The 72089-nt window shown below is 47.3% G+C and overlaps 1 protein-coding gene across 1 annotated transcript; it reads left to right on the plus strand.

Moving 5' to 3' along the window:
* Nucleotides 1-16320: 16320 nt before the first annotated feature.
* On the plus strand, nucleotides 16321-54280 carry LOC146798213 (uncharacterized). The gene is made up of 2 exons (XM_085625495.1): nucleotides 16321-17110; nucleotides 50282-54280. Exons 1-2 carry the CDS (start codon nucleotides 16580-16582, stop codon nucleotides 50402-50404), a joined length of 654 nt encoding a protein of 217 aa, XP_085481621.1. The 5' UTR covers nucleotides 16321-16579; the 3' UTR covers nucleotides 50405-54280.
* Nucleotides 54281-72089: the final 17809 nt, after the last annotated feature.

Raw genomic sequence — 72089 nt, forward strand, 5'->3', positions numbered from 1 at the left:
GAGGAAATGAGGTCTCTGGGAGTTAAGGTACAATTAAAATTTCCGGCTCAGTTGCGTGCTATGCATAATAATCAGATGTACTTATTCCATACAGTTGAAGAAGTAGATCTCTTCATGGCTGGTTTAAGGAAGGCAGAGTAGACAAAGTGAGCTATGCTAAGTAAATCAGCGATGGGCCTCCTCCCTGGATAAATATATTTTTGTCATACATATTTTTATCCCTATTCCCCCACCCATTCTTTCTCCTTAGTATATTTTCTTAGTTAAGCCTGAGGTGAGGGCGACCAAATGGGTTCACCCATCTTTAAAGGGAGGGTTCCTCAAGGGCTTAGGGGCACTCATGGGGGTGTGGGAGGGTGGGGGAGCTTCGGGGCGGGGTCACCAGGGGTGGGCAAGGATTAAAAAAAATATTTTAAAAAACCTCATCTTATTTTTTGGATTTAATTATCGAATCGATATCAAGGGGGAAGGGCGCTGTAAATGGATGGCAGGTGTAACTATAGATCAGGCCGGTTTGGGCCTTCTCTCCTGGAACGTAAATGGTTTAAGATGTACTCGAAGGCAAAGGTTGATAATGAAATACCTGGAACTCGCAAAAGCCCGGGTCTGCCTCCTACAGGAAACCCATTTGACTGCCGGGGAGTCGGATAAATTATTTTCAGGAGTACCCTGGATTAAAGCTTATGGTGTGTCGGACCAAAACATGAATAGTCGTGGGGTGGCTGTCCTGGTCAAACGGGGGTTAACATGTTTGATCAAATCCATCCAGACTGATCAATCAGGGAGGTGGGTGATAGCGCAGTTGGACTTTGGGGGTCCTGTTTTAACTTGCGCCTCATTCTATGGTCCGAACAGCGACGACCCTTCTTATATTGTTAAGCTGCAGTCCAAGCTTATGCTGGCGACTCCTCCGATAAATGTCAGAGGGGATTTTAATACCTTATTAGACCCTATCTTGGATAGGTCGAATCAGGCTCGCTCCATCGCGACCCCTCTTGTTAGACGGGCAATGAAGAATTTGATTCATGACCTTGGTTTGGTCGATGTGTGGAGGTTTATGAAAGGAGATAGGGCTGGGTATACATTTTACAGCAAGAGATTTCATCACTCCTCCAGGATTGATTACTTATTAGCTAGTAAGTGTTTACTTGAAAAGGGCTCTGATATATCTATTCTTCCCAGCCATCTATTGGATCATTCTCCTGTTTTCTGTTCCATCAAAAAATTAACAAAAAAAATTCAATCGAGATGGACACTTAGCAGGGGAAGGTTAGACGATCCAGATTTAATTCAGGCAGTTAAAACATCTTCCCTGGAGTTTTTTTATTCTAATATAGGTTCAGCTGTCATTGAGGTTGTGTGGGACGCCTTTAAGGCTACCCTCAGAGGCCGATTACATAGCCTCATATGCTTTAAAAATCGCACTGAAGGATGTGAATTAAAACTCGGCGAAGGAAAGATTGGATTGCTAGAAGCTGAGCTTCTTAAGCTATCAAACTCTTCCGACGGACAAAGAAAGGCGTTGGCTGAACTTGAACTTGAACAGGCAAGACAGAGCTCTAGAGGCATCTTAGAAAAGAAGTGCAAAAACCAATGGCAAAGGAGTAAGATGGAGAACTATGAGTACGGGGAGAGGGCTGGGGCTCTTTTGGCGTGGAAGCCGAGAGCCGACCGCTCGAAAAACGATATTGCCGAGCTGGTGATAAATAACCAAGGGAATAGATCAACAGATTTAGGTGACATTCAAAATACTATGCTTACCTTATTTGCGGATCTTTATAGGGAGAATTTATTCCCCTCTAAACAACAAATCCACGGGTGGCTGAGCTCAAAATCCCTCTCCACGTTAACTCAGGCTAATAAAGATTTCCTTGACTCCCCAATTGCGCTGCAGGAGATAAGAACCCAAATAAAGATTTCAAAAACGGTAAAGCCTCTGGTATTGATGCCCTCCCAAATGAAGTTTATAAGTCCCTCTCTGAGGAAGTGATCCCAGTCTTGGGATCCCTGTTCCATTCAATCTACAGTCCAACAGGTCATATCCCTAACTCATGGAGGGAGGCAATCATTGTCCTGATCCTTAAGCCAGGGAAGGATCCAGTTAAAGCAGACTCCTATCGCCCAATCTCCCTGCTAAATGCAGATTATAAGATCTTTATGGGTATTTTGGCAGGGAGATTGGGTAAATTAGTCCCCGGATTGGTTAATACCGACCAGAAAGGGTTCATTACCGGGAGACACATTCAGGAACAAACCCAGCTACTTATTGGTAATATCGATTTGCTGATTTCTAGACTTGAACCCCTGGCAGTGGTCGCGTTAGACGCCGCCAAGGCCTTTGATAGGGTGTGTTGGGCCTATCTTTGGGAGGAGCTAGAGGAGATGGGATTTGGCCCAATTTTTATCCATACTCTGAGAGGGTGCTATCAGGACGCCTCGGCTAAAATCCTCATTAATGGCTTACTTACTCCTAGTTTTAAAATTCAAAGAGGGACCAGGCAGGGTTGCCCCATCTCTCCCTTATTATTCGATCTGTACATTGAGCCTCTCGCCCAGGCTATAAGGCTAGATGAGACCATATCCCCGTTTAAGACTCAGCAATATCGGTCTAAAATTGCATTATATGCAGACGACATAATCATTTATACAGATAACCCCGAGATAACACTGCCAAAGGTCGGGGCTCTGTTGGAAGATTTTGGTTTAATTTCCAGGTATTTGGCTAACTCCACAAAGACGAAGGTTATGTGTTGGAATATAGATCAGTGGATTGGGGCCACCAGCAACACATTTAAATATCTCGGTATTATTATTGTGAAAGATCTCGAAAAAATTCCATTAATTATTGTTGAAAAAATAATAAAAGAAATAGATCAGTTGTTCGCAAGGTGGAGGAATCTCCCCCTGACCATCTTTGGGAGGGTGGATCTAGTAAAAATTATCATCCTCCCGAAATTAACGTACTTGTTCAACGCGGTTCCTCTAGGTTTCCCCAAACACTCCATCTCAAAGGCGCAAAGTAAAATTGGGAGTTTCATCTGGGGTGAGAAGGGTGTTAGGTTATCCTGGAAAAAACTGAGGCGCCGCTTAGCTAAAGGGGGACTGGCCCTCCCAGATATCCGTTGTTATTTGGTCGCCTTTCAATTCAAGGCTATTAGGATGCTCCTAGGTGAACCAACTGCTTGTGCCTGGGGTAAACTGTTGGGGGAGTCGGTTATCACTGAAGATGGGGGGAGTAAGGCAGGGTTCCATTATAAGTTTGGTTCACCAAAATTCTTTGAACGAGTAAGGTTGAAGGTGATCAAAAATGCCTTGGAAGTCTGGTATTTCATCCGCTCCAGATGTGGGATAGGCTATTACTCCGATCAGGCCCCGATCTGGGACTCCCCTGGGACCCCCCTCTGCCTCCAGGACAGTATGGCACTTCCAATTAAAAGAGCTGGGGTCGCGACTTGGTCTGACTTGGGGGATGAAAATGGCATACATCCTTGGGAGGTATTAAAAGCAAGAATAGGCCCAGGGTTTTCGAGATTTAAGTTCATCCAATTAAAATCTTGGTTCGAAACAGAGAAGGAGAATTCAAGGGGCAATGGAGAGGTGGAAGCTGTGCTAAAAAATACTCAACATTTGAAGAAGGAAATTTCCACTTGGTACAGGCTCCTGATTAACGCAGATGATGTAGGTATACCACATCAGGTGTCAGTGTGGAATGACTCTCCTTTTGAAGCGGATATCGGAAATCTCCTGGAACCTTCCATGATCCTGCTTTATAAATATACAAGCTCAGCCAGTTTGAAGAAAAATCTTTTTTTTGTCACTAATCGAATCTATTATACTCCGGAGAAGATTTCGAAATTTGCCCCAAACCCCGAGCCGAGATGTCCCAGGTGTCTGCTCCCTAAAGCCAACGATATACACACCTTTTATGAATGTTTCAAACTAGGAACATATTGGGAAGGGGTGTGCAGATACTTATGTATGACCTTTGGAACCGATATTGTGTTGAATGGTTCTTTGATTTTTTTTGCCAACGATCAGGTGTCTACTGCTTATATGGAACAACCCCAGAGAGGTCTGTTGTTATGTCTGATTTTGCTGGCCCGAAGGGAAATTTGTCTTAAATGGAAAGATCACCTCCCCCCGAAAGTCGAAGACTGGTTAAAGTCTGCACTGGCAATGGCTTGGTTAGAAATCATGAGATCCAGCCCCAGCCTCCCTACATTCTGGGCACCTTTTATACGTTTGGGTCAGGAACTGAGACTTTGTTGACTCCAATATGCAGTTGTCAATGTCAGGAATCGTAGGCAGACGCGCCTACCTAGCGTGTGAAACTACATCTCCCAGCAGGCTCGGGGGCCCGGAAGTAGACGTCCATATAACGGTGTCCCACCCGGCCGGAGGTGTGCGTTATTCACTTACTGGAGGAAGATCGGAGAACGCAGCAGAGGAGTATTGCTGCGCATTTCGACGGAGAGAACCAGTTTCCCGAGCACCCGGCAGACGGACGCCCGCGTTGGGCGTGTTCCCAGCGGCAAGCGGCTGACACGATATAGACACGGAGCAGGTAGGAAACGTTCCCTGGCTCCTTTTCCCGTAACTGTCAGGACCAGCAGAGCAGGCGCAACAGTGATCCCCAAGCTAAAAGGAGTAAGACTGGAATCTAAGATGGCCGCCGCTGTTGGAACGTTTGGGCAGCAAGTTAGCGCTCTAGCGTTCCAGGACAATCAATAGGATCCAGGTGTCAGCCCGGTGGAGAGGCGCACTTCACCGGAGTCGTGAGGAGAGAGAGTCGTAGTTTTGTGCCGTTCGTCTGAGAGGAGAATTCGACGTCAAGTCTGAGAGGAGAATTCGACGTCAAGTTTGAGAGGAGAATAAGTTTCCAGAGTACTAAGTAAGACTGTTCCGTAACTCCCCTCGGAGTTAACTAGTGAGAGTTACTTACCTGCAAGAGAGAACTTAGCGGAGAAAGACGAGCTCATGTTATCTTGTTATACTAGAATAATCTGTCATAGTATCAGTACCTGTTTCTGAAGAAAAGTTTGTGAGGAGAATTTTCAGTGACAACGAGAAATGTAATTCTTATGTACCTCAGTAAAAAGTCCAGTCAGCAGTCTGAGAAGGAACCCGACTTTCAACCCACAGGGAATTGCCTTGAACTGAGATCACCTCAGGGTAGTGAAATAATAGAGCAGTGCGCAAAATCAATGTAGTGGGGCAGAACCCTACAGAGTAGCGATAAAAGACTCCCAAGAAGCCTCTTAGGAATCCTTCCAGTTGAGCAACTTCACGAGGAGGAATAAGAAACGAAAAGACATGGTAGCAGTACACATTAAGTAGAAGAAGATGAAGTACTCCCCAACAGAATCCAGTTAGAGGCGCCGTCAGTGGTTTTTAGGGTAAGCGAGTCAGTAGTAGCAAGAAATAAAAGCCAGGTTGAGGGAGAGAGTAGGATAACTAAGAAAGATCATTTGTATTGCAGAAAAGCTACACCACAAGGCGACACACCACCACAACAGAAGAGGAGCATCGGTCACTAACGTTAGGGTGGGTATAACCTGGAAAGGTCACTTAGGGCGTAGTAGAGAAGAGATTAGAGTAGGGCACCAATTAATCATTACCTTTTTTCCTCACAGTACGTCCGCTTCTACCACAGCAGTGGAAGATAGGAAGAGCGAAAACACTCAAGAAAGAAAAAGACGTAGTGGCTGTCTCTTCTCTGTCCAATTCCCCTTTCCCCCCACCGGTTCACTTGGGCTTACTTGTGTCGATCGACGAGTGGCCCAGAGAGCTGGGAAGGGGCGTTGGGAACTTTCTGCTCCCGAGCGAAACAGAAGAGCACTGAGTCTGACAGTAACCAACGCTCGTAACTCAGTTGCGGACGAGCGAACTGAACCCTGGCCGCAGAGAGGCGGTATTTGTCCTCGTGGCACCATAGGAGGTGCACATTCCAGAGTCACAGTTCCAGGGGGCTAATCAAACCTAACGACACCCCTCAATTACCCCGAGGAGGGGAGGCACTTTCTCTGGCTATATTCTGAAGGGGATATAACTGGCTTGGAAATTATTGCTCGGCTGAGCAAAGAGACACCGGGTGTACTTGCACCTAACGGTGTTTTTCAGGAGGAACGCGGGCTGTGCATTTTCCTCACAAGGCAGCACTCTTGGTGAGAGGAACCAAGGAGTACTGTTGTACATACTGAGGCACGACTCTTAGCGTGTTGATCCTCACTTGGTGAAGGAGCGCTACCACTGTGAGAATGCCGGCGGCGGTTATACACCGTGGAAGCCTACCGGGGGTTCTTGGTGTACTATATGGTTATAAGTTTGGAATAGGAGTCCTTAGTCTGAAGAAAGACTAGGCTGAGGCCATTGCGTTGCGTGGCCAGTATTAGAGGTGGACTTTGAAAGACACAGAGTGGTCTGTGTGATGGAGTGATGTGGTTTGGTGGTCCTGAGAGAGGCATCTCAGAGAACGCGGGGAAGGACTTCCACTACACATGGTAATTGCTGTCACTAGTGAGACCCATATGAGAGTAGATATCAAGTGTTGCTCTTGTATGAATGTTATTCTTTTTGTCTTTCAGGTTCTACTCCCTGCTGTCCCTTCCCCCCTTCCTTTTTTCCCTCACCTGATCACCTCTGGGCTCTGTAACCTTCTGGTTGGAGTCCGGGGATATCGGGAGGTGGACCCCTGTTACGTCGCCCGGACCCTGAGGAGCCCTGTATTCCTAACAGTCAAGGGTCGATAAATATCACGATCCTATGATTAACACCTTAATCCCGGATGATAAAAGGGGATTGGTTGGATAACCTAAACAAGCGCAGGCGGTCGGAGGGCGCCCCGTCATTAACGTAGACCGGATATGTCCTGCTAGCAGTTTATAGGTGAGATGAGGACCAAAAAAAAAAAAAGAAATAATCTAGCCTCACTAGCTTATGGTGCGGGTGGGAGTATAATGTAAAGCCTGGGTCAGGATCTCGCAGAGCAACCCAAGCATCTGTCAACCCCTGATCATCCAGCAAGTGCTGTAGAGCTTTTAAAACTTTGGTTTTCCTACCCTTATAGTTTTTTATGTCTGACTGCTAATCCCGGGGTCCCAAATGTATATTAAAATCACCACATAAAATCAAAGGGGTCGGCCAAGATGCAAGTTCTAAATTTAGCCCTTCCAGCACTGATGCTTCATCAAAGTTAGAACCATACACTGAACACACAGTATATTTAAGAGCCCCTATTATGAATTCAATAATAGCCCAACAACCTTGTTTGTCCGCCAGAGCTCTTCCCGATCAATGAATGCCGTGGTTAGCTAACACAGCTAACCCTCGGTTTGGTGTAGATTATTGTGTAGATATCAGTACCGAGTAGCTAAGTTCAACTAGGATCTTCCATTTAAACCATGGTATGTGGGTTTCCTGAAGACCGACCAGATCTGGTTGGACCACGCGTAACTCTGCTGCCACCCGTTGTCTCTTCCCACAGTTATACAGCCCACATACATTAAAAGAGCAGTTGCGCAGTCGAAAGTTAAACTTCCTATCCCCATCAAATATCGCTGTTTCTCTCCAATCTATACCCCTGCTTTATAGTTGTATACACCAATCTCCTTTAATCTTAAAAATGTCATGGATTGTTTTAGCTTGTTTCCCCACCCCCCCGTCCCACCCCATCCCCAGTTCTCCCCCATCCCCCCTGGTGCCCCTAACCCACCCCTACTACCCCATACCCCATCACAGGGCTTCCACCAAAGCCCTGCTCCCCCCCACCCTTGCCCTGAAAAGAGGCTTTGGGACCAATGGTCCCTGAGATGGCTCAATCTCCTGCTGCCCGGATAGCCCCCGTACATTTCATAAATACAATCTAGTACTTTAACCTCCGTCAAAAAAGCCAAAAGAGAGAAAGACAAAGAAAAAAGGAAAACACCCAAATAGGGTGCCCATGAAGCAGCTAAAAGATCCTATATAATCAAGTTGCCTACAGCCTAAGTCCCATCTATAAAGATTGCAAGTATTCTTTGGCCTGCATTTCTGAGGTAAAAAAATGAACTTGCTCATTAAATATGACTTTCAATTTAGCTGGCATTTAGCCCATACATTAACAACCGCAGCAGAACCCTGCACTCCCCAGGTTTCCTCCCTAAATATGGCTGGTTCCTGTAGGAGAGTAGGGTCTGCTTTCTATGTTCACCCCCACTTTTTGTTTTTGCTTCACTGGTTTTCGACTTAGATGTGGCTGTGGGCCTGCTAATCAGACCCACAGCCCAGCTGTTCTCTCTCTAAATTTATACTATGTACTTTAGGTGCATAACCCAATTGGTTAGGATCACCTTATTGGCCCCTGTATAGTGTACCTTAGGTACCCAGGGCATAGGTGTACCCTAGGCCTACCAGGGGCTGCAGCATGTATTGTGCCACCCCTGGCCTGGCCTTCCATTATGACACAACTGGCTGATCACTCAGCTGGGGCAAGGTCGTGTAATCACCCCTTGCTTAGGTGTAGTATTCCTATACCTACCTTATATATAGACACATGTGTACCTATCAGCCACTCCTATGGCAGGCCTTAACAATCCTGGAGGCAGAGTGCTTGGTAACATGTGAGATGGTGCTCTAGCATGAGCTGAGCCTGTCTGCAGCCTTCGGAACCATGTCCTTATAGCTGTTCTATGATATAGCCTACCATATACTCTTAAAGTACCTTATAATCTTAAACGGTTATGGTAACTATGGTTTGGCTTTATCAAAACATGTCGTGTAAGGTGTCTAACACTTTGGAATAATACCCCCATACCATTTCTGACGATGGGGCTATTATTCCTCCCTTCTAGAGGGAGAAGACATGTTGAAACCTACTTGCCCGGTTAAAGTTAACCAGAGCCCCAGCATCACAAAATGGATGCTGCTGCCACAGACACAAGTCTGACCTCCTGCTGCTGGGAGTCCTTCCAGCAAGGGAGGCTTGGACAATAGGTTTCCTGCCTTGGGACGTGCTAGCACCACCCCAGACAGGCCTTAGTGTATTGGGGCAGGGAGGGATGAAAGAAACTAGACACTGCCCGGGGCACACAGGGTGTCCCATGCATAGTCCAGTTCAAACCGGCGCTGGGGCACTCCAGCCCCAGCTCTGGCACGAAACTGGACAAAGGAAAGGGGGTGTAACCACTCCCCTTCCTGGTCCCACCCATAGGAGGGACCTTGCAGGTAGCCCAGCCCACTAGCCCAGTATATTAGTAGGTAGCTGAGCCCTGCTAAATTAGATTATCCTGAATCTGCAACTTGAACAGAAACTCTGGACCTTCGACATTCGACCTCAGGAAGAGGACTGAAGAATCTCCCTTGTGGCCAAGGAGTGACCACCCTGGGCAACCAGGCACCATCCAGCGACCGCTGCTTGCTTTGCGACTGATCCTACGAGGGACAATCGCAGAGACTGACCAGCGCTGAGACTTCCAGACACCTCTGACCCAGATCCACATCTGCAGCAAAGCTGAGACCCGTGAAGGCGACGAGGAACGTGGGACCGGCGACTTGGGAAAAGTGGCTAGTAACTGACTATCGCGAATTCTGAGGCTTCCTCAAGGCTGTGCTTGGGGAATTGAGAAGCCCCAATCCCGAGCACCATCTGCAAAGAAGATCAGCTCCCCACACTTCACGTGTTCTGCGTGGGGCCCTTCTGCACTTGAGTTGTTCGATGTGTTGTCTGGTTGCTGGCCCGTTGGCTAGTGACCTCTGCGAAGACGAACCTTTGATTTCATCTTGCTGGTCCGGCTCCTCCAGACTGGCACCCGCTCCTCTGTGAAAGGGAAGCACCCCAGACCTTCCTGGTCTGCACCAGAAGCAAGTCCTTTATTCTGCGTGGGTTCCGCTTGCCAAGGCTTGTTGGGTCCTAACTCGAAATCGACGCCGCCGACAGCAAGAGCCTTCGTGGGACAGCTCGCCTCCTGGTCCTGGTTGTCCTCGACGCCTTCTGGTAACCGTGGCTGCTGCGACAAGCTTCACCTCTTCACCTGCATCTTCACGACATCGCCTGGTTCCTTCCTGGTTCCTTCCTGGCTCCTGGCTGGTGACCTAGACTCTGTCCCTTCTGCTTGCAGGTATCCTTCCTTCTTGATTCCATCCTTGGGATCCACCGGACACTCTTCACTGACTGCCTGTCAGCAACTTTCGTTCAGGCATCCATAGGAGTCAACGACAAAACCCGACGCAAGTTCACACCTATGCACCCGCAGCCCGTGGGCTAGGTAACTTGAGTACTCCGGTGCTCACAAGGGTATTGACTATCCTAGGGTCTAGTTTCCAAGTCTCGACTTCCTAGTTACTCCAGAAGTGTCCTAAAACTGTTAATTTCTAATAACTACTATTTCTATCGACTTTTACGCATTACGCGTGAGTGTTTCCACTCTGCACCTGAATCCCATGGGCCTCCCACTTCCTAATCTTTGGTAGTGTAGTGTAGCCCCAGCGATTCCCTAGGCCTATCCTGTGTTCGTGACAGTGGTTCTTATACCACTTACTTAGTATATGGTTTGCGTGGCCCCTAGGGCCTAACTGTATTACTTACCTGTGTGACTTAATGTATGCTTAAATAAGACTGTGTTGTACTTACCTCGAATCGCATAAAGAGTGCTGAGGGTTTGACTAGAATAAATACATTCTATTTTTATATATATCTGTTGTGGTGTCCTTTCATTTGGTATTCAAGGGATTACAAATGATATAACAGCTGGCTTCACATGCCATACAGAGTTTAGCCTAAGACTGCTCTTGTCCATGCTACCACTAGGAAAGCTGGTCTATAAGGTTGACTTTACAACCAATCACCATAAGGGTTGTTTGGACTGATACAAGGTGTACACTAGAATTAGTGACATCATATATCAGGCCAAATTCTCACAGTTCCCACTTAAATCGTCCTGCACATCCACATTGATGTTTAAGTCCCCACAGAGGATAAGAGGGATTGGCCATGAAGACAGTTCTGTATTTAAAAAATTAAACACTTCTGCCTCATTGGTATTAGAGCCATATATTGAATAAACCATAAATCTGCCGTGGCCAACCTCCCACTCAGTGATGGCCCAGTGACCTAATTTATCCACCTCTACATGGTTTACAGGAACAGATAGATTTATTTGCTAAAACCTCCATCCCCTAGATGTTAACTCTTGCCGTGTGCATGCCAACAGTGCAGACCTAGATCCTTCAGCCACCCCCTCTTGTTCCATGGGATGTGGGTCTCCTGTATGCAAACCAGATCTGGATTGATAATCCTCAAACCCAGGGCAACCCTACCCCTCTTGACCATATCATTAAGCCATCATATATTAATAGTACAGATACGTAACTTATGACGTGCCATTTATAGATACGTTTCTGCTACTGCTCTGCTACCTCTGTTGTTCCATAAATGAAAACTTGCCCATTACCAAACACACCTCCCTTCTTAGTTGATCTTGTCTACTGTGATAATTAACCAAGAAATTTCTCTTTTTCTCTAATCACCCCCAACCCCCTTTCCCTACAAACCCCACGAAACTCCTCACTTCCCACCTCCCACCACTCCCACCCTGACCCTTCCCCTGCCTGCTCCTGAGAACACTCTCCCTCCCCCTATGGGCTTATTAATAAATCCTTACAAAAGAGCAGTGGCCGCTCCCCCATGAGGGCATGGGGGCGTCACCTCACTGCTTTCTCACAGTGCAAGAAGCAGAAATATAAAATGGTAAAACTACCATTTTATGTTTCTGCTTCTCGCACTGTGCCTGGAGTGCCTGGTTGTGAGCGGGTGGGTGGCCGGTCCTGCTCGAGGGCAGGGGGGAGTGGCTTTCCCACTGTTGTGGGTACTGACTGTTTGGTCATCCCCAGGGCCGACCAACTCAGTCATGCGCACTCTCCCTTTTTAGGTCTCGCCTGAGACAGCGCATGCTGTCTCTCCAAGACATTTAGTAAGTGGCTTTTAAAGGTGCCACCAGAGGCTTTTTGTGGCATAAAGCTCGAGTGCACGTGAGCGTGCACGCCCGCAGCCGCCATCTGCCTTTCTGTCATGGCTCATTAAACCTCCTCCACCCCCTTGCTGTCTGCTTTCACTACACCCTCCCTTCTCCCCCTCATTAGCTTGTCTCTCTTTGAGGTCGTGTTTAAAATACTACAGAGCAATCTCAAGAGCGTGCCAGTCTCTTTTTTTAAATTTATAATTCATCTTCACAACTTCGCGCGTGTGCATTCCCCCCACCCACTGTTAAATTTGGTTTCGCTCTGCGGTTGTCACTTTGTCTTGCTGCTAGGCAGTCCTTGCCTCCTGTATTTCTCCTCTTCTTCCCCCCGTGTGTCAGGCCCGAGGGCTCCCCCTATTCATCCTATTTGGTTCACACCGCCGCAGGCTATTCCTTTCACTCTGTCTCCCAGTCCATGCACTTAGGATCTCTGGTACGCCTGTTACCTGCGTCTGTAGGCACTGCTCATTCAACATGCAGGAGCCTAATCTTTGTTCCCGGTCGGGAGGCCTCCGCCGTTCAGTCTGCCCAGTCACGGTCTTTCGGGCTCCGTTTTTGCTACCGTGACCCACCTACTGCCTTGATTGTACCGCTGCTCTGGGGCCCTCTCTCATCGAGCTAGATTCTTTACCTTCCCTCGCCTCCCGGCCAGCCCCAGCACAAATTTCCTTTGCTCCACAACACCTTTTGCTCTGGTGTATTCCGGGACCGGTCGCTCCCCCACTCCTTGCCAATCTGCCCCCGCACCACACTACTTTGCTTCTTTGGCCTACGTGCGTTGTTGGGAGGCCCGAGTCCTGCGCCTGTCCGGGAGGAGAGGGGGCTCCCTGTTTGATCTCACGCCCAGCTCCTACGCACCCCGTCTCACCACGTTCAGGTGCATCTGTCTGGCTGCGGTAAAGATCGGGAGGTGTTCAGAGAGGGGACTTTCTGAGCTTGTTGCAGGCTGAAGTTGTAAATGGAGGTGATGCTGAGGAATTGAGAAAGATTATTGCAAAGGTACTGCAAGAGGAGTGATCGAGTTGGAGGCGGCCAATGGTGAGGGGCAAATCTTTCACAATGGTGAAGATTTCTTTGCTCTGACAGACCGTATTGATGCAAGCACCAGCAGAAGCAGAGCGTTTGGTGGTCCGGATCATTTAGTGGTAGAGTCTCAGGGAGAAGTTGAACATGCTTCTTTCTACATTGTCCTGGGTCATTCTAAATTTGTGCTCCAGTTGTTTGCAGTTACGTTTCATCAGTCTGAGTTCCTCGATGTAAAAACTGTCCTGGGGTCTGGAACTTGTTGTATTTTTGCGTTTGAGGGGAGACATGGAGGTGATCCAATTGTTGACATTCTTGATTGCTTTGGGGAGGTCCATGGGTATTGAGAGCAGTGTTCCAGTCAATGTCAGTGATGCTGGTGTGGCAGTGGTGTGTGTGCACTGGACCAGAACCTGGATGCTGAACTTGATGAGGGCATGGTCTGTGCGCACATAGAACTTGTGTGCGCTCATAGACTCGAATGTTGTAGAAATTGGTGAAAATAGGGTCCAGGAGATGTGCAGCGATGTGTGGAGGTCCCTTTACTTGTTGGGTGAGGTCCAGGCTTCCAAGATCTTCAATCAGTGCTTTTAAGGTGGGGTCAGTGTGGTCCTCCAGGTGGAAGTTCATGTGTCCGAGCAGGATGTAATTGCTATTATCAAGGGCGAGTGGTGTGACGAAGTCCGTTATGTTGTCAGTGAATTTGGTGTGCGGTCCCCAAGGTCCGTTGATGAGAGTGGCGCTTAGGGTGAAGTTGGCTTAGATGTGGAGCTTGGAGAACAGGTGTTCCGTGTTGGAGGATGACATGTCTGTAGATGTGGTGCAGCTAATGGTGTTTTTGTGGATGATTGCGATTCTTTCTCCGGGCTTGTGGAATTTGCCTTGCCTGGGAATCTTGTAGCCAGGCGTACTCCAGGCAGGACAGGCACAGGCAGGCTTGCCTTTGGTGCAGAAAGTGGAGGGCCCGCAATGCGCCTCCTCTGCACATCCACGCTTTGGTAGCTATTAATTAGGTCCTGGGAGGGGATGGAAGTGATGTCACTTCCTGTGCAGGTGAATGGTGGGAAATCCAGTGATGTCACATTCTGTGCAGATGGACGATGGGAAATCCAGTGATGGCACTTCCTATGCAGATGAATGATGGACATTACTCCACTTGCTTTGTTTCTTCTTTTAAAGACAGTTTTGGCAGAAAAGCAGTGATGTCAGTTCCTGTGCAGATGGTTAATGGGAAATCCAGTGCTGTCAATTCCGGTGCAGATGGATGATGGGAAATCCAGTGATTTCGCATCCTGTGCAGATGAATGATAGATGTTACACTGTATGTTTCAGTTCATGCAGTGTCCGTCCAATGGTTAACAACCTACAAATAACTATTAAGAAGAACAGGCTGTGTCTTAAACAACCCAGAACTACTTTCGAAGATATTGAGTAACATGGTTCTAAGGATCAGACACTTCATTCTGTTGTTTCTACCAAGAGGTCTCTTCCTAGTTGTGGGCATTGGTATCACCAACAAGAGATTCCTAGTACCACTGGGTGCAGGAATACACCAGGTAAAACCAAAGTCTTTTCTGAATACATTTTCCTCCTACTGAAAGCAGGAGGCCGGGAGAAAAATATTCACACAAAACATTACTGAACCCGTTAATTCCTGCTTCTTCCCCTTTCTAGGCCTGAAATCTCAGGATGGCCACAAAATTGGGCAAAACTATTGTCCGTCGGGCGCTTGGTATCTTCCCCCTCCAGTGAACATCATCTAGGAACCGGAGAGTAATGGCCATCCACGCAGTTCCTACGGTGCTGGAGGTCGGGTGGGGGAGACATGCCTCATAATCTTAAGGGGAGCCCCCTCGCTGTCCACTTAGCTGTCCTGCTATCATTTTAATAGTCTGTGTGCTTCCCGCATTTGGGCAACTGCTCGAAGCTTACAAAAAAACAAAAAACAATAACAAACGTTTTGGGAAAATTGACAAAGGGACCTTACAGTTAGTAATTGGGACCCCCATATACACAGAATGATCGATTCCTCCGAGGTGTTTACTGTATTGCATTTTTGCAGTTTTATATAATACGAGCTCGTTACATGAACACCAATTACATTACACAGGGTCAGTCACATTCATTATTGAGGCACTGGGAGATTAAGTCATAACCTTGTATCGCAGGATGTCGGAAACATAACACAGCCCCCCAAGCCTTCAGAGGGGCTCCCTTCCACACAAGTCCAATGAAAATCCATGAAACATGGGAGACTCAGGGGACCCTCTTCACATTCTGCAGGGGGGTGGCATCATTCCCGTTATGGCACTGTCTTGGAATGAGTCTCCAAGTCTGTAAAATCTTTAGAAATTGGTGTGGAAATGCCGAGAAAGGATTTAACAAAATATTTACGAAAGGGGCACAAGGTTTCTTATTGTAGTGGGCAGAGTCATCAATTTAGTCTCGATACGTCAAAGAACATTTGTGATTTTGTAAGCGGCAGACATAGATTACATATTTATAGCGAGTGGACACTGGCTGAGCTCAGAGAGGCGGGAATCTGAACTTAATTGACAACGTTGCACCGCTCCTTCTGAAAAACGTGTGCATCCGGGCACGTGGAATGAAGTGGCGAGGAAGCATGGAACGACAGAACACAAGATTCTTCTTGGAGTTTGTTGCTGAGATTCATAGCCATGCCGCTTCCGTTCTAATAAGTTGGTACCTGCAAGATGGGTATTAAACCATCTGGTGGTATGTGATTTTAGCAGAAGGGGCAACTACCTACCAGTTCTGATTTAACATATCTACTACATTGGGTTGACAGCTGTGGAACACAAATCGCTCGCAACATTGCAAACAATCATTGCCCGGGCCGGTTCATTTATTGCTAAGACTTTTTAATTAAAAAGTGCGTACTTCCCCATTGAGCAAACAGGCAGCGTGGTATAAATCAATCCTTTCATTAAAACGGGAATGTGTAGGGGGGGGGGGGGACAGCGCAGCAGCCCCTACCACGCCCCCACAGATAACAGGAGGGAGCCTGGAACCATCGGATGATGTTGACTCTGTAACCTTCCGCACTTTGGCCAGCAGGCTGCCACTGGGCCGTGGTGCTGTGATGTGTCAGGCGCTGCCGACCTTCGACCCCAGTTCTTATCTTTCATGATAAGCAAAATGTGCGCAAACAGAAGCTGACTGACGACGGCCAAGGTGAAGAAAGGAAGCGAGCAGGCCCTGGGCATCAGCATTTACAGGAGGAGGGGCTAGGGCAAGCTGACTCTTTCGGGCGGGGGTGGAGCCACATTCCAACAGGTGAGTCACATGGTGACAGGCTGGGAGTTCTCCTTACTCATTACGAACAACCAGTCTGAACAGGGACCTGACGGAGCAGCAACACAGCTAACGCTGAAGAGGACGCTTGGGGAAGTGAGACTAGCCTCCCTGGCATCATTCAGGAAGCGCCTCGAGACACAACAAAAGAGCTGAAGTAGCGCACCAAAGAACGAGCAGCCACCAACACGGATCTACTGCGAGGTCTCCGCGTTCAGACAACACAGATTGAAAAAGCTTCGCTCAATATGTCAACCAGTCACAGCCCCAAAAAGACCAAGCGGTCGTACTCGCTGAGGAACCCACGGACGCCGAGGTCCCCCGCTTTCCTTGATGCCTCAGCAGGGTTCTACGACCGCCTGGAGGAAGCGGACTACCCCGACGCCTACCCAGAGGGTCACCCCACAGGAGGGAGGGCAGGGGCGAGCTTCTCAAGACACCAAGCGGACACCAATGGCAAGAGCCCCTTAATTACTGAGGAGCCCAAGGAGGTACGAAGCAAGAGAAAGAGGAGGGCAAGGAGCCTCCGGGTCACCAAAACCGAATCTCGGGTGTTCCTTGCCGAGAGCTCCATCTATGATGACCTGGACGCCGAGGCCTCTTCCCAGGAAGAATCGCCAAAAGCAGTGGAAGAGCCGGCGCTTGGTGAGGCATCTCCGGTGACCTGCTACCTGGGAACAGATGATGGACAACAGCTAATCGAGGGTTCGCAGGAGACAACCGAGGAAAACACAGAGAGGGAGAAACAAAAGAATAACAAGATGAAACAGTATAAGAAGGTACGTTCCATTACACACCCAATACACCTTGACGATTTGTGTTGTAGACTTACAACTCTATGTAATTTGTGCTTGAGGGACAATCTTCAACAATAAAATGTAACAAAATGTAATTTAAGTTCCAAATATATCCCACTACCACCGAATGTGGTTTGATGGTCTTTGTGTCTCTAAACTGAAAGTGTTTGTCAACTTCTGGGCACATTTCTGGAGAAGTGTGGCTCACTGGTTAGAGTAGGCAGAGGTCAGCCCGGGACCAGGGTTCAATTCCCGGCTCGGCTGGGTCTTGAGTCCATAAATTGTCCATGGACTCAATAATTCTCGCTCCAGTGCATACTCGATTCAAGTTCACACTCTGCGACTCTGGGCAATAGCTTGCTTAATCTCCACAATGGCCCCTCGCGGCGGGATGCCTGGCTTTCACCTTGTGGATGCCCTGCTGGGTTATCTCACAGGGGAATACCAGGACGGGTTCCCTAAGCAAGCGCTTAGAGACCGGTTGGTGATTTGCGCTATATAAATATCTGCACATTTACATTTACATTTACATCTCATCACTGAATGCAGTTTTTCGACTTCCAAATATAACCAAAAACCTAATGTGGTTTGTCCAATTTCAATTTAAGATCCAACACCCAGTTTGCTATGTGCTGGGTATTCCTAAATATTCAAAGTGATGCACTAATTTCTGGCTAAGCCCCAATGTGTTTGCCCTTCTAATTAAGCCCCCAAATCACTTAATGTTGTTTGTTAATGTTTAAGTAAGCCCCACTGCCCAGCATCCAATCCAGTGTCCATTATTATCCATTGCTCGGTACCTCTTTCAGCCCAGTATGGCCTCTCTAAATCCAGCTGGCCCTTCCACCCAAGGCAGTTTGTCATTTACAGTGCAAATCCTACCACCAAAAGGGGTTTCTCCATTTGCTGCTAAGTTCGACCACCTAATGTCGCTGCTTTATTTTCAGGTCATCCCCCAAACACCTATGTGCTTGCGTCATTTCAAGTTACTCCCCAGCACCGCTTCATGTGATGTACCTGTTTGTGCGTAAGCCCCATATATGCCCTAATGGGGGTTATCCATTTCCCGTTAAGTTTTACCAGCACTCGTTGTGCTTTGCTCATTTATGGACATCTGCAACAACAAAAACCAGTGCAATTTATCTATTTCTTGATTATTTCGTCCAGTCTCCCTAACACATTCCCAACTGCCTTACCTTATTGCTCGGAGCCATATCCTGGCTTACAACTTCTCTCACTCTCAGGTGATTGTGTGATTCTGCATGCTGGCTTCAAGTTCTTCTCCACACTCATTTTCAGGGTCTTGGTCTCACAATTCACACTAATCTCAGCACTGTCATCATTCGTGCCCCATTCTTGTCTCTTTATATATACTATCTAAAAGCTAAACTCTGAAAATGTTAGCATCGACAATCCCAAGATACTGTGTTCCTTCAATAACAGGCATCACTTTTAGCCTGCGCTTCTCTGTTCCTTTGGAGCCAAACTTTGTTATTGATCCTTATTTGTGTCACATCATCGGTCCCGTCTGCCCATAACGATGCTTATAAATTAGTCATTTAGTGTCTCTCTCTCTCTCTCTCTCTCTCTCTCTCTCTCTCTCTCTCTCTGTTTCAGTACTAACTCTGTCTAATCTATGTTTCCCTTCCTATATTTTAATATTTGTTTCAACAATAACTACCAGAGCATGGCAACAACTCTTTAACATCTCACTCTGGTCTTGATGACCGAAGCGGCAAGACATCTCTTAATCCCAGATAGGTATGTTTGATATCGCAAATTAAATTCCAAATACATGAGATGTGCTCAAAGTTATGTCTCTCGTTGATAAACTATGCATGGAACTAACTAGTCATCTGTTAGTGGCTGGTTAGTTAGCAGGCTGAGTCTGGTCGCTTAGTGGATTAATGTGTCCACTGGAGGGGCCTGTGTTCAACCTCATGGTCATCGGTTCAAACCCTGGCGGGTCCACTCAGTCTTTTTATCCATCTGAGGTCAATAAAACGAGTGCCATTGTGTTGGCTAACAATAAACATCTGTTACTCAGTGCCAAGATTCCTACGGGTGAACGTGGGCTTTACAAATACACAATATATGATATTAGTTGCTATCAAATGTTTTGAACAAGTATAAACAGCTCTATCAATATAGAAGTGAAATGTCTCTATTACTAGCAGGTAAGCCTGTCTGCTTTAATTTCGAAAACTTAGGGACTATTCACAAAAATTGCACTTTGTATGGGAGTTAGTACTAGTCACTACAAAATGCTGTTCCCAAAGTTACATATGGAGACCTCCACCTCTCTCTCCTACCTTTTCTATGCAGAGAACATGGTGGAAATCGCCACAAACATAATTTAAACTATTTAATTTAGGTGTAAATGTGGGTGGGGATAGGGGAGTGGTAGAAAAATGGGCAAAAGTTTCCCAAAAATGGGAGGGATTTAGGAAAATGTAAAGAGGGGCTCAGGGAGGGACAGTCTAATCTAATCACCCACCTACAAAAGAGTAAGACAATTATTATTCACATACTGCTCTTCTAAAGTTACTACACCCCTGAAGGTCAAAAAATAGATATAAATGTACTCCAGCCCAGGCTTGAAGTAAGTCCAGCACCAGACATGGTCACTCACAGATACTGAAATACACTCCAATAGGAGACAATGGAGGTAGGGATTTAAAAAATAACATCCCATAAGAAAGAATAATAAAATATTTACATTATTTCACCTTTTAATTGTATATCTAGATAGAGAAGTGTATGTATATATATATATATATAATAGAAGTCATAATTAAATACATTAAAATTAAAACTTAACATATTTAATTCAACACATTAAATTATACTTTTAAATGTATTGACAATATAAAAATAATAGATACTAATTGAACACAACGTTACATTACACGTGCAAAATATTAATTAAAACAAAAAATGCTAGTGAGGGTGGAATTGTTTTTTGTTTAAAAAATATTTATAAAAGAAATGAATAAGTTTACATTATTAAATAAAAACATTATATTTAAGAGTTAATGTGCTGTAAAAATGTAATTTTATATGTTCCTGGTTAAAATGGATTATTTAAAAAAAAATATTATATTTATAGTTTATATTAAAAATGTATTTATTAAATTAAAAATTATGATTTTTTCCCTATATTTTCCTATAGGGAAATCTTCACCAATGTGGTGGAGAAACATCTGTGTTTGAGAAATGATTCCTGGTAACTTCACACTTGTCAATTCAGTCTTAGATGTCATCTGCCCGTGAGTTGAGTGGGTGGAGATATGCAGGCTATAATATAGGGTTAAATCGCTACTTGGAAACTGATTTACATCTAGGTGTCATCATACATATACAAGTGAGTAAATGTACACAGATAGAGATATATATCTCTATCTATCTATCACCACAAACTCCCTCCTCACGAAGAAAGCAGAGGCCACACGGGGGAAATCCAGGGAAACACTTTTATTGTCGGTAAATGCATTTCGGCCTGACGGCCTTCCTCAGTGCCCAAGCAGTGTTCAGGAGGTTTTGCAGTAACGTTTGAAATAAGCCCTGCTCCGATGTTATAGGACAATGTTGGCTCCGCCCCCACACAGGTTAAACTGCTCACACGAAGTAGCTCACGGGATTTGCGGTGAACTACTAGTCCCAGAATGCTGTTGGCTATCAGGTAGGTGATGCAGTGGGGTATGATGATGTAAGATTTGTCGTACTGCGTGCCAAACAAACGGAGATTCTTCCAAAGCCAATGTCCTGCTGCGATGTTAATCAGGCGCTTCCCTGGGTCCCCGAACCACATCAACCTCTGTGCCATGGAAACCAATCAGCGGGGGTAGGTATGGCCATGCATCCCGCCCTGTGTGAAGTAAAAATACTTCGCAACCACCATTCTCCTTCCACAGCGATGAGGCGGGTCTCAGCTTATCAATACCTTGAAGTGTCAGAAAGCCGCCGAAGCAGCAGCCAGAAGAGCTGGGACCCTTTTGCAATGCCGGTGCCTCTGTATCACGTCTCCGGCTGACGTGAACAACATCACCACAAACTCCCTCCTCACGAAGAAAGCAGAGGCCACACGGGGGAAATCCAGGGAAACACTTTTATTGTCGGCAAATGCATTTCGGCCTGACGGCCTTCCTCAGTACCCAAGCAGTGTTCAGGAGGTTTTGCAGTTCCGTTTGAAGTAAGCCCTGCTCCGATGTTATAGGACAATGTTGGCTCCGCCCCCACACAGGTTAAACTGCTCACACGAAGTAGCTCACGGGATTTGCGGTGAACTACTAGTCCCAGAATGCTGTTGGCTATCAGGTAGGTGATGCAGTGGGGTATGATGATGTAAGATTGGTCGTACTGCGTGCCAAACAAACGGAGATTCTTCCAAAGCCAATGTCCTGCTGCGATGTTAATCAGGCGCTTCCCTGGGTCCCCGAACCACATCAACCTCTGTGCCATGGAAACCAATCAGCGGGGGTAGGTATGGCCATGCATCCCGCCCTGTGTGAAGTAAAAATACTTCGCAACCACCATTCTCCTTCCACAGCGATGAGGCGGGTCTCAGCTTATCAATACCTTGAAGTGTCAGAAAGCCGCCGAAGCAGCAGCCAGAAGAGCTGGGACCCTTTTGCAATGCCGGTGCCTCTGTATCACGTCTCCGGCTGACGTGAACAACATCACCACAAACTCCCTCCTCACGAAGAAAGCAGAGGCCACACGGGGGAAATCCAGGGAAACACTTTTATTGTCGGCAAATGCATTTCGGCCTGACGGCCTTCCTCAGTACCCAAGCAGTGTTCAGGAGGTTTTGCAGTTCCGTTTGAAGTAAGCCCTGCTCCGATGTTATAGGACAATGTTGGCTCCGCCCCCACACAGGTTAAACTGCTCACACGAAGTAGCTCACGGGATTTGCGGTGAACTACTAGTCCCAGAATGCTGTTGGCTATCAGGTAGGTGATGCAGTGGGGTATGATGATGTAAGATTGGTCGTACTGCGTGCCAAACAAACGGAGATTCTTCCAAAGCCAATGTCCTGCTGCGATGTTAATCAGGCGCTTCCCTGGGTCCCCGAACCACATCAACCTCTGTGCCATGGAAATATATATATATCAAAGGTTATGGGGATGTTATAGTTAGGAAATAGAAATGAAAAAACTTTAGAAATTCACTGGAAAAAAACAAAGGTTACAGCAACTTTATAGTTGGGCTCAGATTTCGCTCATACAAAACCAGTGAAATTCAGCAGTTCTAGTTACCTGAGCTAACTAACTTAAGCACCTGCAATGCACTGCTTATGACCTCACATATTATATCACTCATGACATTACCAGTGACATCACTGATGACATCTCTAATAACATCAATGACATCATCCACAGAACCCCTCACACATCCACGCAACCACTCATACACCCACTCACACACCATTAAAACTACTCACACACCCATGCACTGATCCTTGGAGCCACTCACACCTCCACTAACTCACCCATACCAACGCATACAGCCACTCACTCACCCACCCATACAGCTACTCCCACACCCACTCATTCACTCATACAACCACTCACACACTGTCACTCACCCATAAAGCTTCTCAACAGAGCCACTCACTCACCCATATAACCTCTCAAACACACACGCCCATGTAAGCACTCACCCATACATCTACTTATATAGACAATCCCTCTCCAGTACAGTCACTCGTCCTTCTTTCCTCAATGGTCTTTTATATTGCCACAGCCTCTCTTGCCTGTCCTGCATGGTTGGTTTGTTGTCCCTGCCCCTCCTTCCTTTGCCCTCCATAGTCCCTTGTGCTGCCACTGCCCCTCCCGCCTGCCCAGTGCGGTCAGCTTGTTGCCTCTGCATCCTCCTCCATAATATGGTTTTATTCCCATAGAAATTATGGTTAGTGCTCTAAGCAACTGAAATCAGGACATATTTTCGGAGTTCTCAAATAGCGAGAAAGCACTTTTAAATAATTTGCTATCTTAATGTTTTTTTAATCCAGTTGATCACTTGATTATATGTTACACTTAAGGGAGAGGATATGGTGTTATGGCCAGAGCTGCAGACTTTGCAACTGGAGAACCAGGTTTGAATTTTGGTCTCCTCTCGACAGCCTGTGATTCTGGGCAAATTACTTAATCTCCCCATGCCTAAAACCAAAATTAATGGGTCCTTGTGTAATGTAACCCATGCTCATGTAAAGTGCTCCAATACCATTGAGTCAAGTCTGCGCTATCTAAAAGTGCAAAAAACCAAAATAATTTTGTGTTTTGCATAATTCTGTCACTGGGCTATACATGGGGTGCATTTGGGTGATATTTATGCTCTTCTTTTTATTATCTGGTGGCTATCAGTGTCGGCTGCCATAAACAAAGGGTGGTGGGCGGGTGGAGGGAGTGTGGAGGATCACACAGGGGGGTTGGAGTAATATATGTAAAAGAAGAACCACCTACTTGAAGTCGCTGGACACCGGCCTCCTCCCACATCACGCCTCCTTCCTCGTCCCAGCAGCCCCAGACTCCCATCCAATCCACGTGCTGCAGAGCAGCGCAGGGATTGGCCTGATCGGACTAGAAATATTCGCCGCTCAGGCAAGGGTGTCTGTGGGGTTTCTCCAGCCTGGCTGCTCAATGCAGCTGGGCCAGCAAAAACCCTAGTGCGCATGTGTGTTTTGATGGGCCTGAGGCGGCCAGCCAAACACACTTGGGCACTTCGGGAGTGCACGTAGCCCTCCTTCCACCTCTCCCTACAGCGCTGGCTCAGAGCCGGTAAATGCAAAATAAAACGATGCAAGACAACCGTTTTATTTTTTATTTGCTGGCTCTGAGCCAGGCAGTGGGGCGATGCTCCTCTGCCATTGCTGAGGAGCCGTCACTGTGGCTATCTTCAGAGACTTATTTGGTATGAAGCTCCCTAATGTCCTCATTTACTGCAGCATTCTCAGTAGAAAATGCTTTTAGTTTTCCACTTCGATTCCATCAAGATGGCATTCAGATGTGCCACACTTTGGGCATACATTCAGACTGCTAGCTCTCTAGTTTCTCTTTAAACCACTGTAGTAAAGCTGCTGATCACTATGGAGTTAACTGGCAGTCTTCTGCTGGTGTTGAAAGTGCATGTATCAGTCTGCATGTCAGAATGTGTTAATGAAATAGAAGCGGAAGAAAACACTGGGAGGCTGCAGTAGAATACAAGGGAGTCAACTGACAGGCTGCTCCTGCTGGAATGACATGATTTACTGAGAATGTCAGATTTCTCATGATTTTCTCACAGAGGTTATGGAAGGTGCTCCAATGAGAGCATATTTTCTGTAAATTCACACTAGATTCTCAGCCATATGAGAATGAGAACAGTTTTTTCTCAAACATGATTGATGACATCACAGCAGACTGCTTTTTCACATGGTAAAATCACCTTAGAACACACCACAATTCCTAAAATTAGTATTTTTTTGGTAAAAGATTTTATTAAGTTTTCACACCCAGGGTCTTAGAGACCAACATTACACATATGACCAGCAGACGAGGAATCCCCCCTCAAAATACACATCAGGAGAAATCCGTTCCACTGCATGCCTACCCTACATCCCCCACCCACAATTCCTAAAATTAGTATGATGCCATCAACAAATGATTTATATTGTAACTAAAATGTGTAATCACCCTTTACATGTTCTCCTTTTTGTGACCCTCAAAACCTGCCATTCACTACAATGCATTTCAGTGGGGTTCTATCATGAATATTGCTTTCAAGAAGGCTGCCAACACTTCCTGGATGAAGTGTTGGCAGCCAATCAGATCCCACCATGAGATCTGTGCTTAGGCTCCACCCAGATATACAAAGTTGAATTTCCTTTATTATCTCGGAAACTACTGAATGGATTTACACCAAATATCAAAGCATGCTTCCTGGACCAAGAGCTACCTTTCTGCGATACAGCCTCCCCACTGAATCACATGAAGATCACACAGGCAGTATGGGTTTAGACTCCTGGATCTTGTCATCAAATCTTTTGACAAGGTCCAGTGTCCAGAGAAGCACATGCATTACACAAATTCCCACATGATTATCTTTCAGCACATGGTTTCACATAATCTCCTAATCATAGGCCATACGATGCGTTTCAACTAGAGTATCTTTCCCATCACAAGACCTCTCGAAAAGTAGGTCAGCTTCTCAGCACCTCTACTCTCAAGTCAGCAAATCACAAACCGCAGCTGTTGAGATATCTGTAAGCACAAGACCTTATAGCCTTAGAGCCCTATGTAGCTGGCTCCTCCGGCCATTAAAAGCCTGCTCCAGCATTAAAGGCACCCAGCCGAAGGCAAGGGCCTTTAACAAGGGAGTGCACAGTCAGTGGCCTGTAGAGCCCTCTACGGAAGACTATTAGAAAATTCTGCTTCTAGAGGGCAGAATGTTCCTATTTGTAAAACAAAGTCCTCACGGAGCCCGAGGGGGTTGAAATCCCCTTGGGCTCCGTGAGGCCTTTGTTCACACAAACAGTTGTGAACAAACAATGGAATGTTACTGCTCGAGGCTTCTAACAGCCATTAGAAAGCCTGGAGCACTTCATTGTCGTCAATGGAGTGCTCAACATTCCAATGTTCTAATAATATATTATAGCCTTATAGTCCGCCGTAGCGGGCTATACCGGCTATTAAAGGCCAGCTGCAGCGTTAAAGGCCCGAGCCGAAGGTGAGGGACTTTAACAAAAGCAGCGGGACTTTAATAGCGGTATAGCCCTGCTACGAAGGGCTATAAGGCTATTAGAACATTCTGCCACTAGAGGGCAGAATGTTCTAACAAATTAAACAAAGGCTTCTCGAAGCTCGAGGGGATTTAAATCCTCTCGAACTTCGAGAGGCTTTTGTAAAACATTGGAATGTTGCTCTGCGGGCCTTTACCGGCCCGTAGAAGCATGGAGCACTCCATTGTCTACAATGGAGTGCTCCACATTCCAATGTTCTAATAAATCATAAGGGCCTTTACCCAAATCACTCTGTCAAACATCTCACCCCCTTCACACCGAACAAAAGACTTCCACGCCAAGGGGCAGAGTTTCTGCTAAAGCCTAGACCCCACTTTTCCTTCCTTCCTATTCAGGGATTAATGCCATGGTGCCTTCTGTCCCCCTAGTGCAGCAGTCTCCCTTACCACCTTTGAGCAGAAGTGCCCCATGCAATCTGACTCAACAACATAGCCTGCATTTCGGTGGCAGTAGCATTTGCCTGCGCCTAATTGTAGTCTTGTTATCTGATCCCTTAGTGCTGGATGTCTCCTGCTCCGTTAAGGGGTGCGCTACCTGACATGTGTCGGACTGCCAAGGCATAAGCCGTTCAGATCCCATCAGTGAGAACTTTAGGAAGTTATATTCCCCACACGTTGGGCAAGGCTTGCTCCGGCCTGTTTATCGAGACGTGAAACTGATGCAGTGACGTGAAGTTATTTAGCCTAAAGGGTGCTTTATTTCTGCAGTCGCTGTTTACGTCTAGAAACCGCAGGCTGGTACGTGCCGCCCACAGCTGACTCACATATATTTATAGAACAGGAGCCCGACAGTCCTGCCGGTCATTGCTCTTGCGCCACGACGCACTAATGTCGGACGAAACTGCGGTATCTCCCTCTGAATTACCCACATTGGCTCCCGACCACAAAATAGCTGGCTTTTGACTCCCACCTACCACAATACCCTTCACCGAAGCTTTGACAATCTCTCTGGGCCCCTAACATGCATCAGAAAGCTTCAACTGCGATGGCCGCCACGGCCTTAAAAATCCGAACTAGATGTATCGTCTTACTCCAGAAGTCACCTCACTAGAGCGATGCCGAGGGCCCCAGAAGTGCTGCCGCCTTTCTTTTATGCAGAAACCTTTCTGGAACATGGTGATTTGAAATAAGGACCTGGCCAGAAAGAGAATAAGCATTTTAAAAAAATGAACGGAAAGCACAGGTGACTGGGCTGGATGGAAATAGGCACCTTTCCCAACAGGCCAGTTGGATGCGAAGAAATGTAATCAGTCACGCGATAGGCAAATCGTGGCCTCCCCCCACCGTGCACATCAAAGGCTGCTGGTACCAGGAGCGGTTTGTGCATTTGTTTGGGCACAGGGCCTGAGATGGGCATAGTGGAGCCCAAAAACCAAGGAGTTAGAGTTAGAACATTGTAAAAGAAATCACTGAAAAACGTAGTTACGGGTAAGTTATAGTTTATTTTGCTCATAGGAGATGAATGTATGTTAAAAAAAAAAAAATACTTCAGAAACCCTTCGAAAAATACAAATAAAAAGAAGTTATGGAAACGATCTTGAGTTGAGAAACCGTTGTGGTTTGCTATCCATCAACAGCTTGGCCCCAGTGGTCTGTTCATGGCTTCCACAAGCTCAGTAACGACATCACTTATCACCTCCCCTTTGACATCATGGATGTAAGTAGTGTAACTCTGCACCAACACAAGCACTTACATACCAGAGACTCCGGCATTGCACCAACACAAGCACTTACATACCAGAGACTGTCCGGCATTGCACCAACACAAGCACTTACATACCAGAGACTGTCAGGCATTGCACCAACACAAGCACTTACATACCAGAGGCTGTCAGGCATTGCACCAACACAAGCACTTACATACCAGAGGCTGTCAGGTATTTCACCAACACAAGCACTTACATACCAGAGACTCAGGCATTGCACCAACACAAGCACTTACATACCAGAGGCTGTCAGGTATTTCACCAACACAAGCACTTACATACCAGAGACTCAGGCATTGCACCAACACAAGCACTTACATACCAGAGACTGTCAGGAATTGCACCAACACAAGCACTTACATACCAGAGACTCAGGCATTGCACCAACACAAGCACTTACATACCAGAGACTGTCAGGAATTGCACCAACACAAGCACTTACATACCAGAGACTCAGGCATTGCACCAACACAAGCACTTACATACCAGAGACTGTCAGGAATTGCACCAACACAAGCACTTACATACCAGAGACTGTCAGGCATTGCACTAACTCCCGCTGTGCTCAGCCCTGACAACTGGGATAGAACCACAAGAAGGCTGGGCGTCTGCCAGACTCGATGCACACAGACAAAAGCCATGTGTAGTGGGTTATGGCCACAGAAGGTCTAGACGCAGTGCTTGGCAAAAGGTGAGCTACTAGGCGAGGACAATAAATAATACCGCTTAACAATACAAGATTAACATATTGCAACACATAACTAATTATACAAATTCAGATCCATATTGATGTGATTGGTAATGTCGGTGCCACCAGTGATGTCATCAGTGATGTCACTGGGGCTATCACTGTGACACCACGTGTGATTTAATGAACATTGGGGTGAGTTGAGGCTGCCTTAAGCTAACCATACATGGGTGAATCTGAGGGTTCAAGTGAAAATCGTACACTTTAATTAAGTGTATAGGGTGTGTGCACATTTATATAAATAGGCATATATATATTAAAAAACAGGTAACATTTGAGCATGTATACGAGGTGGTAATAAAGGTATTTTCCAGAAAATTATTTTGCAATACAAAACGGGTGCTTTGTAAACAATTGGGCCACATCAAGTACATATCTATAAATATTAACTTTTTAGGCAGGAGAACAGGAAGAGATGGAAAACATGGGTTTTAGAAATAGAACGTTGTGTCGTTTCCACAGTTTTCATAATTGTCTAATAGTTACATGATCAGTCCATGGGCATATTTTTGCAGCCAATTCCTTCACTCACCCAAAAAAATTACTTTTTTTTTATTATAACCTTACCAGGCTTTGCATAGGAGAGTATCGTCCCACTAAAGCCGGGCTACGATTGGGCCTTTCAGGGGGCTGAAAAACACAGGTGTTTGTGCCCTGGTTCAAGGGTAGATCAAGTCAATATTGATCGCATTCCAGGTTACAACCGTCATGTCACAAAGCAGGTCAGTGTGTGCTTTATCTTGTAGGCCCTTCCACCTCTGCATTGCAGGCTGAGAAAAACAAGCAATGCTAAAATAAGCAGGCCTGGTTTCTGGCTGAAAACAGTAATGACAGATGTGTGTATATAGCCAACAAATGCACAGGCAACACTTAGCTTTACGGGCAAATACAACACAAAGTGGCCCGAAATCAAAACTTCTGAGACCGGCCGTGTGCTGACCCAAAATGTGAGGGGCCTAACACACACATCCAATGGCTGAAGGGAACTGACCTGAAGCCCTCTCTATGGGCCTCCTTCACAAAGGTAAACTTATACTTTTGTGTCCATTTTCTATTTTTTGGTATTCACAAACTAGGAATTCCATTGTATTAATAGAAATATTACGACTGAGGAGATTACGCAATAGAGGCAGAAAACTCCCCAGATCGACATAAAAAATAGGCCTGTGCTATCTTTCTGAGTCTACACCACGAGTGTGGAGTGTCCACAGGTGTAAAATTAGAATCCGTAAACTTAAAATCTTACTTTCTGAATACCAAAAAATAGTAAGCTTACACAAAAGTGTAAGGTTACCTTTGTGAACCAGACCCCACATGTTTCCATATAGCAAGAGGAAGCCTAAAAAGAATGAAGCCAGTACAAAATTCTGGATGCCAACACCTTTGTGTTGTTACAGAAAGATGTTGAGTCCTATTAATGCATGTTACTTCTCTGTTCTATGACCTGTGGTCTAAAGGTTAATCTGTTAAATATTGTAGCCGGAAGCTCCAGTGCAAATCTCAGCTCCAACAGCAAATCAAAATATGTGATCTTATGCAGGTTAATGTATCTCTATCAACCACAATTGGTAACAACTGAAAACAGCTTTATGCTGGCATTAAGCACTCTATGAAAAAACAAAATTTTTCAATTGGTACTGCTGATGGTTTCATAGGTCTCTAGATGCGCTGGTGGAAGAGGCTAATTTTTACTCTCAAGGTTCTAAGTTGTGGCGAGCCATGCACCCCTTACAGCTAGGTCTAATGACACCAATGAGCTCACATTAGGTCACTGTCACAGATTATGCTGTCTTTAGAGAATTTGAATCAGTAGTTGAACCTCATCGCCAGATCTTCCTCATGCAGTCATCTTTGCAGGTTACCAAAGGGGATGGATGGACGGAGTGTTGAACAATGCAAGCACTCACCCCCAGTCAACTGATCTGGGTTTAATCCATCATCATTCTTTAGCTCACTCTGCCACACCAGTTAAGACATTGCCATATGCAAATTAGTCTGACCCTGTGCCTCATGGGAACAGTCCAGCCCAAACTGCCAAGCCATTTCTTCCCTGGACCGGAAACAAGCTTCCTAGGACCGGTTTCTGGCATTTCAGCCGTCTTCAGCCAGGCTTGCTTGAATCCAGTGGCAAAGTGAGCAAGGGACCCACGTCGGGCATACCCTGCCAACTTGGGGTGAACAAAGCAAAACCAAAGGGGATGATGGACGGAGTGTTGAACAATGCAAGCACTCACCCCCAGTCAACTTATCTGTGTTTAATCCATCAACATTTTTTAGCTCACTCCGCCACCCCAGTTCAGACATGGTCATATTACCACAGATCAAGCAATTGTGTATTGCTTTTGTTTCACTTAAATGTTGTGTATCATATTAGAGGATTGCTGTACAGTTCTAAAAATGTCAGCAACACATCAGACACCCACATAGCAGAGCAGATCCCATCTGATGTATAACAGATGGACTCGAAAATTGTGGTAAAAACCTACCCTTTGTGAGTGAATGTTTTTCCCTGAGGATAAGAAGGAGGCTTTGTCAATCGAAATAAACTCGTAATTGGCACTTGTTTCTTGAAGTGCTTTCAGGTTGGTGACACCAGTGCTATGCTGCCTGTCTGAAAATACACAGCTTGTTTGAGGGTTCACAAAACCCTAACAACCCAGAATTGTTGGGTCTTTGCGTGTCCCTTTCACTAGGAATTTGGCAAATCTGGCCTCTGAAACTAACTTCCCCTCCAGGGAAATTTCCACATCAGGTCTTAAGGGCGATGTCGACATACCCACGGGACAGCTTGTACACAGGCATGTGGTCAAATGAGGGCATCACACCTCCGCCCACAAGGTCATCATGCTCAGTGTCACAAGATAAAAGCTTGTTATGGAAAGAGCTGATGGGGATTGAAGCAAAACTGACAGGGTGTCACACCTCCTCCCACAAGGTCATCATGCTCAGTGTCACAAAGAAGCTTGCTATGGAAAAGAGCTGATGCTGGATATTGAAGCAAAACTGACAGGGCCGATATGAATTCCCAATAGTGTTAAGTGGTGCTGAGTCAGCATATAGTGTTAAATGTGCTGAGTCAGCTGACAAGGGCATAAAGCCTGACGCAAAACCATGGGGTATAAGCAGGAGACTGCTTGAGGAATCTCTTCTCAGCCGAGATTTGAATGCCCGATTTCGAATACTGTGGCCTCTTTCAACCGGTGTCTTCCGAGATCCAGAAATAAATACCATTGAGCTGTAATAACAGCCGTTGTTTGAGAACCAAAGGAAGTTCTAGTAAGCGCAATGAACAGTAGTGCTTATAAACACTGGCGGAGGGGAAAACTTAAGTAACTTCAGTGGGCCGAGTGCTGACCTATGGCGAGGCCTGGAGGCGACAAGTTGAAATTCCGGGTCGTCCGACAATGCCTTCCTTACTTCCAGCGACAAATAATGAAGTTTCATCAAATTCAATAATAGTAATGCCAGGTATTTACGGGACGGGGAAAAAGCAAAAAACGGAGTATGTAACCCTCCTATTCAGACAGATTATTGTAATGTGTTGGCAGGAATATTTTGGTGCTGGGGGAGACGGCCATTTTTGCATTGTAGTGGGAGCCGTCCTATTGGGTTAGAGTCCATTGTTTTGTAATTGTGATGTCAACCACTTGGAGTGCCCAGGTGACTGCCTTGATCCAAATTGATGTGGTGGGCATCGTTTTTGTGTGCAGGCAGCAGACATCGGTTTGCCTTGTTGAGGTGGCATAAACTGACTTCACCGCCCTTTTCACACTCTTGATTCAGGCGGAAGACTCCCAATTTTCTAAGCCAAAAATTGCTTTATCTTTCTCCTGGCTAAAATGGCCTCCACGTCAATACAATTTAATAGAGAAAATAAATTCCTCGATGTTGTTTTCAAAAGCTCCCCTTTTCCTGTTTCCAACAGTTGGAATGTGTGGTGTCTGCAGCCCCGGGGAGAGAGAGAGATAGAGAGAGATATGAGAGAGAGCTATGAGCGAGAGAGACACGCAGAGAGAGACGCACACTGACTGACTACATCCCAGATGACAAGCTCCCTCGTCAGTGTATATTAAACTACCTCTTTCTCCTGAAACTGGAATCACGACTGAGCTGTTTTGCCTCAGGGCGAACCCTCCCATTTGCTGGCGGAAGTTCGCCCAATGTCTATCACGTCCCACGCGCCAGATCCACCGCATTCCTCTCATGCCTGCACAGGGCCAAAATAGCACACAGGAAATAATTAGTAGGAGAGGAAGACATCTGCATGTTTTAACCCTTATCCAAGAGCCTTGTCATGGGCTAAACCATCCTGTTGTGGTTTACAGGTCTGCCAATGACCTAGAATATTCAGATACAACCTATTGAAGAGATCGTTTGGGAGACCACTCAACCCTTTTTTGCTGGTAATGTCCCCGTTGTGAACTCTGTGGTGTAGTTTATTCCTCATAATGTACACTCACCATCATGCCATGTCCCTTGCTCAATACCCAATGCTGTGCTCCCTCTCTAAAACGAATGATACCACGAAACGCTCATGTCGTCACCAACAGCAGCAACACATTATAAGAAGAGTAATCCTTTCAATTGTATCATGAAAAGTGTTTGGCTTTTCACAAACAGACACAGACCAACATAGGCCCAGTGGGGAAGCTAAACTGAGAAGCCTTCTAAGAGAAAGTGAAGGGGATATTTATAAAAACTATTCAAGGGGATGATACTGACATTCTCTGAGCAATCAGAGAAGTAACAAGTACTGCTCTTATCTCTTAGAATGGCTCAAAAGGAGAGGAATGACCAAGTACTCAAGACAGAAATATATAACCCCTGGTAAAGGCTAAACCTGTGATATTCCTCAAGCTCCACCACGAGGGCCCGCACTGGAAAGCAAAATTAGCCCTGGCAAAAATGCTCAAAGCATCTCCTTATTCCAGGAGGCCGCAGCTTGAATGAGGCTGAGTTGACCTCATGGTTGGGGTCATGGTCTCCCATTCAGCTATGACAGCATCCTTCTAGTCTGCAGCTCACTAGGGAGATGCCAGACTGGCTCGAAGGCCAAACCAGCCTGCTAGCAGGCACTCCAGTGCAGGTGATGTCAAAGACCATGTGCAGATACATAGTGGCAATAATCATTGGACCCCAGTGAAGCCTAAAGTTGGTTGTCTGAGCCAAATGACATGCACTTTACTCCCATAAGTATTGTACTACATGGAAAATATGGTATAACATGTAGGCATCCACACCCCAAGAGAAAAGCCTCCTGTGATGATTGGAAGGCACAATGAGAGGACAAGAAGACCTGTATTTATTCTAACAAAATTGCAAATGCTTCATCCTTCAGAATGCAATGTGAGATGAATCATGTCGTATAGCGAGTGCTCCCATATGTGTGATAGATTAATGCCAACCTATTGCCTGCCCTTGAGTAACTGCTTGGAGAATGCCTGACTAAGTGTTTGCTTATTGTGCAGGTGTGCTTGCCCTCTTTTCTTCCAGCACACCCCTGCTCTCATGTCCAGGCAGTTTCACAGTGGTCAGGACTGCACCAGGAGCTGCACTGTCACACAGTACCTTGCATCACTGCGGCCCATGATAGCCCTGTGTGTGAGAGTGATGCAAGAAGTTGTACAGTAGGGTAACTCACAGGGGAGTCACAGTGAAGGAGAAGGAGGGGATGTGCAGTGGCCGATGAAAATCTGACCGGTGGTGAGTAGACACCAGATTTAAGAGAGATGGGCAGTGGACAGTGTGCAGGGAAAAATCTTCAATGTTTTTCTGCTGTATGCATGCATCGGGCCTTACGACGCACAGCAATGAGGGTCTCTGTGAGATGTATATGTGTGCATCAGCATGCAGACACTTTTGCTGACCATATACTGCCCCCCTAATAGTTGTAGGCATGGAACACCCTTTGCAGTGCAATGGGAGAACAGAAGGACACAGTGAAGAGCACAAAACATGCCTTCAGGAATGCATCAGCCAAGTAATGCAGTAGTTGGACTGTGGCGTGGCAGTCAAGATATAAAATGGAGATCGTTGTTAAGTTTTTCTTCTCTTCTGTGGTCTGAGAAAATCTCAAGAATAGAAATTGAAAAGAGAGTCCAGGTTTTCCTTAAGTTTGGAAGCTGCAATTGTCCTCAAGGAGATGTTTTCGAGGCAATGCATGGTCTTGCAGGAGGCATTCTACAAAGGTCCTGCTGGTCATGTAGAATTGATTTGCTAGGGGCTTGGTGAGTGGTACAAACCATGCCATAATCTTTTGTTTCCAGTTTTCTTAGCTAATGGTGACCTGGTCCCGTGGTTTTCCTATTCTGGTTTTGGTGCATGTGACAACGTACCACAATGTCGAGGATGGAAGATCGGCAGACAAAAAATTGAATTGTAGATATCGTTTACAAAAATATTGCCTCATTGGAGTTAATAGAAAACCTTCAACTAATCTGTGGTCAATGCTCTGTAATAACACTATAGGAACTGTGCTCATGAGCGAAAAATACAGGGGTCGAGGTCAAATGCATGGCTTAAAAAGCAAAATATTCTGTAGCTGTTTTATGGGCCTTTCACTTACAAGTAAATGTATGTGTATATGTATATGTATATATATATATATATATATACACATACACAAAAATATGCTTACTGTCAGGTAATCACGTAGGTGGACACATAATGTATGTATTTCATTTGAAAGTAAGGCCTATAATACAGCAGTGCCGCATCTTGGCCACGGTTTCCTCCCTCAGTGTACTGGTGCTCCAGGCTCACTGCCAGTTTGAGACATGAAGGGGCCATTACTATTGTACTCATCAGCCCCATCTTTCCTTTCTTACCACATATTGTTTTCACTCTCTGTCTGTGGAAACTCATCCTCAACTCCTTAAATCCTTTCATAACTTCTGTAAACCATGTGGGTAATTCTTATCTCAATGTAGTGTCTCCACTTTGCCTAGTTGTGACAGTCTGAGTCAATACTGTCTTTTGCAGGATGGCCAAAAACATACTTGCATGCATACATACACACACTGAGGTATGTTACTCAAACTGGTACTGAAGGAGGGAGGTTCTTTCACCCAAATACCAAGTCTGGCCTCAGGAACCTAAGACCCCACTCAAGATAAGCCGGAATGAGGCTCGTGCTGACTCTCTAAACAATGAGCTACCTATTGGCTACTTGTACAAAGGCATCTTTAGGGTCAGTGGAATCACTTTGCACTTTTGGCCCCCGCTCCTTCTCTCTTCAATTCTGCACACCTCACTCCTCAACTGACTAACAGCCGCCTCCTCCTCAGCACCAGCTCCCACATTTCAGTGTTGGCATCACAGGAGACCTCCGAATTGGCAGGCACTGGAACATTCCACACAGCACCACACATGTACAGACCTGTCAAACACTTAAATAAACAGTGAAAACTCTGCGGAAAATGCAACTCCTAATCAGTAAACAAAACAAATGTTGCTTTGAACTCTGTCCAGTCTAAATGAGGCTAAATCTGTATTTACAATGCCACTTTTCCACTGTGGATGGCAAAACGCTGTCTTTAACCAATCGAAGCCCAACCGCGCCAAATTCAGCACTTCTGTGGCCCTTCAGGAGGTAGTTCAAATCCGCAACATTACCCCGGCAGCAGCAGACAGAGTTGTTCTTCTCCGCCCCTTCCTAGCACGGATGCCACTGAGGCGAACTCCAAGGCCACGTGTTTATCCTGAAGGGCCATAACTTGTGTTGTGAGCTCATCATTAATCAGGCTTTATGAAGAAAACCAACAGCATACTTGATGTGTGAGATCAAATTCTCTCTATGGCTATTAACTGCATGCTATAACCATGTCCCGTGTACCTTAAAATGTTAAGAGCACTGGGAGGGACTGATACTCCAGTCCAAACACATTGCACGTTACAACAGTCATCCAGCTCTCAGCGTTGTAATAAAAAGGCGTTAATGATTATTCCTTACTTCATCAATGTCAATGAAAGCGATTCAGGTCAAAAAAAATCCCAGATCCCAATGCAAGTTTCCCACTTACATTGTCCTCACAGCTGGGAGAATATTTCAAAGAACTCTGTTTTGCACATGAGAAAACTGGTAAACAGATTAAAAATTGTCCTCTCTCAGGACTACATAGTTTGTTAAAATGGACAACAGCAAGAGGCACACTCAAGGCTCCAAACACCAGAGCCACCAATTGGCCTCAAATGTATTCCATAAGACCCCAGAACAAGGCAAATCCAATCCTCTATTTCTGTCCAGTGATAAAATGAAATGCGGGCCTTGAACCGCAATCATCTCTTACCACTGACATTTCCTTAGACCCCCCCTACCTCCCTCACCCTCTCTGCTTCCTTTTTCCTGTCCCACCACTGACATTATTTCCTCCTGTACTCTGCTCTCTACTAATTTGCTGGTTTCTTGAACATTGCATGTTTGTTTATTAAGCACTGCAGTGCCATCTAACAGAGGGTACTGGAGCCCAGATATTGTGCATGTCACCCACAGAGTTGCTGTTGGAAGGCAGGAGAGCTTCTTTGCTGTGGGTTGGCTCCAGTGCTTGTATGGCAAAGGAAGGGGTTATCGGAGCTATAAGTAGGGATAAGGGCGAGGAGGGTATGAGTGGAAACTACTACATGCGACCTGGCATCACCTAAGGAGTTGCTATGCAGATTTATATTCTGTGGTTCAAAATCCTAATTTAAGCCCCATTCTGAAAGCAGCTACAGTACCACTCGGTACTAATCCCCATCACGTATCCAGGAGCCTACTGGGTGTGATTGATGGGATGGTACTATGCCTCACCCTACTAGGTTGGGTCGTAATTTGGGAGAGAGGATGGTGTTTCTGAATACTTTCCTGAGCAGAACTATTTTCAGGACTTTCCTGAAGGTGAGGAAGTTCTTATGAGCTCAGATGATGAAGGACATTGCAGAGTCGGGGTCTGTGTAGAGTGACTTCCGTACCTGGCCTCTTTTGAATTTGGCATGGGCTACAGAGAAGAGATGGCTAGATCTAAGGCCTGTTTTTGAGTGGTAAGCTACAGCCCTTAAGGCATTTAGCTCATAATGCTTGCCAATGGTCCACAGAAACTTGAATTTGACAATTAATTCCACCAGGAGCCAGAAGACGGATGCTAGACACAGGCTGGTTTTCTGGTCTAAATGTGCTCCATTTTTTTGTTTTAGTTGAGGTTTTTTGGGTTAGTTGTTACAATAGTCCGCATGAAGTGTCAGTGATCTTATGAACTAAAAGTCTGGGACTGGGGAACCAAACGTAGCCCTGGCAAAAATTCTCAAACCGTGTTTCTCCCTTCGTTTCCTCACACACTCTCTCTCTCTCTTTCTATCCATCCATTCTCTCCCCCCTCCTCTCCTCTCTTCTCAGAATGCTTCTCTCTACCTTTCCCCCGCCCATCTATATTTCTCTCTCTCTTGAAGTCTTTCCGTGTCTGCTGCAATTTCAATCGGGGAGCTGAGGAAAGCAACAGAGGTGCCAGGAGTGGCCCTGGGCTTTTAAAACAGGCCTCCAAGGACTCCAGCCCCCTGGGGAAATTCCCGGTGGAATAAAAAGCCTGTCCAGCCCTGCTAGAAGTGGTGGTCCGAGTACAGTCAAGCCAAAGCTTTCCTGTGCATTCTTGTTTCACAGGTCACTGCCTTGGCTTCTGTCTTTACCTGTTAGATGAATGCAAGAACCTCACAGATTTGAATCCCTGAAAATGATGGACAAAGGGAGCCAAATATGGTCTGGAATGTGCTGTTTAAATTGACAGCACTCCCATGTTTCCCCACCTGTTAGGAATTCTGTGATTTTTAATTTCGCTTTGCCCCTGGTGTCTTCTGCATCCTACAGCCTGAGTGGGGCACGCAACTGGGAAACAGATGGTTCAAACATCAACATTGCCTGCAGAGAAGACTTGTTCATTTTTTTTGTCAAACCATTTTTATTGCAGGTCCCAATATACTGTATAACACTCAGGATAAATGCTATTAACGCAGATGTCTCGCCCGCCTTAGTCATACATCCGTGCGGTACACACAGCCGTACTGCCCACATCCCGGAGGCCGGGCGGCGCTACTTAGCCATATGTTACATCTTTACATTTCTTACAAGTACGGCCGTCTAGTGGGGAAATCCGCTGCCTGCGTTTAAAGTTAACCCCCCTCAACCCAAAGATTCTCATGGATCTCGCATTCTTCTTCCATTAAGTTTGGACTTGCAATCCCTCCCTCGGTCCTCCCCCCCCCTCCCCCCCCCCCCCCCCGTGTCCCCCCCCATAGCGCCTAGCCAGGAAGCAGAGAAGACTTGTCCATGTTCATTAACATTCACTTCCACCCTCCAACACACTCAAGAAAATATTCCAGAGAGGTGTCTGGACATATATTCTCTCCCATTAGTTTGTCGAAATTTACTAGTCTTACTTTGCTTTACCTACAACTTTAATTCCTCTTAATTTATTGAGTCATACGGCCATTTCGCACAAAACTTCAGGAAATCAAGTTGCACAGAGGGAACTATCCAGCATTAGATATATGGAAAATGATGAATAAATTATTATCGAGCAATTTAAATTAATGTACTGTCTATTGGTTACCTTAAGGCAGAGTTCTTCAATCTATGGGGCATGCCCCCCTGGGCAGGCGTGACATCCTCTCGAGGGGGGCGCGCGCGCTCCACCTTAAAATCTCACCTTCCCACTGTCCCATGTCGCAAGAATGTTTGTGACGTGCCATAACTTAGTAGGAACATTTTTCTTTAAATTACAGTCTTCAGCTCTCTCAGCGACTCTGACAATGTGATGCGGTCTGGTCCAAACCTGCCTCTCAGACACTGATATGCAGGGCACATTGACTGCCCTTGTGTTGTTAAGACATGATAGCAATTCCGAACGGTAAGAAAAGGTGCCCTCTTCCACACAAAAACAGCACACGTGCATACACACAGTGAGCCTGCCTGTTTTCTATTTAAGTAAAAGTAAAATGGGTTGTACTGTGCCTCACCTCTCCCGACCACATGGCTGAGATATAGAAATCTGTAAATACAGATCAGAGCCCAGTGGATGAAAACACTCAGGTGCTCACTAGATTTTTAACCGCCACCATTGAACACGTTTGTGTGTTCTTTTGCTAACTATCCACCATCTGAGGTTTTCAGAACTGTGACTGAGCTAGGACAGCTGCCCCTTTTCAGTTATATGATGAAAATGTACTTCTGTGCCAGCCCCATTCTTTATCTCAGAAATGTCTTTGATCCCATGGTCACACGTTCGATTCCCTGTAGGTCCACTCAGCCATACATGTTTCTGAGGTCGATAAAATGATAGCCATTTAGTTGAGTCGCAAAGACGTGATGTCACTTTGTCAAAGGCCTTGTGATGTCTCTTCCTTTGTTGCCACTGGGGTCAAAGTTCTGGTGGTCTGGCTTTTGCCCTCCAAGCAGATCTAAGAGGTATGCCCAACAGCTTCGCAACATGCACACCCAAGTCATTTTAGCAGAGGACAATGGTGACTGCCAACCCATCTTTTCAATGAGGTATTTAAAATTGTGTACAACCTTTCAATCACCAAAGCAAGTATGCCTGCTGGATGTTTGTACTCCAGATGCAGGTAGTACAGCTGGAGGCCTTACAGGGCAAAAACTGATTGTAGCCCTCGTAGTGACTGCCCTTCATGGCCCCATTGGAAGCAGCTGAAGCCACTATATGAAGGTAGCAGAGTAAGGCCTGGAAAGGGAGTAGCCCGAGGTAAGTAGCCAGACCTTCTGAGGGAGAGTGGGTCCACTACAACTGGTCACAGATGTTGAGCAATTGGGTGTATGTAGATTCAGTCAGGAGTGGAGTTCAACGTGCATTATCCGAGGTAGTAATTAAGAAAGGCTGGTCAGTAAGGAACTCCACAAGCGATACATTTAAGTAATGGCATCTTGCTTTCTGCCATGAGCTAAGACATCTCCTTTTTTGTAAATAGGCTAGTTTGAGGTTCACTCACAAAGTTAGTCTTCTTGCAATGGGAAGGGTTCTAATCTCTTTTTGTTCAACAGCTCTTATCTTTTTAGATTAAGGTAAAGAGAGCACAAAAATACCTGATAGCACTGCTGTATTATTTGTTCTTCCAGAGGAATGTGCATTTGGAGGCATAGCTCTTCAATAATGTTAGGAGCGTGTGAGTTTGAGATTTCCTAATTTCCTAACCAGCATCAAGGTGTAGCCATCTAGAGGGATAGGGCAAGCTGGAGCTCCTGGAGCGTGGTAACGGCAGGGTTCCGAGCATGCATTTTCAGTTATTTAGAAAAGTACGCCCAGTCAGCATTGGAGCTCAGGGAGATAGTCTTGGTTATGTTGTCCACTGTAGTCCAGTTCCTCTTCACAGCAATATAGGGCAGAAAGGCCACGAAGAGCAAGCTAGCATAACTCAAACGGAACATCACCAGACTAGGCTTAGGGTGAGCAGCAGCAGAGTTTTTAGTAGCCCAGGCCCAGCAGCAGAATGTGTATGGAAAAATTGAGGAATCCGGGAAAGCAGGCTAGATAAAAGCATCAATTTGTAGAAAAAGCTGCAGAATACCGAACAACATGCAATAATAATAAACCTTATACTCCAGGAAGGGAAAGTTTGGAACTTCCTGAACCATAAAACCGGTGTACTCCATGGTCATCTACATAGCAAGGAACCAATGATCTCTTTCCCCTTTTTAATGGTTTCACAAATCTAATGATATGAATATTATGTGCAAGGATTAATGTGCTGAACGACATTGTAATTTGTTTTGTTCTACTGAGACGTACAATGCCCATTGTTAAGCTTCAAGCAGTGAAGTTTTGAGCTAATGTTTCTAAGTGGCTGTGGATGTAGTAGGTTCAATCAGTTATTTGCCAGATATGGCATGGGATATGTGGATGGCGGTCGATTATGTGTAGTGTACCTGATTCCAGAAATTTCTGACAGGTGGTGGGGGGGCCCGACATCTAAACAAAAAATTCAACTGGGGGGCTCAACCAAAGTTTGAAGACCTCTGCCTTAAGGCTAGGGTGAAGGTTCGGATTAAAGTAATTCCCTGCAAACAAGTTTAATTAAAATCAATTAAGGGTTGGTGTTGAAATAATGTTTCATAGTATTGTACTTATAAGCAAATCCGTTTTATTCATTACTATTTATAGTGATTAGGGTTAGCATTAACACGATTAAAAAAATACACTAAAAAATAATATATGTTGATAATTGTAATGACATTTGATAAACTAAAAACAATTAGGGCAGGTTAGATTAATTAATTTTATTATTAAATAATTGAACTGAATGAAATGTAGGGTTAGGTTTAGTGTTTGAATAGAGTAGCAAACAGAGTTGTTTAAACCCTGGCAAGTGGCCCGCCAGACTAGCGAAGGCTGTTGCCTTCATTCTCACATTGGATTACTGGCCGCCCAATTTAGAGATCCCCACCAGGCTGCAATGAAGACACAGGTGGCCATCGTTTTGGGGCTCCAAATCAGTAAAGGTTTTTCGTTTTCAAGAAACAAATTTCCCAAAGCAAGAGCTTGTTTCTTGAAAAACAAAACAATGACCCTGATGCACAGGGAGTTCTTCTCCCTGCGAGTTGGGAGTCCCTGTTTTATTTCCCTGCTCAGGACCAACATGCCTTGCGTGGTCTGGCATAGTATTCAGGAGCAGGAGAATCTAGTGATGGTCATTGACCCTAAGAAGGACAAGGCTTTCGTCACTGTGACTGGACGGTCCTGTGGCAGACAGCCGTCAGGTCTAAGGTGTCTGGCAGGGGAGCCTGCTGCACCAGATGAGGTTCCCCTGTCTGTAACCCTGTGGTTGCCGCATCTCTTAATGCAGCAGGGTATTTTAAAGTCATTTAATAGCTTTAAAAGAATGTCTTAATTTAGGTAGATTTTGGATTAAGTGAAGAGTTGGTAGGAATTTAAATGAATATTAAAAATACTATAAATTATTTTGGGAAAAAGGCAAGAATTTTGGCAACGTTTAGGGTCTGAGATGAGAGTAAATTCAATGTAGGACAAAGTAAGTGTCATTTCAATGTTGGGCAAAGGGGGCAGAGTGAAGGCACAACATAGTAAAGGAGGTGAAGTAAATATATGGGAAAGTAGGGGTGGTTGAATATAGGATACACTACTGCAGAAATTCTTCTCACTGAGACGGCTGGCCACACAAGAGCCAATGCCCTCTCTTTGCTGACCATCATCTTTCCACGACACCTTTTAATGGTCCCACACTCCCTCCTCAATTACCTTCGAGGCTGATGGGCTGTGGTACCAGAATATAGGTGTCAGAATACTGTTTGACACATTAGCACACAATATTTGTGTCAGGCGATATTTCACTATGACATTCAACTGGCTTCTGAAGACCATACCTCAAGCTGAATATTCTCCTTTCCAGTGGAGATGTGGGCAGATGGGGCAGCTGTTTCTCTACTGGGTTTTCCCACCTTCTGTTACCGGCTCCTTGTCACTATCCAGCATCACAAGCCACGGGATATTAGTGTTTGCAGCCACGGAAGCCATGTACGAAGAATTATTCTTTTGTTCTAAAGTACTCTACTCATTTTCATGGGAGTAGTGATGTCAGTGGTTTAATAGTTACAAGTGAAACCCGTGGTGCCTACGAAAGTTGTGTTCTTGAGGATTTTTCACTAGGAAAGGTTCACTGATCTGGAATTGAAGGACTTTTGTGTCAACTCAAAAATGTGCAGAAATGGCCATTTGTTTCATGAGTCTGGAACAACAGTTACCCATAAACCACAGCTGAAAAAGTACTTCTCACTGTATCAGAAGCTTCCTCACTTCCCTCATGATGTTGGTCAGGGTGAAGGGATATTTTATGAGGTGTAATACTCTTAGAATTGCATTGGTTCGCCATTTTGGGAAATCGAGACCAACGATTGGAAATGTCGCGGCAGAATTCTATTCCAACGCCTGCTACTTCAAAATTAACACCCACACCTTTAAGAGTTTTATGACATTCTTCAATGTAACTTATTTTTGTGCTAAGTTTAAAAGAAAGCTTGGCAGGGGCTGTGGCCAAGATGGTGGATGGATGAAACGTGCCTTCTGGTCTCTCCCCTCCCGCCACCAGGCCCAGCCTTTTAAAGAGACGTTAGCTGAGGTTGAAGCTGAAGCACATTAGCACTGGCAGAAGCCATACAGTGTTGCAGGGACCACCCAGCGGGGCGGCTGGCCACTAGCTCGCTGTGTTTGGGCCAGCGGCGGACGACTGCGGCCGTGAGCACTGCGGCCTGCGCCGTGGCCAGATGTCCGCCTTTTCCAGCACAGACCGGCCGGGGGACGGGCTCCGCCATCGCATGCACACTTCTGGAGTGAACAGGAGACATAGCGACACCGGCTGGCGGACTGCAGAGGTAGGAGGACCCATCATGGATGCCCACAGCAGGACGAGTCTGGGGCGTGTAATGGTCCCACACCAAGCAGCGGGCATCGAAGCACACAGCGACCCTGAGGAGTGGTGGTAGATGTGGCCTGGGGGTGCTCAGGCGCTGCAGGCCTTGTGACACAACGGACCTAGGGGAGACCCCTTGATCTCAGTGTGGGGACCCATCGGACGGCCTGGAGTTAAGGCTAACCCCACGAGGCCTACCACACAGAATCCTGGCAAAGCACCCGGTAGATGCAGGGGAGTATCCTTTCTGCGTGAATTGTCCCCAGGGCCCCCGGGAGGGGCGGATGCATTACCACACTGGCCAGCTGGCATTTTAAGGCCAAACGCTAACCGGGCACTGGGGCCTACTCCCCTCCATGCACCTGGAACACCGCATCACCTGGCAAAAGATCCCAAAGGAGCGTGAGGCGCAGGCCCCCCTCCGACTGCAGACAGAAGCAAGTCGATCTGGAAAAGCAATCTGTTGGGTCAGGGCAGAACCGCGCTGTGACAACTTCGCCAGGCCATCGCTTAGACCTACTTGGCATACACAGAGGACAGCAGTTCTCGGGCCTGTCCCCATCCAAGCCAGAACAAACACACAGCTTTGCAACTCCAGTGCAGCTCTACGGGCCTGTTGCACACCGGGCCCCCACAAGCGACTGTGCAGTCTGGCCCGCCTGCCATAATTGAGTAGCACTCATGGGGAAAACCTATTGAACTAGCACCAGAGACCAGACAGCTGACCTTACTAGGACGACTGTCCTGGACACAATAGACTGGTAGGAGCACCTCGTCTGGGTTAATCCCTGGGGCCCACCTATCCCTTAACATGGCCACTGGGAGGGTCAAGAAGGACCCCAACCTTAAGGACATGCTCCTAAAACCAACAAGGGCCCATATAGGTGATACACTGGCCACATCATCTTCTGATGGGCCCACCAATGTGGGAGCTCCATAGGATGCGATCACTCGGCCTTATCTGGAGTCGCTCTCCGTCTCCCTGAGTGAAGATTTGCAATCCTTTAAGAAAGAGCTTGCTCAAGAACTAAAAGATGTCCGGCGGGACATAGATGGGCTTTGGGACAGAATCTCTACCCAGGAGGACCAGGAGGCAAGCAGAGAGGAAGAAATAGAATAACTACAGCAAGAAATTCTGGAAAACCGATTATGCCGGAGTAGCATCCGCATACAAGGATTCCCCTCTGGTGCGACGGGGTGGACATTAACTCCATTGTGATGGAACTCTTTTGATCTGTTCTGGAGACCTTCATGGAATTAGACATTAAGCTTGACAGAACGCATAGGGTTGGCCCCAGATGCTCGCCTTCCGCCTCACTACCCGACATCCTAACTTGTGTTAAAGATTTCCCCCTGAAACAGCGCATCCTCTAGCGGCCAGAGACAAGCACCCAATACAATACCAGGGCTACAATCCAGTTCTCTACCAAGACCTCGCAGCCATGACCCTCCAGAAACGCAAATCACACCACACATCTCCCAGCTGCAGGAGTGCAATACTTGTGGGGTCACCCCTTCCATCTAATATGAGGGAAACTGCATCAAACACGCTCGCTGGAGGAGGCACACAGCATTCTGGACCTGAAGGAGACCACGTCCGAAGCCTCACAGGGCGAGCCCCAAGACCCTGACAGGAAGAGGAACCAAGGTCAAGGAAAGATGAGATCCCCTGCGACCGAACTACGCCCAGACTCTGAGACCATAGCCAAGGAGAGGCAGGCAGTTAATGACTCAGTATCCGGAGATCCATCCAGACCCACGTCATCCTGAAGCCATATGAACCGGCCTTGCCAGAGGCACATGACTTTCCCTCTTTGTTAGCTCTCCCCCCCCCCCCCCCCCCCAGCTATGCCTCTGCAGCGTCACGCTGCTCTTTGAATTGGTTGGTTGGGCTTGGGTGGGGGGGGGGGCCAGCAGACCACGCCCACGGACCCCACATTGTGAACGTGATGGACCTGCAGGAGTGGACATTGACAGAACTCATGCAAATTCCGTTTTTGTTGTTTCTCGCCAAGAGTTTTGGGGACTTGTGTTTTTTGGTCTTTAGTTGGACCCGGGAATGACTCACACACCCTAGATGCTCTAACCCTGCTACATGGAACCTACCACTCTCCTTGCCCATCCATTTGTTCCCCTACCCAGGGAAGACTCCTGCAGCGAACCCACTCCACCACCCATTGTCCGACACACTAATAATAGTCACCCTGAACATCAGGGGTCTCAAACACTCTGTGATAAGGAATTCGATTCTGTCGTATCTAGCGAATTGAGGAGACACATCTTCTCCTCAGGGACGAGCATAGGCTTTGCTCCCATGCCTAAATCTTCAGAACTTCTCATCCCTTCTCATCAAATCGTGAGGGGCAGCTATCCTGAGGGCACTTCAGGAGCAAGAAGATATCTAAGGTGGTCGAAATATGGGGCTGGAGGCTGGCATACTCACTGCAAATAGGATCAGGCTCAATCACACTGGCCACTCTGTACTCTTCTAATGAAGAGCAGGAATCTTTCCTTTGCAGGCCAGTCACAGATATTATGGGGACCCCGAATCGCTTGGTCCTGGCGGGCGGAGATTTAAACCTTGTTCTAGACAATGAGCTAGATAGATCAGCGCAAGGACATAGCCAAATTGGGGCTCTCTATTCGGGGGGGGGGGGGAGTGGCTGAAGGACCAAGGCCTAACAGACATATGGGGGAACTCACGTACACAGATCTGAGACTACACATTCTATTCATCCACACACAAAACCTACGCCTGGTTAGACTACTTCTTGGGTTTGACCGAGCTCACTTCTGGGGTACAGGATAGTGACATTGAACCCAGAACTTTGTTGGTAGTCACAATTTGCCTCCCACAACACATCCCATACTCCAGGACCTGGCGCCAATGGGAAGGTCTCTTACAACATCCTGAGAATGAACAACAAGTTTCCAGAGCTATACATAATTATCTGGCCAATAATGATAACCCTGACACTGCCATATCCACCCAATAGGATGCCCTCAAGGCAGTAGTCCGGTGGAAGTTGATAGCCATCTCTGCGTTCGAGAACAAAACCCACCAAGACAATAGGAGCAACTCTCACTTTAAGTTGCAGAACTTAAACGCATTCACAAACGGACAGGGGCTCCCAGGGTCAGGTGGCAGTTGGAAGCGGCCAGGTCCCAACCTGCTGGCATAGACAGACGGTGCGAAATACGCAGAACTCTGCCTCAAACACTGATTTTATATTGGTGGAGACCAGTGCGAGGAGCCTTCTTGCCAATAGACTGAAGTTCCAGCGACAGGAATATTGGGTCCAAAAAATTATTGATTCCGCAGGGGCAGGTTCGATATGAAGTCCCCCAAATAGCAGAGGCATTTCGGGACTGTTACCAAGAACTATACACAGCACATAACCTCCTGTAAGAAGATATGGTGGCATACTCCTGGCCAGCACACACTCCCACGCTTACCCCAGGGCATGGAGAGGACTTAGATCGGCCCATCGGTATAGAGGAGGTTATCTCCGGTATAGCCCGTCTGAAACCATCCAGATTCCCCGGTCCGGACGGCTTTCCAACCATCTTTTATAACACTTTTTGCCAGCTTCCTGGCGTCCCTTCTTACTCTACTCTTTAGCACCCTGGGGACCTCGGCTGCCCTTTCTCCATCTATGAAGATGGCATCCATAGAAGTAATCCCCAAACCAGGGAAAGATAAATCACAATGCCCCTCATACTGACAGATTTCCCTGTTGAACGTGGACCTTAAAATCTTCTTCATGGGAATCCTGGGCGCACCTTAACCCCCTCCTCCCCGGTCTTATACATCCAGACCAGGCGGGATTCGTTACACAGTGATGGCCCTGAGACACCGACGGGAGTGAATGCTCCTGGCGGTAGATGCCGAGAAGGCATTTGACAGAGTCCACTGACCTTACCTCGAGGCCACAATGGAACATTTTAGACTGGGGGATCGATTCTGGAAATGAGTCTTTAGTACATATGATCGCCCTGAGGCATCGGTTCGGGTGAAAGGCTATTTTTCCACCCAATTTCTTATAGCCAGGGTCACCAAACAGGGGTGTCCTCTATTGTCTCTGCTCTTTGCTCTGTATATGAAGCCCATGGCATACAGAGTCCAATCCAACCCAGCGATTAAAGGGATCAAATTTGTCTGTGATCGCCACAGGATCAGCCTATATGCAGACTACATCCTAGTGACTCTAGAGACCCCACACAAATCTTTACCGGCTTTTTTGGACAAGCTAACGTAATTCGGCCAAGTAGCCAGTTTTAAAATCAATATTCATAAATACCAAGCACTCAATTTGACATTGCAGCCCCATACTCTTAACATCCTTAGACAAACCTTCCCTCTCCAATGGGCCACATCTTCCCTACCTTATCTAGGACTTCAAATTGCCCCTACGATACCTGCGACAGGAGCCCTTAACTATAGCTCTCTGACTCCTCAGATACGGTCTGACTTTGGCCACTGGTCACAACATGCCCGTCCTTGGCTGGGGATGATGGTGGCAGTGAAGATGGCGGTCCTTCCCTGGATCCTGTATTTATTCCAGGTCCTACTAGCAGATCCCCCCCCCCTCCCCCCACCAATGCTCCCTTCGCTCCCTTCAAGATGAAATCAATCACTTTGTTTGGGCAGTTAGGTGACCCCGCCTTTGCAGGGACCTAACCTACCGCCACCCCCTCCAACCCCCTTGAAGGAGGCCTTAGGGTCCCAGATTTCTCCCGATACTTTCAGGCCACCCAGCTAAAAATCTTTGTCGAGTGATCCCGTCCAGAGTCCGAAAAGCACTGACTTTTTATGGACAAGGCTTTGGCATTACAACCTCTATGGAAGATCCCCTTTCTTCCCAAAAACGTTACGCCCTCCAACCTATACCTCTCCCAGATCACTAAACCAACCAACACTGGCAGTCTGGGACAAACTGGTGGCTTGGAAGAATCTCACTTCTTTTTCTTCCCCCCCTGACTCCCATTGTGGGAAATCCAGTATTTACGCCGGCCTTGAGCGATCCAGCATTTCACCACTGGAACCAACCGGAATGCAGATCTGTCGGGCATCTGTTTGATACATAGGGCCCTATTGCGTTTGAGTAACTGCGTGCTGAACACAACCTGCCTGTGGGTGAACATTGGCACTATACCCAAATATGACATTGGGTTACACACCCTTCCGTTTGCCTAAGGGCCCAACGACACCCCACCCCTTTGGAATGCTGGCTGCTTTCAGAGTTGGGGAATTCATGCCTTATCACACACCTGTATAGAATTATAAGCTCACCGTCAACAATTAACAAGTCCCGAGGCCAAAAATGCTGGGAGCTGGAAATCGGGAGGGAGCTGACCTTGAAAGAATGGGAAAATATCCACTACCGTGCCCGCCACACTGCTCGCAACATACCAGAAATAGAAACTGCCACCAAAATCATAACATATTGCTACCTTACCTCGGTCAAACTCCACAAGTATAAGCCATCCCACTCTCCCATGTGCTGGCGCCAATGTGCGTCCCCCGGCACACTTCTACACATTTTATGGGATTGCCCGAAGTTAATCCCATACTGGGCCCAGATTCTTAGTGACATTGACACACACTTCGAAACTGACCTCCCCAGATTCCCTGCCTACGTTCTCTTAGGCCTTCCTAATGCAATCACTTTTCCCTTAAAATATCAGAGGCAGACGGATCGGCCTAGCTCTGTTAGCGGCCCTAGAGAATATGTTAATACACTGGGGTACTGGGCACATTGCTACACACCAAGGATGGCTGCATAGACTATGGTATATAAATGGGATGGAGCGAATCACTCTTACCCTAACAGACAAGGACTCAACATTCCCTAAGCTTTGGAGGCCATTCTTGACCTTATTATCGTCGGATTTCCGCGAACTCACATGTCCTAAATACCTGCGCCTTCTATGTTTGTCAGAGACCCCAACAGACACCACTTAAATCTTCAACAGGGCTCCACGGGTGATTAGTGGTCACATCCTCTTTTCTTTCTCTTGTACTCATGCTCTAGAGGTATCCGGGTCTGGGTCTGGGAGGGAAGGGAAGGGGGAGTTTTGGAGTAACTATGCATTATATGTTATGTATCCTGTGATTTACAGGCTTTACAGCAGCTGTTAAATATTATGTTAGAAATCACAATAAAGAAATTTAAACCATAAAAGAAAGCTTGGAAGTCCTGCAGAAAGAAGAGGGGCGGAAGGAGATAAAGCAATATGTGGTGGTAGGCCTTTCTGGGTGTCCATTGTTTCTAATCCATAGATGAGTAATGGCTAATTTAATAAAATTAGATTCAATTTTGTAATGTACCCTATGAAATATTCAATTTGTCAATATTTGTAATTGATTACTGTTACAATATATATTTGTTATGAACCCTCACATCCCCGATATGCTCTGCACGAGGGCACTACAGATCCCAGTGTAGGAATATCTACTTCTATGAATGACTCTAACTTGCTCCTAAGTGTAACTTTTTGTTCTTCATTTTCTATCAGACCATTGATCGAGCCTTCCGCCGGGGCTGGGGTACCTTTCTAGCCAACCTGTATACTGTGTCGCTGTCCAGGTCTTCTGCAACCACCTCTGAAGCTCCTCCTCCTTTGGTGAAGGCGTGCTGAGGATCTGATGTGAACCGGCAGCTGCTACGGAATATCCAACAACTCACTTCATCGGGGAGGATACCAAAAAGTTGGAACCCCTGCCTTAACATGAACTACATCATAGGTTTTCTATGGCTAACCTGGACTGAAGACTCCATAGTTTGCTGCTTGGTAACACATATGTCTTCTGCTGCTGCTGATGTCAACAGTAGGGGTTCAATCAGTTGAATCCCTCTCTTGAATGCTATTGCATAAATCGCTGAGGGCATTACTCAAATCATTACTCAAATTTGAAGAATTCCCCAATTTCTGTGTCAAAACTAAGACCTGGTCACCTGAGGTGGCCCTTCCACAATGAAAACTATCACACGCAGCTGTTAGCAGACTGGATAATGGACATTGCAGATATTATTCAAAGAATGGTGTTAGTAGTGCAGCTAAAAAAATATCACTCCCTCAAGTTAGAATTGCAAATATTTTCCCAAGCTGTCTCTCAGGATTCCACTTTCAGGGTAAATGGCCAAACAAGCTACTTAGCATTTAACAATGGTATCTGATATTGCAACAGGGCTTTTTGCCATTAAGAGGGCCTAGACGTCACAGTATGGATATCTGACCACACATGGGTCATACTGACACCACTAAAGGGATATTTGGCATCAAAATGGAAGGCAGTGACCTCTCTATATGGCTTATTGACATTGAAAGGGACAGCAGGGACAACATAAAGGGCTCTTTGGAACTAAAATGAATCACACTTACACCAGACTCTCAAACATCAGAATGGACCAGACCAACACCTTTCACAACTTTCTGACATGACATGATTTGACAGATCCCACTCAAGAGCTCTCTGCCAGCACATCGCCGTTCCCTAGCACACTGTTCTTCTCTTACATCAACATAGACCTCACTACCGCTATTTTAGGGCTCTTTTGGCAGCATGATTATAACCACTGTGACATGCAGACATGCACTGTAGTACCACAAAGCTAACTTCACATCAAGCAGTGGAACCAAAGTTTAGACCTTTTTCATCACGTCAAGTACATTTCACACCATGATAGTGAAAATAATACGTTTTTGCCTGGTGTTACCGCTAACTTTTTAAGAAATCTGTATGGTCCCTATCTTGGTCTAGAAGCGAACTATACCACAAAAAAATGCTGAATTCCTCTGCTTTTTGACTTTTAGGTCTTGGTTAGAAAGGATTTTCTTATAGCCAATTGGCAAGTTGTCCACAAAATGTGGAGAAGATTTAAAAAACAAAAACGTTCCTCTCTTTAAAAAAAACACATACCTTCCAGAGGGATATGAGATATGTTCAGTGCTGCAACAACTGGCTACTTTGTCGGAAGATGCCCATCAGACAGTGGAACCATGTACTTGCTGGAGCAGAACGTTGTACTACATTGACCCATTTTTGCTATCAAGACAATCACAGTTTTGTTAAAAGCAGTGTTATTGAAAACTTTTTTTTTTTTCGCAAGTCTAATATTTCGATTTCTGTAATTTATGTATCGCCTCTTCTCCAGCAGAGATTTGGCTGAGGCCCACTGTGTGAGACACTTTGCACTAAGGGCAGACAGGTGCTTCAAAGAAATTCCATTGTTTTATACCTTTAAGATAATTATTGTGTGTTATTTATTGTAACTATATATGTGGATCTGTGAAAGTGGTGACTGTGTTAATAAGAGGCAATACAATGTATTGAGGATGACTTTTGTTGTCAAATAGGATTCTGTGTTGAGATTCATCTCTTAGAGCCGGGGAGGGATGGTGGCAGAAAAGGCCTTAATAAAGAGAAATCCCAAAGCTGCCGCTGTTTAGAGCACAAGGTTTATGTCTGAGATCTCACTTGGGACAGATGGCATGTAATATGGAAGTGATGAAAAGCACTTCAGATGTGATTCCTGCAAGTTGTACGTTTTGATAGTACACAGAGGGATAACCTCTTATATCGGACTCTGGAAAGGAGGAACCATAGTTTCGAGATATGGAGGAGAGTTCGCCATTTTAGTTCAAGATGCATGTAAAAAGAAGGAACGCAGTGGGCCGCAGGAAGGACAGGGTCAGCTGCCAGTGGAAGAATCATGCTGAAGAGTTCAGTTTGTGTGAAGGAAGGAAGAGAGAAGGAAGGTTTAAGCAAGATCGTTAAATTACTTCTGTGAACCCATGTGACTCAAAATTATTTTGTACGGTTCATTACCTTTTTAAAACCAAGAAATATGGGATTGTGGATTGTGGAACTGCACCCAACCGTAGAGCCGAACACCCACCAGAACCAGTGCCTAATTTGTGCCGGTGGTTTCCGGTACTCGGCACCCACACGTAATTGTCAACATCGGGACTTATGGCAGTCTACCTCAGGATGGCACGGTTTGTCTGATTTAGAAAGCAGCACAACAACAGTTGTTTATAATTCAAAATACATTTAAAATGACTAATAACTGCCACACATGCCGTCCTTATAGGTGTTTGGTCCTGGGATAGTCTGAAACTTCACACTTGTAGGAGTGTGATGGTTAGTAGTTATGTTGGTACTGTTGCCAGTACCGGCAGGGGCACTGCGTAGTGAGAGCTGTGGTAGCCTCCTGACGGGGGCCCTGGCACGTATTGTCTTACAAATTAAGCACTGACCAAAATCGCATGATGGCAGAGGCACAGCACGGGACGCACACCTCATATGTGCAGTTGGAGACCCGGACTCACCATTATATATTCCTCTGGGCATTTCAACCGTGAGGCTGGGGCCCGTGGAAACTGCATATTAGGCTACTGCCTGTGTCACTCTCCCAGGAATAGAAAGACTGACAGTGAGAATGGAAAGAAATCGGGGCGCAAGAAGAGAGAGAGGTGAAAACCAGTGGTGGCTGGCACGGAACAGGGGTGGCAGGGAGTTGGGTGTAGAAAAATAAAAATAAACTTCACTCGTCACTCCTTAGTCTCTCGGCGTCCGGCCGGAATAGAAGCAGGAAGCATACCAGCTCCCCTAAGCCAATCACGATGCTGCTGTTAGCAGCGTTGTGATTGATCTGGGCACTGTGGTTTGGCGCTCAGACAGGGACTATGAGCCTGTGCATGTTCTCCACCCAGTGTGTATTACTGTTTGGCCTGCCCAAGACGGCTGGCCAAACTGTCATGCACACTACAGAGTGTCCACCACTCCTCCCCCTGGTGTGTGAGCAGAGCAGCCCAGCCCCGCCCCGCAAAACTTCCTCGGCAGGGAAAATTAAAATGATAACGTCGATTTAATTATCCTTTTATTTTTCCTTTTTTTACACTGCTGAAAAGCAGTGGGGCGATGCTCCTCCACCTTAGCGGCGGAGGGGCGATGGAGAGAGATAATAGTTTGCCATATCCGCTTCAGGGTTGCCAGCCCACCCATTTGGGAATCAGGACTCGGCAAAAATGCTCAGAAGTGAACGGTTTACAAGTATGAGTTAACTATTAAAAGCTCGCATTGCATTATGGTGCGTCTAGTACGCAGTAACTTGGATCCCCGCAGAGATAATATTTTTTACGTATTCACATCAATTGAATATACTCGAAATAGGCATATTGAGCACAGATTTCTGTAGTTAGAGTGCATCCCACTGAGCCACCATAGTATCAAAAGTGGCACCGAGCGTGCTGTCCACAGATTTTCGAACATCTGCACAAGAGCTTTCCTTCCTCACAGCGACGTATGGCGGTTATCCAAGTTATAACTTGAAACGCTTGTGACAAAATGAAGCAAATCTGACCTTTTATTTATAGGGAAATGTTAATTTTACAATGAAGCTTTAATTTAATGCTCGAATGCAGGTCGCGGCAGGTTCACCTGCTTTTAACGCTTGTGTAATATTTTATTAAATAAGTGTTTGAAAAGCCAATAAAAATAAGCAAAAATTGGTCAAGCGTGTGGTTTATTTTTCTTCTGCGTCTGCAACTAACAAGAAGATGTAAATGATTTCAAAGTACCTATCAATTATTGCATACATTGATTTAGGACCTTGAAAAATAGAAGATGGGATTGTGGAGGGTCAGTCAACTATTGTGTCCAGTTCTAGGCATCTCATTTTGCACTGGACTCCGATGGTGGAAGCCTCGCCTCCAGTCCAGTGCCTCGTAATGGAGTCATCACCAGGAGTACGGTTTCCAGTTCTGAATTCTTCATCTTAAGGTTATCTTCTAAAATATCGTGTGGGGTTTTGGAGCCTCGTTTTGGATACTGTGTCCAGTCCAGGGAGTCCTAATCACCACAAAAATAAAGTCAGATTGTTTTTTTATTTTATTTTATGTGTATTTTTTTCTATATGTTGCAGTCACGTCGCAGAAAACCACAGCCTGAAAATACTTACAGCCAACTATTTCTTAAAATTCAAGTCTAAATGTATGAGAAGTGTGAGTAGGTGATTGCGGGTTCTAAGTCCCCACGTTTGAAGTCGTAATATTTGCATATTTGTTCTGCCCCTTTGTTCTGTCTGATTTATAACGAAAATCTGCTTTTCTTAAAAACTGGAGCTCAAATAAGAACATTAGTATTAGGAGTTGAAATTATAAAAAGGAATCCAGCCCTTAAATCATTTTGAGTCCCTCGTTGACTTGGTACCTTTTATTTATTCACCAGTCCAAACACTAATTCCCTCCCGACACCCCAACCACCTCCCCTCCCTGAGCAGAAAAGAGTGTAAATGGAAAAGAAAAACAAGCACTGGAAAAGCCAATAGGCCTCACCATTCAAAGGCAAGTGGTGGCCTAGGGGCTTTGGCAATGACTGTCTCCACTGGTGGTTCACACCAGTTTTGATTTGTAATTTTCCATTCCAACATGGCCATCTGCCATTTTAAATCTGTAAAGTCAAATAAGCATTGCAGGCCATCTTGGAATGGTAATCCTTTTCCATTCCAAGATGGCCCTTGTGGGAAAGTAGAATATTCTTTTATAGTTACCCCCACATTTTAGGTCTCGGCCTGACATATGATAGGTAGCGCATGCGCTCATGCGCTGCCTCAAGAGGCTTTTTGGAATCGATACGATTCCAAAAGCCTCGTCCCAGCTTTGCCTTACCTTTTCATTCATGCGCGTCATTGTGCATCACAAATTATGCCAAAGCCAGTGCAACGATTGCACTGTAGGCATGCCACTCGCTGCTTGTTGCCACCCTGTCTCCTTTTATCCACGCCCTGCGGGATTGGATCTCTTACCGGCGGCAGTACACACAGTTCTTGCACTTTTTTCTTCACTTTGCTGTACACATTCGTTTATTGTACTGAGGGTACATGTGTGTTCTTTTCCTGTCGGGAGAGAAATATGCTGTAGCACGGTGGGTTTTGCAGAGCATGTTATGCGATGGTCTGGGGGTAATGCACCGAAAGCTGTGCATGTTTCTGGTGTATTGGCTTTACCGTCGTGTTATTTTACAGCACCCCTGAGTGTTTGGTAAATCCATTGCTGCCAAGGTCCTGCGGCTGTTTAATGGGTCTGCTGCGTCAACAATGTTTCGACGTGTCTTAACATTAGGCTAAAATTAGATATGGACAAATTCCGTTTAGTAACTAAACTTGCATTTTTTTAATGTGTGTTTAAGCCCATAAACCGGCTCCCTAGCATTGGCAGCATATGCCTAAAGCGCATGAAACAGGGAATGTCTATGTTGCGATACTCTTGCAGGTGGGTGCCATGTGGTCCCCCCTGTATGATGAATGCATGTCGTGACTTGTCGATAAGTAATACTTGAATGCTTTAACCTTTGAATGGAATTCCAGTCCCACGTCTTTGTTGTTGTTCACCTCTCGGGTTGTGGCACTGTCTGTGGACTGGGTGCAACAAGTACAGCATTGAAAACCTTACAATTGGGGGGCGTGGCCAAGATGGCCGCCGAGACGGACGCGTCCTGCTAAGGCTCCGGGATCGGGCTTTACCCTCGCCCGTTATCGGCCCGCCTGGGGGAGCCCCAGGACCCTTTGGGGCTGTCCTAAGAAGCGGGGTGCCCAGCGCTGCTGACCCGGTGGCGAAGTGACTCTCAGGTGCCGGACCCCGGGCGCGGGAGCTGCTTGGAGGAGGAGGCGCCGGTCCCAACATGGCGCCCGCCTGACGCGGCCGCTGCCGACCTGCGGGCCTGGGAACGAGGCACTGGTGGCGGCGATTCCGCTCCCCGGATGCATGCCGAGGGCAGCGGAGGGCCTGCTGTGAGGACGAGACTGCGGGGGACTCCAGGTTCCGGGGCTGCGATGGTGCCGATGGGCTCCCCGTGAGTCCCCCCCTCCCCCCTGTGTGGTGGAAACTGGCGGGAACTGGCGACGACTCGGAGTGTCGACGGCGCTGGGAGGTGGAGAAAGCCGACGAGAGGCGTGCAGCCTGAAGGCGCCGCTCGGCGAGGACTGCCGCTGCTGGCAGCCACTGCGGCGGTGAGGCGACCCGAGGAGGACCAGGAAGCGGCCGTGCCGTGAGACCCCGGCGGCTGGACTACAGGTGGGCCCTCGCGGCGGTGATCCGGAGTGGTGACGGTACTCCCGGGGGGGGGGGGGGTGACTCCCACGTGGGGAGGCCTCCGGTGCAGATCGTGAGGGTGCCCGCCTGACTCTAAGATGGCGGCCTGTGGCGTCCCGGCCTACTGAATTGAGGGGAGGACCGGTGAGCTCAGGGGGAGTTGCGCGCCTGCTGCTGAGATCCGGAGGTGCTGCCCGGCTCCCGCTCGGACGACGGCGGGGGCTCCGAGAGGTACGGAGCTTGTCTGGGGCTTCCAGGCAACACTGACCCGGCGGTGGAGCCCGGTCCGGGGACACGCGGCGAAGAGAGCGTTGGCCGTAGCGGACGAGGGACTGGCAGCCACGCCGTGGGAGGCCTCTGCCACTCGAGCGGTTGCTCTGCCCTCTACGGCCCTACCTGCCCCGCGAGTGGCACGGCCCGAAGACACCGCCGGTTGGGGGCGAGAGGCGGCGGAGAGCCGGGGGATCCGGGACCGGCCACAGCCATATCTAGTCCGGATACTGCGCTTGTTCAGCGCCTACGACGGCCCTCTGGGTGGACGTGATGGGCAAGTCCAGGACGGGGCAGTCGGCCCCGTTGACGGCGGCAGGGGTCCAGGCCGGCACGCGTGGAGGGACCCAGGTGACCGCGGGATCGGATGGGGAGCCTTCCTTGTCGACCAAGCTGGATCAGGTCCTGGTGGCGATTGAACAGTCCCGACTCTCATTGGAGCAACAGTTGGGCATCCTAACCACGGACGTCAGTCTCCTCCGAGATGACCACCGCAAGCTCGCCGATAGGGTCTCGGACAACGCCAAAGCAGTCGCTGACATCCAACTAATGGTGGACACACACCGGGACTCGATGCAAGCTTTGATGAGTCGCATGGCCACCATGGAGGAACGCGTTGATGACTTGGAGGGGCGGTCTCGACGCTGCAACATCAGAGTCCTCGGGCTGCCGGAGGGGATCGAACGGGCAGACCCGGTGGAGTACGTGGAAACTTGGACGAAGTCGTTCACCCCTGATGCAGACCGCACAGCCTACTTCTCGGTTGAGCGGGCGCACCGCGTGCCGGCTCGTCGGCCGCCACCGGGGGCCCCACCCCGCCCGCTTCTGGCCAAGTTCCTCCACTTCAGGGACCGGGATGTGGTACTGCGAGCGGCCAGGCAGGCGGGCCCGCTACGCATCGAGAATAAAACGGTCATGATCTTCCCTGACTATTTACGAGCGGTCCAGCGCCAACGTGCGTCCTTCCTGGAGGTGAAACGGCGCTTTAGAGCAGAAAACATCCAATACTCTCTCCTATTCTTGGCCCGTCTGAAGATTATCCACGGCGGCGTCACACACTTCTTCACGGCGCCGGAGGAGGCGCACGACTGGGCGGACCAGAACTGTACCGGGGACCGGAGGACCGGGCGTCCTCTAGACCAAAGAGCGGCTGCGGGAGGACGCAGGAGGCAGCGCTCGTGGAAGAGACACCGCCCAGGTACTCCCGGGGGGCCGTCACGCACTCTGGGGTCACCGGACTTAGAGCAGATCGTCCAGGAACGGCGCCAGGCCCTCAAAGTGGCGGCGGGCCTCTGCCCGACTTCCCCGGCAACGGACTTGGAGCGGGCCCCCCATATCTTCACGTCAGAGGAGGAAGAGGACAGTGAGGCGACACAGTCCGGGGTAGACTCGGGGGCCCTGCCCTCAGTCACCCCGCGGACAGCGGACGACCTGATATGATTGGTTCTGTGCAGAGGGCCACACATTCGCGACCCGGGGTGCAGCCCCCCACCACATACAAATGCAGGCCCGGCGCTCCTGGCGTTTCCCCTGTGGCCCAGGACAGTTTCCTCCCCGGGGGTGCCCACTTTCCCCCAGTGGATAGCCATAGATACCGCGCACAGCCCGCTTGTAGAGCCTGCAGCAGACGCTAGCCGACCCCCCCCTTTCTTAATAGGTTCATGCTCCCCTGCAACTTGGGAGTCAGTTTGGACGTATCGCGCTTGGCGATGGGTCCCTTGTGTTGGGGCAAGTTACGTTCGCCTCACCCTAGTTTCCCCTTCCCCTTCCACGTACACTTTCAGCACTGTGTCCCTGCCCACACGTCGCTACGATGCCACACCGCTGCGCCGGACCCGTGGGGGTGGGACGAGGGGATCGATACCGGGGGGGGCCCCGGGGGGTCCCGACCGCCCAGTCCTGAGATGTGCACTAGACACAGATCCTGATGGCGCAAGCAGGTAGACTTACACTAAATGTGCGAGGCATGCATACAGCGCGCAAGCGGTACTCTGTATACGCATACATTAAGCGCCACCAAGCACAGGTTGCACTCCTGCAAGAGACACACCTGGCGGCGCGGGAGGTGGCAAAGCTGCGCAGACGCTGGCGGGGGGCCCTTTATGCCACAACTTACTCTGCATTCGCCCGCGGTGCTCTCATATGGGTGCGCCCGGGAGTCCCCTTTCAGGAATTGTCACACGTAATTGACCCGGAGGGTCGCTTTGTACTGTTACTGGGCCGATTAGACGGCCAGACGGTTTTACTGGGCAGTATCTATGGGCCGAACGTCGACCAATCCAAATTCTGGGACACGCTCTCCAATCCCTTAGGCACATACGCGCAGGTACCATGGATCGTGGGGGGCGATTACAATTGCGTGCAAGATGTAACCTTAGACAGATCTCACCCGCCCCTCCCATCTTCCCCCATTGTAACGCAGGCGAAACGGTTTACAACCTGGGTGAGTCACTGGTCCCTGGCGGATGCTTGGCGGCTCCGGAACCCCACCGCTAAACTCTATTCGTTCCATTCCAGACCACATAACCTCAGAGTGCGCCTGGACTGTTTCCTTTGTTCTCCCACCATCCTCCCTGCCGTTCTAGACACTGACTACCTGGGTAGAACTATCTCCGACCATGATGCCCACACGATCACCCTACAATGGCGCCCGCTGCACCCCCCCGTTCCAGCCTGGCGCCTCCCCAGGGACAGTCTCGAAGACCCCGTCTTCCGGCAAACCTTAGCGGACCAAATCGGTCATTATTTCAGGGAGAATGCTGGCACCGCCAGCAACCGAGCCTCAGAATGGAATGCTTTTAAGGTGGTAATGCGTGGCAATTGCATTCGTCATATTACGGGGGTCCGGCGGGTTCTGGAGGGGGACATTCAGCGGACGGAAGGGGCACTGGCCGCACTTACTAAGGAGACGGACCCTGCGAAAGCCACGCCGGCTGCGTTAGCTAGTGCTGAGACTGCGTACGCCGCGGCGTTGGCAAGCATGCGTCGGTTCAATTTCGCGGCATACGCGGCTAGGGCCCATACGGAGGGCGATCGGGCGGGCGCCCTGCTGGCCTGGCTCATAAAGCGGGATTCGAGCCTCCTGACCATCACAGCCATACGAGACTTCCGGGGCACCGTGGTGTACTCGCAGGGGCAGATACTCAAGGCCTTCCAAGAACATTACATGCGCTTGTACGCTAGCCCCCGGCCCTCGGGGTTGACTGCCGCCCCGGCTGACTTCCTGGACCGTGTCCAGCTCCCCCGTATTGACCGGGATACGCGCCTGGACCTCGATCGCCCTCTCAAGGCGACAGAGATTCGGCACGCCATGAAGGCGCTGGCTGCCCACAAGGCCCCGGGGCTGGATGGTTTCCCCCTTGACTTTTACCAGACTTTCGTGTCCCAGCTGGTCCCCCAATTAAAGTTGCAGTTTCAAGTGGCTCTAGACGTGGGAATCCTACCGCACTCCATGCGCGAATCCGTTATAGTATCCCTCCTTAAACCGGATAGAGACCCGCTTCAGCTAGGCTCCTACCGACCCATAACTCTATTGTCGGCGGATTATAAAATCTATGGGAAAGCCCTGGCGGACAGGTACGCCACAGTCCTCCCGCGGCTTGTCCACCGTGATCAGAGTGGATTTGTGCCTGGTAGGCACACCTCTTCGAATATCCGGCGGCTGTTTCACGTGCAGGACAAGGTGCAGGAACAGTTCCCTCGGGCAGCGTGTCTGGTGCTGGACCTCGAAAAGGCGTTCGACACGCTCTCTTGGGCCTACCTGTTTCAGGTCTTGTTACGCATGGGTGTCGGGCCCAAACTGCTGGCCTACACTCGGCTCAGCTTCTCCTCACCCAGTTCCAGAGTGCGCATAGGCCCTCTCATCTCGGACTCCTTCCCAATCCGGCGCGGTACTAGACAGGGGTGCCCCCTCTCCCCCCTACTATTCGCGTTAGCGATGGAGCCGCTGGCGGTCCTGCTGCGAGGGGCGAGCGAGGAGTGGGGCATCCCGATAGGTGATCATACCCATGCAGTATCACTGTACGCCGATGACGTACTCGTATATGTCCGGGACATCACGATTGACCTGACCCCGATATCATGCATTCTGCATGATTTCGCAGAAGTGACGGGCCTTAGGGTGAACTGGGCCAAGTCCACTGTTTACCCCTTAACGCAGGTCGTGCCCCAGGGTCCGATACGAATCGGAGACATCGCAGTCTCGTGGAGTCCCCAAGCGGTCCGATATCTCGGTATTAAGCTATATCATACGCCGCAAGACATATATGAGGGGAATTACCGCAAGTTGATGGGTGACATCTGATCCTTGGTCCATTTCTGGAAGGGTCTCCACTTGGCTGTCCCGGGAAAGATAGCCGTTGCGAAAATGATCCTGGTGCCGCGCCTGCTCTACCTCTTCTCCAATCTCCCGGTGGTTCCCCCGAGATCCCTGTTCCGGGAATTGGATACCCTGCTCGGGACCCTCATCTGGGGCAACGGCCGCCGGCGGATAGCCCTGGCGAAACTGCAATTGCCCCTTGATCAGGCCGGGTTGGCGGCTCCCTCATTCGAGGCGTATTTCCTTGCTGCCCAATTGCAATGGGTGTCGCGTTGGACGGCGGGCAGGGCGCAAGAAGAGCTGTACACGGCGACAGGGCGGATTTCGATCCCCGCTGTCCACCGCATGCTGCTGCCGGGGGCGGCCCCGCCGACATCCCGGCCCCTCCAGGTCATGACGGCGCGTGCCTGCTTGGCGCGTGTTCATCGACTTAGCCGGGGTATTCCCCTGTACTCCCCGTTGTTGCCACTGGTGGGGCTACCTAGGGGGCGGGCATACTATACGGAGCAAATGATGCGGGTGTGGACGGATCACGCGGTAACAGAGGTGGGGATGCTGTTCTCTGGTGAGAGTCTGCAGCCCTTTGAGGCGCTGGTCGGAGACTTCGAGCTCCCCAGGGGCCAATTCCTGCGGCATAGACAGCTTCTCATGGACTGCCGTAGGCAGTGGGGGGGATTGATGCGGAGCCCCCTTCACACCCGGTCATCCATGCGGTACTCCAGATGGGGCCCGGCCGCCATCTAGTCACATGGATATACAAAGCAGTGAGAGCCCTGCGGAGTCCTACGCTGGCGACCCTTAGAGAACACTGGGAAGATGATTTCCAACGGCCCCTGCATGATAGGGAGTGGACGAGGGCTCTCGAATACACTAAGAAAGTGTCCCGCAACTATCGGTTTAAGAACATACAGTTGCATATCCTGCATAGGGCGTATTTAACCCCTGAAAAGTTGCAGAAATATTTCCCCGAGGGGTTTTTTGGCTGCCCTAGGTGCTTGGAGCCTGCTGCCTCGTTTAGGCACATGTTTTGGGACTGTCCGGCGCTCTACAGTTACTGGCACACGATTCACGCTGCCCTAGAGACGGTTACAGGGTTCCAGGACCTGGGCACATGGGAGGCGTGTGCGCTGGGAATTCATGGTCGGCATAAGCGGCAGAAAGTGGAGAGGAGGTTTGCCTTCTTAATGTTGATCCTCGCTAAACGATGCATTGCTATGCATTGGAAGGCGCCGGGGGGGCCCCCCATAGCAGCATGGGTGGGGGCCGTCAAGAAGTGGGGCAAGGCGGAGGAAACCACACTCAGAACGGAGGAGGCCCGTGGGATGCGCAAACACCCGATCTCCATGCCCTGGGCCATGCTAATGCACACATTCACGCAGGAAACTGAGGCAGCGGCGAGCTCGGGACTGATAGACCCTTCGGGGGCGCCCGCCACTCCGGAATCCACCCTGGGTAATGCGCAGGCAGGTCCAGCACCCGGTGTCTCGCAGGGGTTGCCACCACGGGCCTCACAGCCAGAGTCCTCATAGGCCAGGCGCGATGCTCCTGCCCCCCCGCCCCCTCCCCATCTCCGCGACCACACCGGCCCTCTCCCACATGATGGTCCGACCTCAAGAGCGCGCAGCTACTAGTACTCCCGATGGGCGACACAGTGCACCCCCCCTTTTCCCTGGTTTTCGACCCCCAGTTAGTTAGTGGTTAATCAATGGCCGCACTTCCATAGCCTCTGCGACGCCCCTCACAGGGGGTTCAGTCACATTGCACGGCATCCCTGTTGCGAGGCGATCTTGGCGCACTCCAGTAGGGCACACTCAGAGGCTGGTCCCGGGCACATATCTGCAGCCCCACTCAGGACAGCGATGAACGGCCTGAAGAGCCGAGAGGCTGCTAGATTGTAAGAACTGTGACTGGGCGCACTGGAAATGTACATCTATGTGATAATGGCGATATCGCATGTGCCTGCGTGTTTCACCATCTATAAATGCCAATAAAGAAAGTTTTTCCCAAAAAAAAAGTTGAAAACCTTACAATTGAAGTGGGTTCGATGTTCTCTTCGGAAGTGTTCTGTGGAGAACTGTGATTGCGTAATTTTTTTGCGTCACGTCCGCATAGTAAAATAACTGAAATGACTACGTGCTTATTACCCTACTACTCTAATACTCACTATCTACTACACACTCACTACTACACACTCACTACTCTCTACTACATACTCTACTACTCTCTACTACTCACTCTGTATTACACACTCTCTACTACACACTCTCTACTACACACTCACTACTCTCTACTACATACTCTACTACTCTCTACTACTCAATCTGTATTACACACTCTACTACACACTCTACTACACACACTTTTCTTCACACTCTACTACACACTCTACTACACACTACTACACACTCACTACTCTCTACTATTCTCTACTACTCACTCTAGACTACACACTCTACTACACACTCACTACTCTACTACCCACTCTCTACTACCCACTCTCTACTACCCACTCTCTACTACACTCTCTACTACACTCTCTACTACACTCTCTACTACCCACTCTCTACTACCCACTCTCTACTACCCACTCTCTACTACCCACTCTCTACTACCCACTCTCTACTACACACTCTCTACTCTCTACTACTCACTTTGTATTACACACTCTACTACACACACTCTACTCTACTACACACTCTACTACACACTCTACTACTCTCTACTACTCTGTATTACACACTACTACACACTCTCTACTACACACACTTTTCTTCAGACTCTCTACTACACTCTACTACACTCTCTACTACCCACTCTCTACTACCCACTCTCTACTACCCACTCTCTACTACCCACTCACTACTACACACTCTCTACTACACACTCTCTACTACACACTCTCTACTACCCACTCTCTACTACCCACTCTCTACTACTCACTCTCTACTACTCACTCTCTACTACTCACTCTCTACTACACACTCTCTACTACACACTCTCTACTACACACTCTCTACTACACACTCTCTACTACACACTCTCTACTACACACTCACTACTCTCTACTACACACTCTACTACTCTCTACTACTCACTCTGTATTACACTCTCTACTACACACTCTCTACTACACACTCACTACTCTCTACTACTCACTCTGTATTACACTCTCTACTACACACACTCTACTACACACTCACTACTCTACTATCCACTCTCTACTACCCACTCTCCACTACCCACTCTCTACTACCCACTCTCTACTACCCACTCTCTACTACCCACTCTCTACTACCCACTCTCTACTACCCACTCTCTACTACCCACTCTCTACTACCCACTCTCTACTACTGACTCTCTACTACCCACTCACTACTACTGACTCTCTACTACTCACTCTCTACTACACACTCTCTACTACCCACTCTCTACTACTCACTCTCTACTACACACTCTCTACTACCCACTCTCTACTACCCACTCTCTACTACACTCTCTCTACTACACTCTCTCTACTACACTCTCTCTACTACACACTCTCTACTACACACTCTCTACTACACACTCTCTACTACACACACTCTACTACACACACTCTACTACACACACTCTACTACACACACTCTACTACACACACTCTACTACACACACACTCTACTACACACACACTCTACTACACACACACTCTACTACACACACTCTACTACACACACTCTACTACACACACTCTACTACACACACTCTACTACACACACTACTCTCTACTACACACACTACTCTCTACTACACACTACTACTCTCCTACACTCACTCTCTACTACACACACTGCTACATACTGCTACACACTACTACTCTCTACTGCTCACTCTCTACTGCTCACTCTCTACTGCTCACTCTCTACTGCTCACTCTCTACTGCTCACTCTCTACTGCTCACTCTCTACTACACTCTCTACTACACTCTCTACTACACTCTCTACTACACTCTCTACTACACTCTCTACTACACTCTCTACTACACTCTCTACTACACACTCTACTACACACTCTACTACACTCTCTACTACACACTCTCTACTACACACTCTCTACTACACACTCTCTACTACACACTCTCTACTACACACTCTCTACTACACACTCTACTACACACTCTCTACTACACACTCTCTACTACACACTCTCTACTACACACTCTCTACTACACACTCTCTACTACACACCCTCTACTACACTCTCTACTACACACTCTCTACTACACACTCTCTACTCTCTACTACACACTCTACTACTCTCTACTACTCACTCTGTATTACACACTCACTACTCTCTACTACATACTCTACTACTCTCTACTACTCACTCTGTATTACACATTCTCTACTACACACTCTACTACACACACTTTTCTTCACACTCTCTACTACACTCTACTACACACTCACTACTCTCTACTATTCTCTACTACTCACTCTAGACTACACACTCTACTACACACTCACTACTCTACTATCCACTCTCCACTACCCACTCTCCACTACCCACTCTCTACTACCCACTCTCTACTACCCACTCTCTACTACCCACTCTCTACTACCCACTCACTACTACCCACTCTCTACTACTGACTCTCTACTACTCACTCTCTACTACCCACTCTCTACTACTCACTCTCTACTACTCACTCTCTACTACTCACTCTCTACTACACACTCTCTACTACACACTCTCTACTACACACTCTCTACTACACACTCTCTACTACACACTCTCTACTACACACTCTCTACTACACACTCTCTACTACACACTCTCTACTCTCTACTACTCACTCTACTACTCTCTACTACTCACTCTGTATTACACATTCTCTACTACACACTCTACTACACACTCTCTACACACTCTCTACTACACACTCTCTACTACACACTCTCTACTACTCACTCTCTACTACTCACTCTCTACTACTCACTCTCTACTACTCACTCTCTACTACTCACTCTCTACTACACACTCTCTACACACTCTCTACTACACACTCTCTACTACACACTCTCTACTACTCACTCTCTACTACACACTCTCTACTACTCACTCTCTACTACACACTCTCTACTACCCACTCTCTACTACCCACTCTCTACTACACTCTCTCTACTACACTCTCTCTACTACACTCTCTCTACTACACACTCTCTACTACACACTCTCTACTACACACACTCTACTACACACACTCTACTACACACACTCTACTACACACACTCTACTACACACACTCTACTACACACACTCTACTACACACACTCTACTACACACACTCTACTACACACACTCTACTACACACACACTCTACTACACACACACTCTACTACACACACACTCTACTACACACACACTCTACTACACACACTCTACTACACACACTCTACTACACACACTCTACTACACACACTCTACTACACACACTCTACTACACACACTACTCTCTACTACACACACTACTCTCTACTACACACTACTACTCTCCTACACTCACTCTCTACTACACACACTGCTACACACTGCTACACACTACTACTCTCTACTGCTCACTCTCTACTGCTCACTCTCTACTGCTCACTCTCTACTGCTCACTCTCTACTACACTCTCTACTACACTCTCTACTACACTCTCTACTACACTCTCTACTACACTCTCTACTACACTCTCTACTACACTCTCTACTACACTCTCTACTACACACTCTACTACACACTCTACTACACACTCTACTACACACTCTACTACACACTCTACTACACACTCTCTACTACACACTCTCTACTACACACTCTCTACTACACACTCTCTACTACACACTCTCTACTACACACTCTCTACTACACACTCTCTACTACACACTCTCTACTACACACTCTCTACTACACACTCTCTACTACACACCCTCTACTACACTCTCTACTACACACTCTCTACTACACACCCTCTACTACACTCTCTACTACACACTCTCTACTACACACTCTCTACTCTCTACTACACACTCTACTACTCTCTACTACTCACTCTGTATTACACACTCACTACTCTCTACTACATACTCTACTACTCTCTACTACTCACTCTGTATTACACATTCTCTACTACACACTCTACTACACACACTTTTCTTCACACTCTCTACTACACTCTACTACACACTCACTACTCTCTACTATTCTCTACTACTCACTCTAGACTACACACTCTACTACACACTCACTACTCTACTATCCACTCTCTACTACCCACTCTCCACTACCCACTCTCCACTACCCACTCTCTACTACCCACTCTCTACTACCCACTCTCTACTACCCACTCTCTACTACACACTCTCTACACACTCTCTACTACACACTCTCTACTACACACTCTCTACTACTCACTCTCTACTACACACTCTCTACTACTCACTCTCTACTACACACTCTCTACTACCCACTCTCTACTACCCACTCTCTACTACACTCTCTCTACTACACTCTCTCTACTACACTCTCTCTACTACCCACTCTCTACTACTCACTCTCTACTACACACACTCTACTACTCACTCTCTACTACACACTCTCTACTACACACTCTCTACTACACACTCTCTACTACACACTCTCTACTACACACTCTCTACTACACACTCTCTACTACACACTCTCTACTACACACTCTCTACTCTCTACTACTCACTCTACTACTCTCTACTACTCACTCTGTATTACACACTCGCTACTCTCTACTACACACTCTACTACTCTCTACTACTCACTCTGTATTACACACTCACTACTCTCTACTACATACTCTACTACTCTCTACTACTCACTCTGTATTACACATTCTCTACTACACACTCTACTACACACACTTTTCTTCACACTCTCTACTACACTCTACTACACACTCACTACTCTCTACTATTCTCTACTACTCACTCTAGACTACACACTCTACTACACACTCACTACTCTACTATCCACTCTCTACTACCCACTCTCCACTACCCACTCTCTACTACCCACTCTCTACTACCCACTCTCTACTACCCACTCTCTACTACTCACTCTCTACTACCCACTCTCTACTACTCACTCTCTACTACTCACTCTCTACTACTCACTCTCTACTACACACTCTCTACTACACACTCTCTACTACACACTCTCTACTACACACTCTCTACTACACACTCTCTACTACACACTCTCTACTACACACTCTCTACTACACACTCTCTACTCTCTACTACACACTCTCTACTCTCTACTACTCACTCTACTACTCTCTACTACTCACTCTGTATTACACACTCGCTACTCTCTACTACATACTCTACTACTCTCTACTACTCACTCTGTATTACACATTCTCTACTACACACTCTACTACACACTCTCTACACACTCTCTACTACACACTCTCTACTACACACTCTACTACTCTCTACTACTCACTCTGTATTACACACTCTCTACTACTCACTCTCTACTACCCACTCTCTACTACTCACTCTCTACTACTCACTCTCTACTACTCACTCTCTACTACTCACTCTCTACTACACACTCTCTACACACTCTCTACTACACACTCTCTACTACACACTCTCTACTACTCACTCTCTACTACTCACTCTGTATTACACACTCACTACTCTCTACTACATACTCTACTACTCTCTACTACTCACTCTGTATTACACATTCTCTACTACACACTCTACTACACACACTTTTCTTCACACTCTCTACTACACTCTACTACACACTCACTACTCTCTACTATTCTCTACTACTCACTCTAGACTACACACTCTACTACACACTCACTACTCTACTATCCACTCTCTACTACCCACTCTCCACTACCCACTCTCTACTACCCACTCTCTACTACCCACTCTCTACTACCCACTCTCTACTACCCACTCTCTACTACCCACTCTCTACTACCCACTCTCTACTACCCACTCTCTACTACCCACTCTCTACTACACACTCTCTACTACACACTCTCTACTACACACTCTCTACTACACACTCTCTACTACACACTCTCTACTACACACTCTCTACTACACACTCTCTACTACACACTCTCTACTACACACTCTCTACTACACACTCTCTACTACACACTCTCTACTACACACTCTCTACTCTCTACTACACACTCTCTACTCTCTACTACTCACTCTACTACTCTCTACTACTCACTCTGTATTACACACTCGCTACTCTCTACTACATACTCTACTACTCTCTACTACTCACTCTGTATTACACATTCTCTACTACACACTCTACTACACACTCTCTACACACTCTCTACTACACACTCTCTACTACACACTCTACTACTCTCTACTACTCACTCTGTATTACACACTCTCTACTACTCACTCTCTACTACCCACTCTCTACTACTCACTCTCTACTACTCACTCTCTACTACTCACTCTCTACTACTCACTCTCTACTACACACTCTCTACACACTCTCTACTACACACTCTCTACTACACACTCTCTACTACTCACTCTCTACTACACACTCTCTACTACCCACTCTCTACTACCCACTCTCTACTACTCACTCTCTACTACTCACTCTCTACTACACACTCTCTACACACTCTCTACTACACACTCTCTACTACTGACTCTCTACTACTCACTCTCTACTACACACTCTCTACTACCCACTCTCTACTACTCACTCTCTACTACCCACTCTCTACTACCCACTCTCTACTACACACTCTCTACTACACACTCTCTACTACACACTCTCTACTACACACTCTCTACTACACAGTCTACTACACACTCTCTACTACACACTCTCTACTACACACTCTCTACTACACACTCTCTACTACACACCCTCTACTACACACCCTCTACTACACACTCTCTACTACACACTCTCTACTACACACTCTCTACTCTCTACTACACACTCTACTACTCTCTACTACTCACTCTCTACTACACACTCACTACTCTCTACTACATACTCTACTACTCTCTACTACTCACTCTGTATTACACATTCTCTACTACACACTCTACTACACACACTTTTCTTCACACTCTCTACTACACTCTACTACACACTCACTACTCTCTACTATTCTCTACTACTCACTCTAGACTACACACTCTACTACACACTCACTACTCTACTATCCACTCTCCACTACCCACTCTCTACTACCCACTCTCTACTACCCACTCTCTACTACCCACTCTCTACTACCCACTCTCTACTACACACTCTCTACTACCCACTCTCTACTACCCACTCTCTACTACCCACTCTCTACTACCCACTCTCTACTACCCACTCTCTACTACTCACTCTCTACTACACACTCTCTACTACACACTCTCTACTACACACTCTCTACTACACACTCTCTACTACACACTCTCTACTACACACTCTCTACTACACACTCTCTACTACACACTCTCTACTACACACTCTCTACTACACACTCTACTACTCTCTACTACTCACTCTGTATTACACACTCTCTACTACACACTCTCTACTACACACTCTCTACTACACACTCACTACTCTCTACTACATACTCTACTACTCTCTACTACTCACTCTGTATTACACATTCTCTACTACACACTCTACTACACACACTTTTCTTCACACTCTCTACTACACTCTACTACACACACTCTACTACACACACTCTACTACACACACTCTACTACACACACTCTACTACACACACTCTACTACACACACTCTACTACACACACTCTACTACACACACTCTCTACTACACACACTGCTACACACTGCTACACACTACTACTCTCTACTGCTCACTCTCTACTGCTCACTCTCTACTGCTCACTCTCTACTACACTCTCTACTACACTCTCTACTACCCACTCTCTACTACTCACTCTCTACTACCCACTCTCTACTACCCACTCTCTACTACACACTCTCTCCTACACACTCTCTACTACACACTCTCTACTACACACTCTCTACTACACACTCTCTACTACACACTCTCTACTACACACTCTCTACTACACACTCTCTACTACACACTCTCTACTACACACCCTCTACTACACACCCTCTACTACACACTCTCTACTACACACTCTCTACTACACACTCTCTACTCTCTACTACACACTCTACTACTCTCTACTACTCACTCTGTATTACACACTCACTACTCTCTACTACATACTCTACTACTCTCTACTACTCACTCTGTATTACACATTCTCTACTACACACTCTACTACACACACTTTTCTTCACACTCTCTACTACACTCTACTACACACTCACTACTCTCTACTATTCTCTACTACTCACTCTAGACTACACACTCTACTACACACTCACTACTCTACTATCCACTCTCCACTACCCACTCTCTACTACCCACTCTCTACTACCCACTCTCTACTACCCACTCTCTACTACCCACTCTCTACTACCCACTCTCTACTACCCACTCTCTACTACCCACTCTCTACTACCCACTCTCTACTACCCACTCTCTACTACCCACTCTCTACTACTCACTCTCTACTACAC

This window comes from Triturus cristatus, chromosome 9 (genome assembly GCF_964204655.1).
Source record: "Triturus cristatus chromosome 9, aTriCri1.1, whole genome shotgun sequence".
Taxonomy (NCBI): domain Eukaryota; kingdom Metazoa; phylum Chordata; class Amphibia; order Caudata; family Salamandridae; genus Triturus; species Triturus cristatus.

Coding starts and splice junctions, on each gene's coding strand:
- LOC146798213 (XM_085625495.1), top strand. CDS start 16,580: ATGTCAACCAGTCACAGCCCCAAAAAGACCAAGCGGTCGTACTCGCTG. Junction 17,111..50,281: donor AGATGAAACAGTATAAGAAG/GTACGTTCCATT, acceptor ATTTTCTATCAG/ACCATTGATCGAGCCTTCCG.